General features: G+C 30.5%; 2 protein-coding genes across 2 annotated transcripts; both read right to left on the reverse strand.

Annotated features, from left to right (window-relative positions):
- Positions 1–34,402: 34,402 nt before the first annotated feature.
- On the reverse strand, positions 34,403–36,177 carry LOC114179516 (dof zinc finger protein DOF5.7-like). The gene has a single exon (XM_028065883.2). The coding sequence runs from the start codon at positions 35,806–35,808 to the stop codon at positions 34,702–34,704; it is 1,107 nt and encodes a 368-aa protein (XP_027921684.1). The 5' UTR covers positions 35,809–36,177; the 3' UTR covers positions 34,403–34,701.
- A 23,890-nt stretch (positions 36,178–60,067) lies between these two features.
- Positions 60,068–63,338, reverse strand: LOC114176948 (putative mannitol dehydrogenase). Its single transcript, XM_028062152.2, has 5 exons — positions 63,106–63,338; positions 62,913–63,026; positions 60,845–61,358; positions 60,562–60,712; positions 60,068–60,455 (listed from the first exon to the last, which is right to left on the reverse strand). Exons 1-5 carry the CDS (start codon positions 63,201–63,203, stop codon positions 60,250–60,252), a joined length of 1,083 nt encoding a protein of 360 aa, XP_027917953.1. The 5' UTR covers positions 63,204–63,338; the 3' UTR covers positions 60,068–60,249.
- Positions 63,339–72,089: the final 8,751 nt, after the last annotated feature.

The following is a 72,089-nucleotide window of genomic DNA, read 5'->3' on the forward strand; positions in this document are numbered from 1 at the left end:
ATGGACTACATGAATAGGATCTTCCGGCCTTTCCTAGATAAGTTTGTTGTAGTCTTCATAGACGACATCCTTATCTATTCCAGGACTCAGGAAGAGCATGCAGAACACCTGAGATTGGTGCTTGGTGTTTTGAGAGAGAGGCAACTGTATGCCAAGTTGTCCTAGTGTGAGTTCTGGATGAGTGAGGTTCAGTTTTTGGGGCATGTGATATCCTCCTAGGGGATTGCAGTGGACCCAGCGAAGGTTGAGGCAGTAGTAAAGTGGGAAAGTCCTAAGTCGGCCACGGAGATCAAGAGCTTCGTGGGGCTAACAGGCTACTATAGGAGGTTCATATAGGGATTCTCCAAGATAGTGGCACCTTTGACCTTGCTTACTCGGAAGGACCAACCTTTCACTTGGACAGATAAGTGTGAGGAAAGTTTCCAAGAGCTGAAGAGAAGATTGACTAGCGCTCCGATATTAGTGATCCTGGATGTCGGGAAGCCGTTTGAGGTCTACTGTGACGCCTCCCACCTCGGACTTGGTTGTGTATTGATGCAAGAGAAGAAGGCAGTGGCGTATGCGTCAAGACAACTTAAGGTGCATGAGCGTAATTACCCCACTCATGACCTAGAGTTGGCAGCCATAGTGTTTGCTTTGAAGATTTGGAGGCATTATCTTTATGGTGCCCAGTTCCGTGTGTTCAATGATCATAAGAGTCTCAAGTATTTGTTTGACCAGAAGGAGCTAAACATGAGACAGAGAAGATGGATGGAATTCCTGAAGGATTATGACTTCGAGCTTCTATATCACCCAAGGAAGGCAAATGTGGTGGCTGATTCATTGAGTAGGAAGACCGTACATGTTGCACACCTTATGGTCAGAGAGATGGAGTTACTAGAGAAATTCCGGGATATGAAGCTACAGGTGGAGGTAGGGTCTGAGTTCATTAGATGTAGTACCCTAACTATATCTAGTGACTTCTTGGGCTCAGTGAGAGAGAGACAGTTATTGGATGACAGTCTGAACAGAGTCAGAGAACAGCTTGGGTCAGATGAGGCTAGAGATTTTGCTTTGGGTGATGATCGTATACTGCGGTTCCAGGGTAGGGTATGCGTACCTGATGATGTTGAGGTGAAGAAGTTAATTCTGGAGGAAGGGCACAAGAGTCGTCTTAGTCTGCACCCTGGCATGACTAAGATGTATCAGGATCTTAAGGAAACCTTCTGGTGGCAGGGAATGAAGAGGGATGTTGCTCAGTTCGTATCAGCATGTTTAACTTGCCAGAAGGCGAAGGTGAAGCACCAGAGGCCCGGTGGGAATCTACAGCCCTTGGAAATACCAGTGTGAAAATGGGACAACATCTCCATGGATTTTGTGACCCATCTACCACACACTTTTAGAGGGCATGACACCATCTGGGTGATAGTGGATCGATTGACCAAGAGTGCCCACTTCTTGGCAATGAACTTGAGGATGTCCATGGCCAAGTTGGCCCAGCTGTACGTTAAGGAGATCATGAGGTTGCATGGAGTCCCTTCGAGCATAGTTTTCGACAGAGACCCACGGTTTACCTCCCGATTCTGGCAAACCTTACAAGAGGCTTTGGGGACCAAGTTGACTATGAGCTCAGCCTACCATCCCCAGACTGATGGTCAATCAGAAAGGACCATTCAGTCACTTGAGGACTTACTACGGACGTGTATATTGGATCATCTAGGGGCTTGGGATGAGGTGTTGCCCTTGATCGAGTTTACCTACAACAACAGCTTTCATGTGAGCATTGGCATGGCGCCATACGAGGCTCTTTATGGCAGAAGGTGCAAGACTCCTCTCTGTTGGTATCAGGATGGAGAGGCGGTATTGGTTGGACCAGAGTTGTTAGAGCAGACCACTGAGAAAGTGAGGATGGTGAGGAACAGAATGCAGGCTTCTCAGAGTAGACAGAAGGCCTATGCAGACCGTAGGAGGAGGCCCTTGGAGTTCGTAGTCAGTGATCATGTGTTCTTGAGGGTGACCCGAACCACTGGCGTGGGAAGGGCTCTCCGCTCAAGGAAACTTTCCCCTAAATTCCTCGGCCTATATCAGATCATGAGAAGGATTGGACCGGTGGCTTATGAGATAACTTTACCCCCGTAGTTGGCGAACCTTCATCCGGTGTTTCATATGTCACAGTTGGGGAAGTATGTATTTGACCCGGCCCACGTTTTAGAAGCTGAGGATATACAAATCAGGGAAGACCTCACAGTGGAAGTACCACCCATCGCCCTTGAGGATAGCAGGGTTGAGGAACACCATGGAAAGACCGTCAGTCTTGTTAAAGTCATCTCGGATCGGAGGACGGGTGACTCGACTTCGGAGTTAGAGGAGGACATGAGAAAATCACATCCACATCTGTTTGTCTGGTGAGTCTCTATTTTCGAGATCGAAAATTTTCTTGTTGGGGAGAATGTAAGGCCCATTAAAAATGTTCCAATTCTTCTGGCCTAAAAATGTAAGGGGCTGCCCTTGCGAGTGGGCCTAAGGGCTGGACCAGTAGATAAAACCACTCTTCGTTGCCCTAAGTCTCACTTTTCCCCTCTTTTCAGAAAACCTAAGACCTGCAGCCGTCAACCCCTCTGCTAGGGTTCTGCCTCCGCTATTACGTTGAGCCAGGAAGTTCCGTTACTCCATGTAAGTGTCCTTTGAGTTCATGCTAGTTCCCTTTTTATAACCTTTTCGTAATCTGTTGTAAGAGCTTGGGTTAACCCCATTTGTCTGGTTCTGTTCCACTCTCACCTCAGCCCTGTAGTTCATCCTTGGAGCTGTCGTGCTCGTGGTCGTACAGTCGGGGTCTTCGCTAGATTTTTTCCAGGTACGAGGAAGTTAGAGTCTGAGTCCTGATTATTTTATGGCTGGGTTAGAGTTTTTAGATGTTGTATGCACTATATGATTGTGTTGAATGTGTGAACTGCCATGTACTGTCCTCTTTGGGTGCGAACAGGTGACTGTTACAGGAGAATAATGGCGATACCTGTTAATCTCGCCCAAGCGAGCCAGTCTCGCCTAGGGGAGATGAACAGGGAGCTTGCCCATGACTTTTGCGCGACAAGTCGCCCAGGCGACCAGCTCGACTTTTTGAGCGAGCGAGCATCTCGCCTAAGCGAGATCCTGCGTGTGCTCCTGCTGCCTTTTTCGAGCCCTCACCTAGGCGAAGGGGGCTCACCTAGGCGAGAACGTCTCGCCTGAGCGAGACCCTTCAGCCTGAGCGAGGTGTTGGGCGAGGCAGTACGAGGTGTGATTGTTTTTCTTGGCTTTGTGTGGATAATGCTTGCTTGATTTTAAGTATTGTGCTGAAAGTTTGAGATGAATGAGTGGTGCAAGTCATAAATTGTGAATATTGGGTTGTTATGAGTTTAGCATGCGATTTTAATGACATGGTTGGTATCAAAGAGGCATGATAATAAGATAAGATGGAAATCCTTTATGCATGGATGGTTTGTGATGAGTTGAAATGAGTTGGGCCTGAGACATAAAAAGGCATTAACTTTAAAGGTTGGTACGATTAATGTATATCTATGCATGGTGAATATTCTTTGACTGTGTGAATATGGTTGATCTGTGTCAGTGCATAATTCCTTGGAGTCTCTAGGTGAGACTTTCAGGGTCATGCTTCAGTGGTCGGGATGTAATTCCATGGCCCCTGTTAGTGGGTGTCCATGGTGGTGTCCCATCTGTATAACTATGTAAGGATTCAAGGTAAGGTTCCATCCTGACGCTCTAAGGAGTCAGTTAGTCTCACCTAGAGCGGACTTACTCATGTGGTGAGAGTAGTAGGAGGCCTGAAACTCATTAAGGGCTAACCTTGTGGTGAGGGAAATTGATTCATTGTAACACTTGTGACATATAGCTCGGGGGTGAGCAGCTCGGGGGTGAGCAGAGGTATCCACCACAAGTGCGAGCATCCGCTGAATGCGACCAAGTTATATGTATCCGGATGAGTCAAGTCGAGTCGTAGTGTATCGATTTAAATTCATAACATGCTTGGTTGTTGTATGGTGAAAATATATTTGACTGTATGATGAGAATATTGTTGGCTTTAGCTTACCCTGTTTGTTGTATGATTGTCTTGTATGTGGCTATTCTTTCTTGTGATGATCAACAATTTAATTTATGGGAGCAGATGGGCGAGGTTCCCGCGGTCAGCAAGGAAATGGCGATTCCGTTGCTTAGCCATCTGGGCTGGACTTCATATTTCTTTTCTTCATGGTTTTCGTTAGGGCTATGGCCCATGTATTGTTTTACGCCTTGCTACTCTTTTCTCTTTTGCTAGACTTGTATTTTGGGTTCCGTTGGCATCGTGGTGTGCCCAAGTTGTAGGGGTTGCGTTAAGGACCACAGGACTACGCTACAGTACTATTTTGTGTGACGTTTCCTTTAATTTCGCGTAATAATTAAATGGGACGTTACAAACCTTAGTTTTCGTTTGAGATTTAGTACAAATGATTAAATTTTAATCGTTTGTATTAAATCTTGAATTGTCTAATTGTATAGTTTGAAAAAATATTTTTCATAATTTGTTAATCACGTGCATTGTAAGTTTATACATTAATTTTATAAGATTTCGATTCAGACAATTTTGTGTTGTTCTCCGGATGCATATTTGATTGTGGTCATGAGTTACCACTTTCATTACCTGTGCTTTATAGATCAATGTGAAATGTTGCTGAAATTTTATCAAATTTATGATGATAAACTTCGTCGTATACCTGTTAGCAAATATGAAAAATATTTTTTTCAAATGGGTAGGGCCTGACCTTATGAAAATTAAAACTTGCAAATTATGGAGTTTGGTACCAATGTAGTATAGATTGAAGCTAGATGAATGCACGTTTTGTTAGTGAAGAGTTTGAAAAGGGAGTTTATGAGTTCTTGCAATATGTTCAAGAGCACGCTATCTTTGTGAACGAGAAATAGTATTGTCCTTGTGTTCTTAGTTTGAATCAAATACGCCAAGATTTGGGCAAAATACGTGATCATATGTTCATCTTCAGTATAGTAAGGATTTATACAATTTGGACTTAGTGTAGAGAAGTATTAGACAACGCTACAACGTCACAAGCAATAAAATATGTGGTATTTAGAGGAGCAGTTGTACCCAAGATGCGCTAACTTTATATGATAATTGGCAATTTTGAAATTATTCAATTTAAAAGCAAGAAATGGATGGACTAATAAAAATTTCACATAATTGTTGGAGTTGTTAAAGGAGATGCTTATAGAAAATAGCATCTTATTGTTGATGCTTTAATGCAAATTTTCCCAACAAATATATTGGGTAGTTTGTAGTACAACAAGTGTCATATCCACAAGGATTTGGTAGAGCGCACAAAGTTTAGACGAGTTTGTTTTGAATGAAATAATGCTTGTGGTGAGCGAGAAGTGAAAAATTAGATTCAGTGTATAAAACGTGTTGATTTAATGGAGTAAGGATATGCTAAAACAATTTTGAGGGGCAGATATACTTCAAGATAATAAAGACGTATTGAAGCTAGATTCCCCACTTTTGCCCTCTTTTGTAGGGGTGGCAAAACGGGCCAGCCCCGCCCGTTTTGGCTCGACCAGCCTGTGGCCCGCCAAAAATGGGCTGGGTTGGGCTGTCCCGCCACCAATAAACGGGCTAGATATTGCAACTCGTCCCGTCTTAGGGCAGGCAGGCGGGCCCGCAGACTGGTCCGCGGGCTGGCCTGTCTTTTTTTATTATTATTTTTTTAGGTTTTTTAACTTTTTTTTAACTTTTTATAAATTTTTGTTTATAAATCTAATATATATATATATATATATATTTATATAATATAAAAAAAGTATTATTTTTTAATTATTTTTTATTTTAAACATAAAAAAATTTAAAAAAAAATAAAAAAACGGGTTGACGAGCTAAGGCGGGCTGGCCCGTTTTGGTCGCTAAACTGGCGGGCTAGGCGGGCCGGGTTACAACGGGTTGGCAGGCTAAAAATTTCAACCCAGCTTGCCCTTTTTTTGGCGGGCTGGCGGGCCGGCCCGTCCCGGCCCGGCGGGCCTGGCCCATTTGACATTCCTACTCTCTTGTATTGCTTCCATCATTATTTATAAAGACACAATCATTCATGTCCTTGGAGTTCTTTTTAAATGTAATTATAGGTTCATTCCTAACACCTAGAGCCTAGGATTATCAAACTTCAGTATGATTCCTCAATGATTGCTTGAATTAAGCACTTGCATTAAGATCAAAACTCTACAACCAGCTAGAACCTTAGATCTATACCTAGCATCTAAAAGCATGACGATAATCAGTTGGACCACAACTTAGAACTAGTTCTCACTCAATCCCAAGCTAGTGAAATAAGATAAGTGATTAGTTCATCCAACAACAAGCATAAACTAATTCACAACCATGTAATAAAAGCATACTTTGATAAATATAACAATACTAATACAATAGAGTTCCAAAAGGTTACATCTTTGCTTCAACATTTAAAGAGGTTTAGCTACTCATAATAGATGAAAACAATATAAGGTGTCGAAGATTCGTCCTCCCTTAAGTCCTTTATTAATGTTCACTAAACATAAAGGTAAGTGTTTCCAAAAAAACTCTCAAAGAGTCTCTCAAAACCCTTTCAAAAGTTTGTCTAAACAAGGGTGCAACCCTGTTTTTAAACACTGTCCAGAACAGTGCTCAATAGTGCATTTGTGGCTCCAATTGTAGATGTTTCTTTCTTAGTTGGGCTTCCTTTATGGTCTGGCCTCATGATCCAGTGCTACAACTCATGGCTTAGCCTCTGGTTCAGTGTTTGGGGTTTTCCTTTGCAATGAGTTTACTTTTATGGCTCAAGCCTCAGTTTTGTCGTTGAGCTGAACAAGTGTCAGTTTTGTCGTTGAGCTGAACAAGTGTCAGTTTTGTCGCTCAGTTGAACCAATGGCAGTTTTGTCCAAAATTGCTTGAAATTCAACCATTTTCTTTATTTTTCCACTTTTACTCTCTATTACTATTGGAAATTGCAAAACAAGTTAAACTAGGGTGATTTATATAAAAACTCAATAAAATCAAAATAAGATAAGTGTCAAATTCATCTGATCCTGGGCACTTATCAATTACCTAATTGTAACTATGAGGTAAAGAAAGTTCTATGTCCAATGGGTTTGGAGTACATGAAGATACAAACATGTCCTAATGATTTGTATTGTACAGAAACAAATTTGATGCATTGAATGTGTGTCCAACGTGTGGGCTATCACGATTTAAAAAGAAAGTTGATGGAAATAATGTTGATGAAGAAAAAGATTGTGCCCCCTACACACAAAGGTGTTATGGAACCTTCCCATAATACCTAGGTTCAAACGATTGTTGGCCATTAAAGATGATGCAAAGAACTTGACACGGCATGCAAATGGAAGAAAATGTGACAATCTTCTTCAACACCCAACAAATTCTCCATAATGGAAGAAGTTTGTTGTAACATTTCAAGAATTTGGTGCAGATTCAAAAAACTTAAGACTTAGACTTGCTACAGATGGTACGAATCCTTACTTGAACTTAAGCATTAAACATTGTTCTTATCCAATTTTGTTGATGGTATACGATCTTCCTCTTTCGTTGTACTTGAAAAGAAAATATATGATGTTGTTTATGATGATTTATGGACCTAACAACCGGGAAATGATATTGATGTGCATCTGAAGCCCTTGATTGATGATTTGAAACTATTGTCGAAAGAAGGTGTCAATCTGTTCAATTCATATTCAGAATAAAATATTTGTTTACGTGCAAGACAAATATTTTATGTCACTAATCCCTCTAATCATAAATGGTTAGTTTTCATGGAAGGAAGAAGCATGCATGGAACTCATTATGACTCTTTAATATAGTTGAGACAACATCCTTTTGATAATTGACATTATCATGCTTTTTATTATGTTTATTTTTATCTTTTATTACTATTTTTATTATTATCTTTTTAAATGATTAAAGGTTTATTCAATAATTTTAGAAAAGATAAGTATTTTATCTTTTATTAGATAATTAAGATTTTGTTAGATAATTTTGAAAAAGATAAGTAGTTGGATTTTATTTGTGAAATATTTTCCAGTGGGTCAGTCTGCCCCGCCGTGTTCCTTTGTGAGCCAACGGGCTTAGGATCTTAGCCTGTCCCACACTTTTCATTGTGGGCCTATGGACCGATCCGCTCCGAATTGCGAGCCATATTTGAGAGAATAAAACATAAAACAATTATAGTACAAATGATGAGTGACATATATCATTCATTCCATGAAATGTCTTTAAAATAAAAAAAAAATAGGAAACATTTATTTTCTAAAGTTTAAGGGAAAAAAACATATTTGGACTTTGTCTGTTATAAAATTGTATTAGGGTTTAAGGCTTAGTATTCAAATTAAGTAATTATATAACATTTTAAGGGTGACGTATTTGATTCGTTCAATCATATACTTTTAAACAAAAAGTAAGTCATGTAACATTTACTTTAATTTTACGATAAACATAAATAAATAAGAATAATTTTGGTTTTCATATAATTACGACATATAAATGTTGGATCAAACATATGTCAATAGACTAAAATGTTATAAAGATGCAACTTTTACTACTTAAAAGCGTGTAAGTTCAAGTATCAATTTCATTCTGACTTTACTCATATGACTTACACCACGGGACAATTGACGTCACAATCAACAACCTCCTCCTTAACAATTTCCTGCTAGGAATCAAAGTCATAATTTTGATTTTGATACTATTTGTTGGATTGAGTGGTTACTATTAAACTAAAAGATATAGTTTATTGTCAAATACAACTCTTTGTACTTAAGAGTATAATAACTCAAGTGTCATGACTCGATTGTAACGTAACACACTTGGCCTATGACACAAGATAATCAATTTCACCTACAACAACTAATACATAAAAATGTTACTTTGACAAGATAACACAAAAAATATTCATTGTACATTTTGAAAGTAACATATACAATCATTTCGATACCTCTAAAACAATAATTTATTCAACATCAACTTTCTAAAGTTAAGGAAGGAAAATAGGTAGAAAAAAAATTGATGTAACGCATAAACATCTACTAGACATCTCAAAAGTAACATATATAATTTGCTTCTTAATCCATCTCATGCAAATAATAATTTGTACAACGTCAACTTTCTAAAGTTATGGAAAGAAAACAAATAGAAACAGGAATAAATTTAGTGTTAATATGCTAGACTATAAATAAAAGGATAATGATAGAATGCCTTGGTTTTTTGACCCAAATTTTACCCACCTACGTGGCATGGGTTATTTTAATGTTTTTAAATCTTACAGTAATTGGAGGCAACGTCCCAGGTTTTTTTGTGTGGTGTGCACACACGTTCATTTGGGAAAACATTTTAAAAAAATAAACTGCGTTGGTTCGATTTTCCCTCATTCTTCTTCCGCAATGTTCTTCTTCCACAAGGTTACACAAATACAGAGCTTTTTCTTCCCCAAAAGGCTCTTCTTCCACAAAGATTGTTGTTGTTGATATCTGGTGTGGGTAGCAGTCGAAGCGGAGAGTGGACTTCTCAAGAGTGGTTTGGGTTGTTGGATGCGGTTGGTTCGCCGAAAATTGGTGGGTACCTTTCGGCACATTGCTTGGCCGCAGTCTTGGTGGCGTAGTTCTTGGTTCATTAAAGGTCATTCACACAAGTAATCTTTGCCCGGTAGGTTATTGTCCAAAACCCCTGTTTGAAGGCGGTTAGTTCCGAAATGGCGAGCTGCAATTAATTAGGCAGAAATTCATTTGTGATTGGGTTTTACATGAAGATAATGTCCACCGCGATGACGTTATCCAACACTACGATCTGCTCATGAAGAAATAACTGTTGTAAATGTAGAAGTTTGTGGTTTTTCATACAACATAATTATGTGATTGTATTGTTTTGGAGACTAAGATTATGAATTTGGGCATTCCTTTGATGGAATGCAATAACAGGCTTTTTGAGAAATAAGATGTAGATAATTGTAGATATGTATAGTTAGAATGAAGTAGACGCAGGAAATGAATGTACTTATTGTATATTTAGTTTGGAAACTTAGATGAAATAGAAATTGATACATTGAAAACTGTTATTTGACTTGCAATGTGTTCTGCAGTGTTTGAACTACAACTGTCATTGAAAAAGCCACTTATGTAGGCACAATAATATATATTGTTGAATCATTTGTTGGAGTTAATATGTAGTTTGTACATTGACAGATTTATTGGTGATTTGATGGTAATCTAACAATTTGAATGTGAATGCCATTGATGGCAAACGAAATTTGTTGTGAAAACATACCTCAAAGAGAGTTGCAGTATACCTTGTACTATATGTACACTTCAAAAAGACAATTATACAGGATGAACAATATACTTAATTTTAGGAAGACAAATGTTAATTTTTGATTGTATTAAATTTTAGTTCATTCATTGACAGAGGTTTACTGATGAATGGCTTATTTGGATGGCTTTTGCATTGTGTCCAAACAAGTTTTTATGTAAAAATACACTTAAAAACCAGTTTCAGTACTGCTCGTACCAAAACTAGACTTGAACAAGACATTTATTCACTTAAAAAAGTACACTTCATTCTAGTACCAGAAATGTTGGTTTTTTTTCTATCTTCAATTCCACTTATTTCTTTCAGTTGTTTGCTTATGATTCACGTTGATGAAATTATTTGGATGACTTTTGCATTGTGTCCAAACCAGTTTTTATGTAAAAATACACTTGAAAACCAGTTCCAGTACTGCTCGTACCAAAACTGGACTTGAAAAAGATACTTATTCACTAAGAAAAGTACACTTCATTCTAATATCATAAATGTTGTTTTTTTTTTCTATCTTCAATTCCACTTACTTCTTTAAGTTGTTTGCTCATGATTCACGTTGATAAAATTATTTGGATGGCTTTTGCATTGTGTCCAAACCAGTTTTTATGTAAAAATAAACTTGAAAACCAGTTTTAGTACTGCTCGTACAAAACCTGGACTTGAAAAAAACACTTACTCACTTAGAAAAGTACACTTCATTCTAATACCACAAATGTTGGTTTTTTTTCTATCTTCAATTCCACTTACTTCTTTAAGTTGTTTGCTCATGATTCACGTTGATGAAATTATTTGGATGGTTTTTGCATTGTGTCCAAACCAGTTTTATGTAAAAATACACTTGAAAACCAGTTCCAGTACTGCTCGTACCAAAACTGGACTTGAAAAAGACACTTATTCACTTAAAAAAGTACACTTCATTCTAATATCATAAATGTTGTTTTTTTTTTCTATCTTCAATTCCACTTACTTCTTTAAGTTGTTTGCTCATGATTCACGTTGATAAAATTATTTGGATGGCTTTTGCATTGTGTGCAAACCAGTTTTTATGTAAAAACACTTACTCACTTAGAAAAGTACACTTCATTCTAATACCACAAATGTTGGTTTTTTTTCTATCTTCAATTCCACTTACTTCTTTAAGTTGTTTGCTCATGATTCACGTTGATGAAATTATTTGGATGGTTTTTGCATTGTGTCCAAACCAGTTTTATGTAAAAATACACTTGAAAACCAGTTCTAGTACTGCTCGTACCAAAACTGGACTTGAAAAAGACACTTATTCACTTAAAAAAGTACACTTCATTCTAATATCATAAATGTTGTTTTTTTTTTCTATCTTCAATTCCACTTACTTCTTTAAGTTGTTTGCTCATGATTCACGTTGATAAAATTATTTGGATGGCTTTTGCATTGTGTGCAAACCAGTTTTTATGTAAAACTACACTTGAAAACCAGTTCCAGTACTGCTCGTACCAAAACTGGAATAGAAAAAGACACTTATTCACTTAGAAAAGTACACTTCATTCTAGTACCAGAAATGTTGGTTTTTATTTCTATCTTCAATTCAACTTACTTCTTTAAGTTGTTTGCTCATGATTCACGTTGATGGAATTATTTGGATGACTTTTGCATTGTGTGCAAACCAGTTTTTATTTAAAAATACACTTGAAAACCAGTTCCAGTACTGCTCGTACAAAAACTGGACTTGAAAAAAACACTTACTCACTTAGAAAAGTACACTTCATTCTAATACCACAAATGTTGGTTTTTTTTCTATCTTCAATTCCACTTACTTCTTTAAGTTGTTTGCTCATGATTCACGTTGATGAAATTATTTGGATGGTTTTTGCATTGTGTCCAAACCAGTTTTATGTAAAAATACACTTGAAAACCAGTTCTAGTACTGCTCGTACCAAAACTGGACTTGAAAAAGACACTTATTCACTTAAAAAAGTACACTTCATTCTAATATCATAAATGTTGTTTTTTTTTTCTGTCTTCAATTCCACTTACTTCTTTAAGTTGTTTGCTCATGATTCACGTTGATAAAATTATTTGGATGGCTTTTGCATTTTGTGCAAACCCGTTTTTATGTAAAAATACACTTGAAAACCAGTTCCAGTACTGCTCGTACCAAAACTGGAATAGAAAAAGACACTTATTCACTTAGAAAAGTACACTTCATTCTAGTACCAGAAATGTTGGTTTTTATTTCTATCTTCAATTCAACTTACTTCTTTAAGTTGTTTGCTCATGATTCACGTTGATGGAATTATTTGGATGACTTTTGCATTGTGTGCAAACCAGTTTTTATTTAAAAATACACTTGAAAACCAGTTCCAGTACTGCTCGTACGAAAACTGGACTTGAAAAAAACACTTACTCACTTAGAAAAGTACACTTCATTCTAGTACCAGAAATGTTGGTTTTTTTTCTATCTTCAATTCCACTTATTTCTTTCAGTTGTTTGCTCATGATTCACGTTGATGAAATTATTTAGATGGCTTTTGCATTGTATCCAAACCAGTTTTTATGTAAAAATACACTTGAAAACCAGTTCCAGTACTGCTCGTACCAAAACTGGACTTGAAAAAGTCACTTATTCACTTAAAAAAGTACACTTGATTCTAGTACCAGAAATGTAGGTTTTTTTTTTCTATCTTCAATTCCACTTACTTCTTTCAGTTGTTTGCTCATGATTCACATTGATGAAATTATTTGGATGGCTTTTGCATTGTGTCCAAACCAGTTTTTAAGTTAACATACACTTTAAAACCAGTTCCAGTACTGCTCGTACCAAAACTGGACTTGAAAAAGACACTTATTCACATAGAAAAGTACACTTCATTCTAATACCAGAAATGTTGGTTTTTATTTCTATCTTCAATTCAACTTACTTCTTTAAGTTGTTTGCTCATGATTCACGTTGATGGAATTATTTGGATGGCTTTTGCATTGTGTCCAAACCAGTTTTTATGTTAAAATACACTTCAAAACCAGTTCTAGTAGTGCTCGTACAAAAGCTGGACTTGAAAAAGACACTTATTCACTAAGAAAAGTACACTTCATTCTAATACCACAAATGTTGGTTTTTTTTCTATCTTCAATTCCACTTACTTCTTTAAGTTGTTTGCTCATGATTCACGTTGATGAAATTATTTGGATGGTTTTTGCATTGTGTCCAAACCAGTTTTATGTAAAAATACACTTGAAAACCAGTTCCAGTACTGCTCGTACCAAAACTGGACTTGAAAAAGACACTTATTCACTTAAAAAAGTACACTTCATTCTAATATCATAAATGTTGTTTTTTTTTCTATCTTCAATTCCACTTACTTCTTTAAGTTGTTTGCTCATGATTCACGTTGATAAAATTATTTGGATGGCTTTTGCATTGTGTCCAAACCAGTTTTTATGTAAAAATAAACTTGAAAACCAGTTTTAGTACTGCTCGTACAAAACCTGGACTTGAAAAAAACACTTACTCACTTAGAAAAGTACACTTCATTCTAATACCACAAATGTTGGTTTTTTTTCTATCTTCAATTCCACTTACTTCTTTAAGTTGTTTGCTCATGATTCACGTTGATGAAATTATTTGGATGGTTTTTGCATTGTGTCCAAACCAGTTTTATGTAAAAATACACTTGAAAACCAGTTCCAGTATTGCTCGTACCAAAACTGGACTTGAAAAAGACACTTATTCACTTAAAAAAGTACACTTCATTCTAATATCATAAATGTTGTTTTTTTTTTCTATCTTCAATTCCACTTACTTCTTTAAGTTGTTTGCTCATGATTCACGTTGATAAAATTATTTGGATGGCTTTTGCATTGTGTGCAAACCAGTTTTTATGTAAAAATACACTTGAAAACCAGTTCCAGTACTGCTCGTACAAAAACTGGACTTGAAAAAAACACTTACTCACTTAGAAAAGTACACTTCATTCTAATACCACAAATGTTGGTTTTTTTTCTATCTTCAATTCCACTTACTTCTTTAAGTTGTTTGCTCATGATTCACGTTGATGAAATTATTTGGATGGTTTTTGCATTGTGTCCAAACCAGTTTTATGTAAAAATACACTTGAAAACCAGTTCTAGTACTGCTCGTACCAAAACTGGACTTGAAAAAGACACTTATTCACTTAAAAAAGTACACTTCATTCTGATATCATAAATGTTGTTTTTTTTTTCTGTCTTTAATTCCACTTACTTCTTTAAGTTGTTTGCTCATGATTCACGTTGATAAAATTATTTGGATGGCTTTTGCATTGTGTGCAAACCAGTTTTTATGTAAAACTACACTTGAAAACCAGTTCCAGTACTGCTTGTACCAAAACTGGAATAGAAAAAGACACTTATTCACTTAGAAAAGTACACTTCATTCTAGTACCAGAAATGTTGGTTTTTATTTCTATCTTCAATTCAACTTACTTCTTTAAGTTGTTTGCTCATGATTCACGTTGATGGAATTATTTGGATGACTTTTGCATTGTGTGCAAACCAGTTTTTATTTAAAAATACACTTGAAAACCAGTTCCAGTACTGCTCGTACGAAAACTGGACTTGAAAAAAACACTTACTCACTTAGAAAAGTACACTTCATTCTAGTACCAGAAATGTTGGTTTTTTTTCTATCTTCAATTCCACTTATTTCTTTCAGTTGTTTGCTCATGATTCACGTTGATGAAATTATTTAGATGGCTTTTGCATTGTATCCAAACCAGTTTTTATGTAAAAATACACTTGAAAACCAGTTCCAGTACTGCTCGTACCAAAACTGGACTTGAAAAAGTCACTTATTCACTTAAAAAAGTACACTTGATTCTAGTACCAGAAATGTAGGTTTTTTTTTTCTATCTTCAATTCCACTTACTTCTTTCAGTTGTTTGCTCATGATTCACATTGATGAAATTATTTGGATGGCTTTTGCATTGTGTCCAAACCAGTTTTTAAGTTAACATACACTTTAAAACCAGTTCCAGTACTGCTCGTACCAAAACTGGACTTGAAAAAGACACTTATTCACATAGAAAAGTACACTTCATTCTAATACCAGAAATGTTGGTTTTTATTTCTATCTTCAATTCAACTTACTTCTTTAAGTTGTTTGCTCATGATTCACGTTGATGGAATTATTTGGATGGCTTTTGCATTGTGTCCAAACCAGTTTTTATGTTAAAATACACTTCAAAACCAGTTCTAGTAGTGCTCGTACAAAAGCTGGACTTGAAAAAGACACTTATTCACTAAGAAAAGTACACTTCATTCTAATACCACAAATGTTGGTTTTTTTTCTATCTTCAATTCCACTTACTTCTTTAAGTTGTTTGCTCATGATTCACGTTGATGAAATTATTTGGATGGTTTTTGCATTGTGTCCAAACCAGTTTTATGTAAAAATACACTTGAAAACCAGTTCCAGTACTGCTCGTACCAAAACTGGACTTGAAAAAGACACTTATTCACTTAAAAAAGTACACTTCATTCTAATATCATAAATGTTGTTTTTTTTTCTATCTTCAATTCCACTTACTTCTTTAAGTTGTTTGCTCATGATTCACGTTGATAAAATTATTTGGATGGCTTTTGCATTGTGTCCAAACCAGTTTTTATGTAAAAATAAACTTGAAAACCAGTTTTAGTACTGCTCGTACAAAACCTGGACTTGAAAAAAACACTTACTCACTTAGAAAAGTACACTTCATTCTAATACCACAAATGTTGGTTTTTTTTCTATCTTCAATTCCACTTACTTCTTTAAGTTGTTTGCTCATGATTCACGTTGATGAAATTATTTGGATGGTTTTTGCATTGTGTCCAAACCAGTTTTATGTAAAAATACACTTGAAAACCAGTTCCAGTATTGCTCGTACCAAAACTGGACTTGAAAAAGACACTTATTCACTTAAAAAAGTACACTTCATTCTAATATCATAAATGTTGTTTTTTTTTTCTATCTTCAATTCCACTTACTTCTTTAAGTTGTTTGCTCATGATTCACGTTGATAAAATTATTTGGATGGCTTTTGCATTGTGTGCAAACCAGTTTTTATGTAAAAATACACTTGAAAACCAGTTCCAGTACTGCTCGTACCAAAACTGGAATAGAAAAAGACACTTATTCACTTAGAAAAGTACACTTCATTCTAGTACCAGAAATGTTGGTTTTTCTTCTATCTTCAATTCCACTTATTTCTTTCAGTTGTGTGCTCATGATTCACGTTGATGAAATTATTTAGATGGCTTTTGCATTGTGTCCAAACCAGTTTTTATGTAAAAATACACTTGAAAACCAGTTCCAGTACTGCTCGTACCAAAACTGGACTTGAAAAAGTCACTTATTCACTTAAAAAAGTACACTTGATTCTAGTACCAGAAATGTAGGTTTTTTTTTCTATCTTCAATTTCACTTACTTCTTTCAGTTGTTTGCTCATGATTCACGTTGATGAAATTATTTGGATGGTTTTTGCATTGTGTCCAAACCAGTTTTATGTAAAAATACACTTGAAAACCAGTTCTAGTACTGCTCGTACCAAAACTGGACTTGAAAAAGACACTTATTCACTTAAAAAAGTACACTTCATTCTAATATCATAAATGTTGTTTTTTTTTTCTATCTTCAATTCCACTTACTTCTTTAAGTTGTTTGCTCATGATTCACGTTGATAAAATTATTTGGATGGCTTTTGCATTGTGTGCAAACCAGTTTTTATGTAAAACTACACTTGAAAACCAGTTCCAGTACTGCTCGTACCAAAACTGGAATAGAAAAAGACACTTATTCACTTAGAAAAGTACACTTCATTCTAGTACCAGAAATGTTGGTTTTTATTTCTATCTTCAATTCAACTTACTTCTTTAAGTTGTTTGCTCATGATTCACGTTGATGGAATTATTTGGATGACTTTTGCATTGTGTGCAAACCAGTTTTTATTTAAAAATACACTTGAAAACCAGTTCCAGTACTGCTCGTACAAAAACTGGACTTGAAAAAAACACTTACTCACTTAGAAAAGTACACTTCATTCTAATACCACAAATGTTGGTTTTTTTTCTATCTTCAATTCCACTTACTTCTTTAAGTTGTTTGCTCATGATTCACGTTGATGAAATTATTTGGATGGTTTTTGCATTGTGTCCAAACCAGTTTTATGTAAAAATACACTTGAAAACCAGTTCTAGTACTGCTCGTACCAAAACTGGACTTGAAAAAGACACTTATTCACTTAAAAAAGTACACTTCATTCTAATATCATAAATGTTGTTTTTTTTTTCTGTCTTCAATTCCACTTACTTCTTTAAGTTGTTTGCTCATGATTCACGTTGATAAAATTATTTGGATGGCTTTTGCATTTTGTGCAAACCCGTTTTTATGTAAAAATACACTTGAAAACCAGTTCCAGTACTGCTCGTACCAAAACTGGAATAGAAAAAGACACTTATTCACTTAGAAAAGTACACTTCATTCTAGTACCAGAAATGTTGGTTTTTATTTCTATCTTCAATTCAACTTACTTCTTTAAGTTGTTTGCTCATGATTCACGTTGATGGAATTATTTGGATGGCTTTTGCATTGTGTCCAAACCAGTTTTTATTTAAAAATACACTTTAAAACCAGTTCCAGTGCTGCTCGTACCAAAACTGGACTTGAAAAAGACACTTATTCACATAGAAAAGTATACTTCATTCTAATACCAGAAATGTTGGTTTTTTTTCTATCTTCAATTCCACTTACTTCTTTAAGTTGTTTGCTCATGATTCACGTTGATGAAATTATTTGGATGGTTTTTGCATTGTGTCCAAACCAGTTTTTATGTTAAAATACACTTCAAAACCAGTTCTAGTAGTGCTCGTACAAAAGCTGGACTTGAAAAAGACACTTATTCACTAAGAAAAGTACACTTCATTCTAATACCACAAATGTTGGTTTTTTTTCTATCTTCAATTCCACTTACTTCTTTAAGTTGTTTGCTCATGATTCACGTTGATGAAATTATTTGGATGGTTTTTGCATTGTGTCCAAACCAGTTTTATGTAAAAATACACTTGAAAACCAGTTCCAGTACTGCTCGTACCAAAACTGGACTTGAAAAAGACACTTATTCACTTAAAAAAGTACACTTCATTCTAATATCATAAATGTTGTTTTTTTTTTCTATCTTCAATTCCACTTACTTCTTTAAGTTGTTTGCTCATGATTCACGTTGATAAAATTATTTGGATGGCTTTTGCATTGTGTCCAAACCAGTTTTATGTAAAAATACACTTGAAAACCAGTTCCAGTACTGCTCGTACCAAAACTGGACTTGAAAAAGACACTTATTCACTTAGAAAAGTACACTTCATTCTAGTACCAGAAATGTTGGTTTTTTTTCTATCTTCAATTCCACTTATTTCTTTCAGTTGTGTGCTCATGATTCACGTTGATGAAATTATTTAGATGGCTTTTGCATTGTGTGCAAACCAGTTTTTATGTAAAAATACACTTGAAAACCAGTTCCAGTACTGGTCGTACCAAAACTGGAATAGAAAAAGACACTTATTCACTTAGAAAAGTACACTTCATTCTAGTACCAGAAATGTTGGTTTTTATTTCTATCTTCAATTCAACTTACTTCTTTAAGTTGTTTGCTCATGATTCACGTTGATGGAATTATTTGGATGACTTTTGCATTGTGTGCAAACCAGTTTTTATTTAAAAATACACTTGAAAACCAGTTCCAGTACTGCTCGTACAAAAACTGGACTTGAAAAAAACACTTACTCACTTAGAAAAGTACACTTCATTCTAATACCACAAATGTTGGTTTTTTTTCTATCTTCAATTCCACTTACTTCTTTAAGTTGTTTGCTCATGATTCACGTTGATGAAATTATTTGGATGGTTTTTGCATTGTGTCCAAACCAGTTTTATGTAAAAATACACTTGAAAACCAGTTCTAGTACTGCTCGTACCAAAACTGGACTTGAAAAAGACACTTATTCACTTAAAAAAGTACACTTCATTCTAATATCATAAATGTTGTTTTTTTTTTCTGTCTTCAATTCCACTTACTTCTTTAAGTTGTTTGCTCATGATTCACGTTGATAAAATTATTTGGATGGCTTTTGCATTTTGTGCAAACCAGTTTTTATGTAAAAATACACTTGAAAACCAGTTCCAGTACTGCTCGTACCAAAACTAGAATAGAAAAAGACACTTATTCACTTAGAAAAGTACACTTCATTCTAGTACCAGAAATGTTGGTTTTTTTTCTATCTTCAATTCCACTTATTTCTTTCAGTTGTTTGCTCATGATTCACGTTGATGAAATTATTTAGATGGCTTTTGCATTGTGTCCAAACCAGTTTTTATGTAAAAATACACTTGAAAACCAGTTCCAGTACTGCTCGTACCAAAACTGGACTTGAAAAAGTCACTTATTCACTTAAAAAAGTACACTTGATTCTAGTACCAGAAATGTAGGTTTTTTTTTCTATCTTCAATTCCACTTACTTCTTTCAGTTGTTTGCTCATGATTCACATTGATGAAATTATTTGGATGGCTTTTGCATTGTGTCCAAACCAGTTTTTAAGTTAACATACACTTTAAAACCAGTTCCAGTACTGCTCGTACCAAAACTGGACTTGAAAAAGACACTTATTCACATAGAAAAGTACACTTCATTCTAATACCAGAAATGTTGGTTTTTATTTCTATCTTCAATTCAACTTACTTCTTTAAGTTGTTTGCTCATGATTCACGTTGATGGAATTATTTGGATGGCTTTTGCATTGTGTCCAAACCAGTTTTTATGTTAAAATACACTTCAAAACCAGTTTTAGTAGTGCTCGTACAAAAGCTGGACTTGAAAAAGACACTTATTCACTAAGAAAAGTACACTTCATTCTAATACCACAAATGTTGGTTTTTTTTCTATCTTCAATTCCACTTACTTCTTTAAGTTGTTTGCTCATGATTCACGTTGATGAAATTATTTAGATGGCTTTTGCATTGTGTCCAAACCAGTTTTTATGTAAAAATACACTTGAAAACCAGTTCCAGTACTGCTCGTACCAAAACTGGACTTGAAAAAGACACTTATTCACTTAAAAAAGTACACTTCATTCTAATATCATAAATGTTGTTTTTTTTTCTATCTTCAATTCCACTTACTTCTTTAAGTTGTTTGCTCATGATTCACGTTGATAAAATTATTTGGATGGCTTTTGCATTGTGTGCAAACCAGTTTTTATGTAAAAATACACTTGAAAAGCAGTTCCAGTACTGCTCGTACCAAAACTGGAATAGAAAAAGACACTTATTCACTTAGAAAAGTACACTTCATTCTAGTACCAGAAATGTTGGTTTTTTTTCTATCTTCAATTCCACTTATTTCTTTCAGTTGTGTGCTCATGATTCACGTTGATGAAATTATTTAGATGGCTTTTGCATTGTGTCCAAACCAGTTTTTATGTAAAAATACACTTGAAAACCAGTTCCAGTACTGCTCGTACCAAAACTGGACTTGAAAAAGTCACTTATTCACTTAAAAAAGTACACTTGATTCTAGTACCAGAAATGTAGGTTTTTTTTTCTATCTTCAATTTCACTTACTTCTTTCAGTTGTTTGCTCATGATTCACGTTGATGAAATTATTTGGATGGCTTTTGCATTGTGTCCAAACCAGTTTTTAAGTTAACATACACTTTAAAACCAGTTCCAGTATTGCTCGTACCAAAACTGGACTTGAAAAAGACACTTATTCACATAGAAAAGTACACTTCATTCTAATACCAGAAATGTTGGTTTTTATTTCTATCTTCAATTCAACTTACTTCTTTAAGTTGTTTGCTCATGATTCACGTTGATGGAATTATTTGGATGGCTTTTGCATTGTGTCCAAACCAGTTTTTATGTTAAAATACACTTCAAAACCAATTCTAGTAGTGCTCGTACAAAAGCTGGACTTGAAAAAGACACTTATTCACTAAGAAAAGTACACTTCATTCTAATACCATAAATGTTGTTTTTTTTTTCTATCTTCAATTCCATTTACTTCTTTCAGTTGTTTGCTCATGATTCACGTTGATGAAATTATTTGGATGGCTTTTGCATTGTGTGCAAACCAGTTTTTATGTAAAAATACACTTGAAAACTAGTTCCAGTACTGCTCGTACAAAAACTGGACTTGAAAAAGACACTTACTCACTTAGGAAACTACACTTCATTCTAATACCAGAGATGTTGGTTTTTTTTTCTATCTTCAATTCCATTTACTTCTTTAAGTTATTTGCTCATGATTCACGTTGATGGAATTATTTGGATGACTTTTGCATTGTGTGTAAACCAGTTTTTATGTAAAAATACCCTTGAAAACCAGTTCCAGTACTACTCGTACCAAAACTGGACTTGAAGAAGACACTTATTCACTTAGAAAAGTACACTTCATTCTAATACCAGAAATGTTGGTTTTTTTTCTATCTTCAATTCAACTTACTTCTTTAAGTTGTTTGCTCATGATTCACGTTGATGGAACTATTTGGATGGCTTTTGCATTCTGTCTAAACTAGTTTTTATGTAAAAATACATTGAAAACCAGTTTCAGTACTGCTCGTACGAAAACTGGACTTGAAAAAGACACTTATTCACTTAGAAAAGTACACTTCATTCTAATACCACAAATGTTGGTTTTTTTTCTATCTTCAATTCAACTTACTTCTTTAAGTTGTTTGCTCATGATTCACGTTGATGGAACTATTTGGATGGCTTTTGCATTGTGTCTAAACTAGTTTTTATGTAAAAATACATTGAAAACCAGTTTTAGTACTGCTCGTACGAAAACTGGACTTGAAAAAGACACTTATTCACTTTGAAAAGTACACTTCATTCTAGTACCAGAAATGTTGGTTTTTTTTGTATCTTCAATTCCACTTACTTCTTTAAGTTGTTTGCTCATGATTCACGTTGATGGAATTATTTGGATGGCTTTTGCATTGTGTGCAAAGTAGTTTTTATGTAAAAATACACTTGAAAACCAGTTCTAGTACTGCTCGTACCAAAACTTGACTTCAAAAAGACACTTATTCATTTAGAAAAGTACACTTCATTCTAATACCCCAAGGAATACATATAATTTAAAACATCAATATAGCTGTGTATAATTAAAGTAGGACCTCATTCACCACAAAACACAAATATCATATTTAACAAAAAACTTTAACATACATACCATCACATCTATTTGTTTGAACATCTAGTTATTCGTCACACAAACATTTGTTAACAAAGACTGTAATGAATTCATCGGCATCAGCGTGATCCACTTCAAAGAGCACACGATCTCCTTCTTTCAATTGATGTTCATTGCAAAATTCCTTCCAGCCCTTTCTCTTCACAAACAGGGAGTGATCAAAAGCCCATAGCTACATCCTAAAATAATACAATTCATTTAAAACAAAGTTATTGATTCATAACAAAAACCAAAATGCTACAAAACACAAAATTCAAGAAAAACAAACTTACTTACCTCCAAAAAATATATGCACCCGACAACATGGAAATTATGAAACGCATTAACCAAATTTAATTTAAACAAATTTGGCACAGATCAATCAAATTACACACAACATAGTCAAAAACCAACAAACTAACTTTTTAACATCCAACAACACAAATCCAGTTTCCTTTTTGTACCCACCCAAGCCTAAATGTCGAAACCAACAAACTCACTTTCTAACATCCAACAACACAACTGCAGTTCGCATTTTGTACCCACCCGACCCTAACTGCCGAAATGATTCTCTTCAAAAGCATTCGTACATTCGAAGCATTTTTGCTTACACAAACCCGTTCACATTTCGAATTAACAATCCACAACAACATTTAGGATTGAGAGAGCATCGATTTGGGGAACAACAACACATAAAAATGGCATTTCAATCGAGGGACGAGAACATACGACAATAGGGTTTCCTTTGGGGAAGAACAACACAAAAATACGGGATTGCAATCGGGGAAGTAAAAAACATACCGAATTGGCCTTTGATTTGGAGAAGAAAAACACCAAAATTAGGGCTTGCAATTGTGGAGGAAGCTGCGGCAGCGATTAGCAGCGATTGTGGAGGAAGCTGCAACAGCCATAAAGCCCGCCTCTATTTTCCTTTCCCAAAATCGCACTCTCTGTTTTCCCAAAAACGCAGTCTTCACTTCTTTTTTCTCAGTTTTCCTGTACAAGCGCGTGACGTACAAACCATTCATAACCTCACGCGTCATTTCTCTTTTCATATTTACAAAATATTAAAATAATTCATGCCACGTAGGCGAGTAAAATTTGGGTCAAAAAATTGAGACATTCTATCATTATCCTAAATAAAAAGTATTGTACTACTTCAAGATAATGTGGCAGAATAATTATAGTACATGAGTGACGTATGTCATTCATTCCATGAAATTAAAATTAGACTTGATAACGTTTATTTTCTAAAATTTATTGGAAGAAAACACATTTAGACTTTATATATTATAAAGTTGCACTACTTTGAAGGATCAACACACCCGAATATAAAATCCATATAATCATTAACTCTTTATTAACTCTTTAGTTAATTCGTGTAATTGGTGGTCTGGTTAGGGTTGGAGTACATGCCTCTATCAATCAATTATATAGTCACAACCTTAATCCTTTTCTTTCTCACTTAATTGAACTCAAATTTAGCAAAGTTTTACAAAGTCTTCTTCTGAAAGAAAAAAAAAAGTTTGACAGTGAAAATGAAAGAAAGAAGGTGAAAAGTAAAATTTTTTATTTAAATTAAAAAGAAGAGAAGAAAAAATGAGAGAAAAGTTTGTAATAGATTTAATTGAGATAGAATAATTTTAGTTGTATATTAATATATTTAGAAAATAATTATAAAATAAATTTTAAAAATAATTTAGTTTAAAAAGTAAAAATGTAAATTAAAGTTAAATTTCAATTTAAATACAAAATCTTTATAAAACTTTAATAAATAAAAAATTATATTTCATAATAAAAAACAATAAAATAAATTATCAAAATTTAAATATATAAATTTATCTCATTAATATATATATATATATATATATATATATATATATATATATATATATATATATACATATATTAAAAAATATTAAATTTATCTAATTAATCATTTTAATTTATATTTTAATTATTCATTTTGTTATATTAATAAAATATATTTAAAAATATTTAATTATTATCATTTAAAAATATATGATAAATTAATTTAAAATATAATTAATTGATTTTATTTTTTTTCATATAAAACTGTTTATCAAACATTAAAATCAGTTATTTTATAAGATATTAAATTTAAATTATTTATTATATTATTATTTAAAATAAATATTATTTTATATTTATTTAAATATAATTAATTATATTTAAATATATAACTTAGACATAGTGGCGGATCTTTTTAGAAGCTGGCGGGGCCACGGCCCCCACAATTTTTTTTTAGTTTTTTCAATTTTTTTAAATTATTTGTTTAAATTTGTTTAAATTATGTATATTATTAAATTTTTTAAATTATGTCTATCTTTTTAAATTAGGTAATAATATATTAAAAAATTAATAAAAGTTAAGTTAGATATTTTTTTTAAATATAATATTTAATGTTAATAAATAATAAAATATAAAATCAAATATAAAAAAAAAAATTATTAAGATAATTTTCATTTTCTCTTTTCATTGTTTACTAAGTTTTTTATATGTTGTACTTATGTCTCATTTTTATCTAACTTTTTGTTACCGAAGAAAAAAAAATAAGTTAAACAGAAACTCATTATTTTTATCCTCATTTTTTAATCTTTTCTTCCATTTTTAAAGAAAAAAGAAGATAACTTTATCTTGTCTAACTTGGTAATGAAATACCTGTTTAATATTTAGTACTAATTTTTATCTTATGACATTTTGTATATTATTTATTTTTTATGAATATAGAAAAGTAAGTAATGTATTATGTGATTTTTTATAGACAATTTTTAAGTGAATTTGATTATCATAATTTTTTGTAGTAGTTAATGTTTGATTAGATTATGATAAAGAAAAATTTAATATTAAATTTGTTTTTTAAATAGGTATATTGATGAAAAATAAAAGAATAAATTTATTTTTTTAAATTGATAAAAGAAAAGTGAAGATCAAAACAGGACAATATCGTTACTCATTGCATAACAATGAAATGGAATGCTTGTGATGACTTTTGAATCGATACGTGCATATTAGTAAAAGAGAAAATGAATATTTTGTAGATAATATGGTTATTTATATTGGAAAAAAAATAGCTGAAAAATGTACTTATAATTGAATTATTTGATAAGTTCTAGAATATGAAAAAATGATGGATAATCTTTAGATATGTGAAATTTCTTTTATAGTTATAGTTATACTAAATTATATATTCATTTTATTGAATTAGTAGCAGTAATATTAAATATATAAATTTTAAGTATATTATTTTGGCTCCCCCATAAATATTGATCAAGATCCGTCACTGCTTAGACACAATTGATTATATATTTGGTGAGAATTAATTACACTATAACATGCAAACTTTTTTTTGTCTTTCTTAGCTTTAAAGAAGAAAAAGTTTTCAAAACAGTTATTCTTGTTTTTTGTATAGATTTGTTGTGAAACATGAGTTTTTCGTATTTTGTCATGTTTTTTTTTATTTTTTTGATAGTTCGATACAAATAATATTATATTAATAATGTTACATTTATATGGGTTGATGTTCCGGTGAAGAAAATGAGGTGTGAAAGTTGTTTGAATGAATTGATTTGTAGTGATTTAGGTAGACAGTTGAAAGATTGATCTTGTGTAAATCTGTAAGTGAGTGAAAAGAATAAAAGTGACACTACCTCCACCTTATTATAAAATAAAGCTAGTAACAGAGAGAAGATAAAAAGAAGAATAAAGAATAGGAGAATAGAGAACAACTTTCTTTAGATCAGATTATTGATAGGAAGAGTCTTATTTATAAATACAACATGATAATTCATAATGATACAAATCAAATAGTTAATACAAAATATTTACATAAACAAAATATTTATATAAAGAATAACGAATCATATGAATATATGAGTATCAATATCAATCATATGAGTAACTGTACCATTCATTCATAACACACCTATATTAGATTACAGGAATAGTCCTCTCTTCTGCATGGTGTCTTTTCCGCTTTTAAACATCGTATCTAAATTTAAAATAATTTCATCAATTCAAATTATTATTTAATTTCTCTAAAGTAATCACAACATTTTATTTCAACTTAATTCATGCAAAACCCACTATTTTTAATATAGTTTTTCAATTTTATTTTTCTCATTTTAAATAATAACTAAAATTTCATAATAATAATAATAATAATATCTTTATTTAAACTAATCATTCAACCACAATTTATTTGAAATTAATTTCTACCAACTCTATTTTATTTTGATATAATATTATCATTTTTATTTTTATTTTAAGATAATTTTCACTTACTATATTTTATTTTAACTTACTTTTAGGACCAAAGAAAAATTGGTAATCTTGTAATTTTAACAATTAAAATATTTTTTAATCAATTAAACTCATCACATCATTCATAAACTTTCATAAAATTTATTCTCAAATCCTTTTATGTTAACAAGTAGAAGAAGTAGAACAAGACAACTCATGACTCTTTTATTCATGTCACACATATACATATACACTCAACTAAATAAAGACAAAAAATATCACTCCTAAAAATATTTATCAAATAATATCCATAATTATGTCAATCAAATATTGTCCATAAAATAATAACCAATTAAACATTGTCCACAAATTGTCTAAGAAAATATCTCTTAATTAATGATAAATAACCATAATGATAATATATCAATATCTTGTAAAATTGTATGCTAATTGTACCTTGGTAAGAACATATGAGGAACAAATAATGTCGGTTGTTACTTCATTACGAACAAAATGACAATCTACTTCAATATGTTTTGCTCTTTCATGAAAAATTGGATTCTTAGCAATATGTAATGATGATTTATTATCACAATACAATCGTGTCCCTTTAGAATCATTAACTCCCAACTCATTGAGTAACTATTTAATCCACTTTAACTCACATGTAATCTTTGCCATAAAGTGATATTTCACCTCTACAGAGCAAGAAATGTTCTTAGTTTTCCAAGATATCAGAGAAGAACCAAGAAGCATCACTCAACTAGTCAAAGAATGTCTTGTAAGTGGACAACTCATCTAATCTGAATCACACCATCCTTGTAGTTCCAGTTTACTGTCAAACCAATAAAATACCTTGTCTTGGATGTTTCTTAAAATATCTAATAAACCTTAAGGTTGCCTCCCAATGCTCTTTACGAGGATTCTGCATAAATTAAGATAAAATGTGGACAAAGTAAGTAAGATCATATATAGTCACATACAAATAGATCAATCATCCAATCAGCCTTTAATGTGGTTCTGGATCTTCAAGAGGTATATCAAAAGTCAATGCTAGCTTATGGTGTTGTTCCATTGGAAAATCCATAAGCTTGACACCTAATAAACTTGTGTTTCCAATGATTTCCAATGTACATTTTCTCTAACAAATATAAAACCCTTTAGGGTTACGGGCTACCTCCAACCTTAAAAAATATTTTAATACTCCTAGATCCTACATATGAAAATAAGAACTTTAGTAAGCTTTAAAAATTGTTATGGCTGAAATATTATTTTTTGCAATAATTAAGTCATCCACATATGTTAGCACTTAGAGATGTATTTCTCCCGTGTGCAATATAAACAATAAGTAATCTGAATATGATTGAACAAGGCCTTAGCACTTCAATGTCGTAGACAACTTAGCAAACCAACAATGAGGAGCTTGTTTTAAGTCGTACAACAACTTTTTAAACGTGCAATCTAAATTTGGGTCAGAATTTTGAAAACCTAGAGGAACTTTCATGTATACCTCATGAACCAAATAGCCATGGACAAATGTGTAATGAACATCCATCTAGTGAACGTCCCACTTTTTAATTATCGTCACTACCAAGAAGGTATGTACAATCACCATTTCCATCCGGGCAAAGTTTGCGTTACAAAAAGAAAAAAATGTTAATTTGAGAAAATTACATAAAACAATTATAATGGATTCCAATAGTAGTTTATGTCATTTATCCCATTATAAGTCTCTAAACTAAACAATAAGTCAATGTAATATTTATTTTCTAAAGTTTATGAGATGAAGACATATTTACTGTTTGTAAGTTATCCAATTGCATTACCAAAAGGAACAACACACTTTTATATATATATATATATATATATATATATATATATATATATATATATATATATATATATATATATATATATATATATTTCAAGTGTAATTAAGTGATATGTTTGAATGATATATTCATGAACATTTAATTCCTAAATTTATAGTAGGAACATCAATAAATGAGAATAAAATTGGTGTTTGTATATTAGGTTACCTGAATTTATAATTTGTCACTTCAAGAGAATAATACAAATAATTTATTAGACATTTAAAAGTAACATATAATTTGGTCCATGATACCTTTCAAATCAATAATAATTTGTGTAATGTCAACTTTTTAAAGATATGAAAAAAAAGGAGAAACATAAATTTGGTGTTCATATGTTAGGTTACACAAATGCAAAATTTTGTGTTACTTTGAGACAATAACATAGATCTATTATATTATATTGCAAATCATGAGTGACGTATGTCATTCATTACATAATATGTTTTAAAAAATTAGGAAACATTTATTTTCCAAAATTCACGCAAAAAATACATATTTGAACTTTTTATGTTATAAAATTGTGTTACTTTAAAAAGGAACAACACAATTAATATAAAAACAATGTGTTCCAATTAAACAATTTTAAGATTGACGTATATGATTCACTCAATCATACTTTTTTAAACAAAAAGTAAGTAATGTATGAGTTACTTGAATTTTATGATAAACATAAATAAATAAGAATAAATTTGGTTTTCATAAATTATGACACACAATGTTGGATCAAACATATGTCATTAGGTTAAAATGCTATAGTTTAAAGTAAAAATGCAACTTTTTTTTTGTAAGTTTAAGCATCAATCAAGATGTAACTTTTTATACTTAAAATTGTGTAAGTTCAAGCATCAATTCCATTATGACTTTACTCATGGCTTAGACCATGAGACAATTGATGCCACAATCAACAACCTCCTCCTCAACAATTTCCTACCAGGTATCAAAGTCGTAATTTTGACTCTAATATCATTTGTTGGATTAAGTGTTTAGTACTAAATAAAAAGATATATTTTATTGTTAATATACAACTCTTTGTACTTAAGAGCGTAACAATTCAAGTATTACGATTTAATTATGATGTAGTCCACCTGACCTATGTCACATGATAATCGATTTCACTTGCAACAATTAATACATTTTTTTTATAGGATAACACAAAAACATTAATTGTACATTTTCAAAGTAACATACCTCTCAAGCAAACAATAATTTGTTCAGCATCAACTTTCTAAAGTTAAGAAAGGAAGACAGAAAGAGACAAAAATAAACTCGGTAACGCAAAACATCTACTAGACATTTCAAAAGTAACATATGTAATTTGTTTCATAATATACTTCATACAAACAATAATTTGTATAACGTCACCTATCTAAAGTTATGGAAAGAGTCGGGTAGAGACAATAACAAAGTTGGTGTTTATATGTATGTCATTCATTCCATGAAAAGCTTTCAAAATCAAAAAAATTAGATTTGATATTTATTTTCTCACGTTTATGGAAAGAAGATATATTTAGACTTTATATGTTATAAAGTTGCATTACTTTGAAGGAACAATATAAAATCCATATAATGAAACTAAGCAATTATATAATATATAAAGGATGACGTATGTGATTCAATCATATATTTTAAGAAAAAGAAGTATGTTATGTAAGATGACTTCCTAAAGTTTATGATAGAGACATAGATAAATAAAAATAAATTTGGTTTTCATACATTTGGTCACATAAATGCATAATTGTGTTATTTTGAAAGAAGAAAACAACTATTGTACATTTTAAAAGCAACACAAGTAAATGCTCCCTTTTGAGCAAATAATAATTTGTATAACTTCAACTTTTTGAAGTCAAGGAAGGAAAACCATTAGATACAAAAATAATTTTCATGTAACACAAAGATTGTATTTCAAAAATAACATATGTAATTTGTCCTACAATACCTTTCCGCCAAAAAAAAATTGTACATCAAGTTTTTAAAATTATAAAAGCAAAACAGGTAAACACAAGAATAAATTTACTGTCCATATGTTAAGCTACATAAATGAAAATATGTGTTGGTTTAGGAGAATAATGCAGAACAAATTATGAGTGACGTATCTCATTCATTTGATTATATGTTTTCAAAATAAAAATAAGTTAGATAACATTTATTTTTTAAAGTTTACGAAAAGAAGACATATAATTGATCTTTGTTTATCAGAAATTTTCATTACTTTGAAGTAATAACACACTTACTATATATATAGTTCATATATTCAAACTAAACAACATTAAAATATTTTAAGTGTGATATATGTGATTTGTTTAATGATATATTTTCAAACAAAAAGTAAGTTGTGTAAAATTTATTTCCTAAAGTTTATGGCGAAAACATAGATAAATGAAAATAAGTTTGTTCTTCATATATTAGATATCACTTAATGCATAATTATTTTAGTTAAAGATAATATATATATATATATATATATATATATATATATATATATATATATATATATATATATATATATATATATATATATAGTTTCATGATTTCTTTTAAGTGCACAATAATTTAGAAGCAATAAATTTAGTGTTGATATTAGATTACATAAATGAAAAAATAAAATGTTATCAATTATACTAGATTTCAAGAATGACGTATATCATCCACGAGTTTCAGTACCAGCAATAATTTAATATAAATATTAATGTATAAGTATGGTGTCCTATAATTAAAAAAGACGAGATTATTTTTTTCCATATAAATTATGAAGTATGTATACAAATTATCTTAAAAAACTGTATAAATAAAAATAAGTTATGGACAAATTCTTAATTATTTTAATAAGTATAGACCATTTATAATTGATTACAAAGCTGATTTTAAAAAAATTGGTCTGAATTTCTCTTATTGACCATTTTTTGACTTTAAAAGATTGCTGAAGAAAAGAAAAAGGAAAACACAAAGCAGTTATTTTCTTAAAAAGAGTATTTTATGTACTGTAGCTGTAAATTAAACTCAAGGTTCATGTGAGCGTAAATCAAACCCAAGTTTCGTGGTTGATGGAGTATATAATTAGAAGGGTTATATTATATCACAGGAGAAGGAGAAGAAAGAGAGAGAGAAGTGAATGGAAATGGAAAGAAGCAGGTGGAGAAACGGTCACGAAGTGAAATGATGAAGTTGGCGAGATGGTGGAGATTGTCTTGTCGGGTTTTAATCCTCTTGCTCCAAAATTCAGATCCAGTGGAAGAAGACAAATCTGTGACAGAGACGAAAGCTTTGTTCTCCTTTCTTATGTTGTGGATGGTGAAGGAAAGATACACAGATAAATGGGGTTCTTATCTAAGGAAAGAATAAGAGTGCGTTATTTTAGCTTGTTGTGCCCTGATGCACGATGATGATGTTTTGCATGTCTGGGGCAAGGTTGATACGTGTGTTGATGCTTTTCCTTGATGTTCAACACATATCTATAAACGTAGCTTCTACTATGCTTGTGTAGAATCTTAATGAAAAACAACATGAAATGAAATAGAAGAATATAAAATGATTAAGGAAACAAGAATATACTGGCAGTGTTTATGTTTGTGGTCATACATATGATTGCTTGCAGTTGGGTAGTGGGGGAACTATCAAGTGATGAAAGATGGTGGGGCCAGAAGTTTCGGTGTAGGAATCATGAGAAGTTGAGAACAGAGAGTTTATCTGGGATGTAGATAAATGCGTATGTCATGAGTTTCTTGCAGTTTTCTAAGTTGTAAAATGACAGTTTGAACCACCAGCAGAGTTCAACAAAAAAGAAGAGTTTCTATCTGCAACTGTCACGTTAATCACGCGTCTTCATGTCAATGTTTTATAGTTTATCTTTCTTGCCGTGTCCCATGAGTCACTGAATCTTCATATATGGAAACAAACACTTATAGAAGAAATGTATACTTGTGTGCCCACTCCTTCTAAAAGTTCTCACACATTCATGCACAAATATTTATGATACCTGTTACTTATATACAGCATCTGATATTTATTTTATTATAAAATTAAATATCTGATAAATGATTAATGTGACAGATAAAGGGAAAAATACTGGAACCTTTCATTCTAATATATTATTTGTTACAGCAAATATTTATTAATAGGGAAAAGGGATTTTTAATCAGAGAGGAAGTGTACGGAGAGTTAACAAATTATAAAAAGTAGGAAAAAGAAAAAGTCACCTATGCAGATTCAGAGAGGGAATATATTTGTTCTGATGGAGGCAAAGGGGTTGCAACCAAAGTCACCTTTCCTACTGAATCATGAGGAAAGGGAATGTTGCTATATATTATATATTTGTCTAACCATGACGATTGATTAAGGCTTCTCGTGTTATAGTTGCTTTTTTATTTATTTTAAAATTGGTAAAATGAGGACACAATCTAAAAACTAGGACGTTAACTAGAACATACTCGCCCAAAAGATTAATAAGAAGAAGGAAGTTAATCTCTGACCGAAAGGAAAGACTCATTTTGTTTATATGTGGAGACATAAAGGTATTACACAACTTTGTGAGACAATTTTAACTAAATAAGGTTAAACAACAGTTTGGAAAGTGTTTTAGTTGCATGGTGGCATAATATATACTAGATTATATGATATATGAAGGGATAAAAACAACGTCAATGTAGTGTTTGAAGCATTTGTGGGGTCTGTTTTTTCCGCTCAAATAGTGAAAGTAAGAAATAAAGATGACAGACCGGAAGCAAGGAAAAGCAATTCTTCAATTCCTACTTTGTTTTGCTTTCTCTTTCCCATTCTATGACATGATGCAGAATTGCAATGAGAGTTGATGCTCAGTGGCATTTAGCACGGATTTGAGGGCTCACTCTCCAAAAACCATAAAGCTAGTAAACAAAAAAAAAAAAAAACGAACCTAAGCTTTAGATGTCACATTTTTCTCTCTCTAGCTCATTCAAACGTTGACAGTGTTTCATTAAACATATTTTCAAACTACCCTTTTTCAGACACCAAATCACACCACACTGTAACTAATTATTGCAAAAGAACCGAGTAACATAGAAATATAGAGGAAAATTAATGTATGTGTATATTTAGAGAGAGATTGCAGGCTACAAACAGGGCCTTGATATTGCAGACTAATTTACTATCGCAAAGGGCTATGCCAGTCACTGCCACTATGTTGTGTTTTGTTTTGTGTATTTTGCATTGATCAGTAACTGAAGGAACCTGAGACTCAGCTCTCTGATAATGGCCTCAGAGAGTGAGACGCTAAGACAGTGGTTATGAGTTGGTTCTTTTTTATTAACCAAATACATGAAAAAATAGAAAATAAAATCATAGCATTAAAGTTCCCCGGTATTAATCAACAACAGTCCAAAAACGCTTCACGTATCCCACAAAAAATAGCGAGGGAAACGGTAATCTTACCACCGTCCTATTCAGAAAAATGCTAGGTAAAGACAAAACTACAGTTCATCAAATTGATCAATACCTGACTTCAATTTAATTCCCTTAGAAACAATTAATTATATTGTGAGCACATTCTCGATTATCTAGAAACAAACTATAATGACAACCCAAATTCTAGCTCTTCTGGTGAAGGTGTACAAGAAATGTATTAATCAGCCATTGCTTGATAAATGTAGACGCGTGCATTAATCAGCAAAAATTAACGAGCGAGATATCTAATATTCAATATATTGAGTAAAAACTTACACATTTATATTGAACAACAACTATTTCAATTGATATGAGTATATATGAACACATAGTTATGTTCTTACAGTTCTGAAATTTAACTATGCTTTCTGTTACATATATGATATACGATATGATATGATGATTTGAAGGAAACACAAAGAAGAAAACTACCTAATTAAGCAATTAAAAGATGCAACTAAGGGATTTTAGACAATTATAGATTTGTCCTATCTACTAATTATAGCTTCTTCCTTCTCCTTGCAAGATTGAAAAAACGCAGCTCTACCTCCAACTCTATAAGTCCTCCTTAGTGAAATCTAGGGCAAAGCGGTGTATGGTTGGTGCGGCAAATCACCCCAGGCAAGGGCACCGGTCCAGTTGTTGTTGTTGTTGTTTGCATCGTTGCTAATGTGGTTAACATTGGCACCACCATTGCTGGTTGAAGGAGACACTGAGGGAAAGGAATTCCCAAAGAACCATTCAGTGGGTGCTGCAGTAACTGTCTCCCCACTTGGACCACCATTTATGGAACTGCCAGCTGGCAAGTTCTCTGGCTTCGAAATCGCAAGGTTCTGAAACGAAACCGGTTGTAGCAGCTTCTGATTCCCAAACCCATTCAGCGCAACGCTGCTCTCACCTTTCTGGCTGTCCCCACCGAACATCATTGTCGCCATGCGCTGCTGCTGCAGCTTCAGGTGCAAGTCCTGGTTGATGTTGCTGAGCGACTCAATTGAAGAGGCAAGGCTGCCGTGAACGTTCATGGCTTCCATGGTCTGCAGGGTTTGCATTGCACTGTTCAAAGGATCAGAGAGTGAGGCCCTCTCTGACCTACGTAGAGCCCAGAGGTCAGGGTTGGGCGGAACAAGACCCAAGAGAGGGTTTGAAACAGCAGCAGCAGCAGCAGCAGGGGGGTCAAGCTGGAAGGCAGACAAAGCAGAAAGGGAAGTGGTGGAAGACGATGCCACGTCCCCAAAAGAAGAGAACTGGTTGAAGACCCCAGTGGGGGGTGTTGGGAGGTTTTGAGTGTTGAAAGCAGTGAGCCTGGGGGGAAAGGGTATCCCTCCCAGGTTGAAGTCAACGGAAGGTGGAACTGTGAGACCATGAAAATTGAAGTCTTTGGGGTCACAGGAGAGTCTGGAGGAGGGTGAAGCGGAGGAAGAAGGTTTCACCTTTTTGTTCTTCCTGCAACCCCCTCCTATTGGGACGTTGCGCAAGGCACCCCCGTTGGTCCAGTACCTTCTGCAGGTCTTGCAGAAGTGCCTGGGCTGAGTGAGGCTGTAGTTGTTGTAGTAGCAGAACTTGGTGTTTGGTGAGTCACATCTCGGGCACTTCACACCTTGCTCCGGTGGCGGCCTCGTCGTTTTGCGGCCCTCAGTGACCTCATGCTCGTTCGGTGTTGGTGGCATGCCTTCTGGTGGTACCATTGAAGGAAGAGAGAGAAAAAAAGAACGATAGCTATATATGTATATATATGGAGAAAGAGAAAGAGAGAGAAAGAGAGAACTGTGGGGGTGGAAAAGGTTAGATGAACTCGAGTTTCAATTGAATGGTTTCATGCAGGGTGGAAGAAGAAGAAGAAGAGGGGCTTGTGATTCTCATCAAAGAGAGTGATTGAGAATTGGTATGTGAGTGAATGAGGTGGGTGAAGTGGGCTTTTAAAGGTATCAGGAAACGGAGAGAGGCATACGTTTAGACAAATGTATATGCAATGGAGGAGACAGATCTCACTAGAAAGAGGATAAATCGTGTATATTGAGGAGAGAGAAAGAGAGGAGATTTAGAGAGAGAAGGTAAACGAGAGAAACGTAGGAAGATGATGCAAACTGTTATGGCAGTGTAATGAGATCCGCCACTTCTCCTATAAACAAAAATTAGGCACAAGTTTAGCTACTCTTCATTTTAATGATGAGAGATGTGTATTGGAATTTGTTCAATAATATCAACACAATACTTACTTCCTCCCACAGTTTTTATATTACCACTTTTTTCTTTCTTTTCCATACCACTAATTTTATTTCACTGCTCTCCTTCTGTTCTTTTGTTCCTTTAAAGGGAAATTTTGCTGTAAAACTACCACTTAACAAACACTAATTATTGTGGTCAACTAAACATTCAAGTCACAAGTAAAAGCACAACCCTCACAACCTTGATCAAAACATGTTAGCAGCTGTTTTAAGAGAAAAAACATTAATTAGGATGTATGAAAAGAGGATTTTACTAATTGAGATTAGAATGTAACAATACACTTATATCCTCATTTTCAAAGTAATCCTTTAATCAAATTTAACATTTATGATTTTTTTAATCACCATATTAAACACTTCAATTAACAGAGACACCATATAATAAATACTTGGAAAAAAATATTCCTTTTAATCATTTTTATTTCTCAAGGCAACACATTCTTTATTGCTAAATGATAAATAGTATATAATCACTTATAATCTCAATACGTTTTTATGTTAGTTAAAATACGTTGGTATGAATTGTAATTTTTTATTTTCATAGTGACTAATATATAATTTGCACTTGTCCTGATTTTTCTTTTCAATGTAAAAAAATTTAGATAAAATGTTTAAAAATAAAATAAAATTAAAAACGCGTGTTTGGATGGCAGGTAAAAAACAAGGCTGTCTAAGTAACCCGATGTAATATAACATATATACTTTTTGTCTTCCTAATAATTATAATTAATGTGTAACTAAATCTAATACAATACAACATGTTTTACATCTGTTTTTATAAATTATAACGTAAAAAAACGATCAAAACTTGCGTTTTTAAATAGAAAACAAATACATAATATAAGTCATTCCAAGTTCCAAATTATTAAACATATTTTGTTGTATAATTAGTAACGCAATTTTCTTTCTCAGGACTCAATTAAAGAAAAGAAAAAAAAATAAAAAAACATTTTCATCTCATCTCACTCCAAGACATATGTCTAACAACAAACTTTTTGGTCGTCATAGGTGTCCTTACTTTCTCATTTAAGTTACTTATACCTTGATTTTGACCCTTTTTGTTTCAATATAATTGGCAAATTTTTAGCCACATATTTTTTCTGTGGACCAAAAATATCATTCTTAATCACTTTTAATACTATTCAAAATTAATTTCTCCACCTTAATTATCTATAATTAAAACTTCAAAGTACCTTGAGCAACTCAACCTGTAGCAATACATAGGAATAAATTTGAGGCATAAACTGTCAAATTTAAGGAATCAAATTGAGTCTTTGGTAAATATAGTCTCAAACTCAACATTTGTTCTATTTGAACCAATAGTTGATGTTTTTAATTCTTAGATTTTCTGTTTATTTTTTCTTTTCTATTCATTATATTTATTACTTTTGTATTTGTTTTCTTTACAAAGAGTGCATATGCATTCTTGTAGTGAGATAATTTTCTTTTAATTTTCACCATACACTATTTTGATATTTAATGCATTTATTTATCTAACTCGTATATTTGTTCTTTTCTATATTTGTTATTGTATACATGATTCATCTTATTTATTACTTTCTTTGTTTTTTCTTTTTCTTTAACCACGTCATTGGCATTTTTCATATTTGGTAAACTTATTAGCATGTGAAATTAATTTCTTTTGAAAAAAATAGAATGATGGTCTAGCATTTATGTTTAATAATACATAACCAATTTTTCTATGTTCTCTTTTATAATCAAATTCATAATTATAAAAGAACTACTTATTTAGTTCATTTTCATGTCTATAAAATAATTTACTTTGAAAGGATGCACATGCAAGCATTTTTGAAAAATTAATTTCACTTGCATAGCACATCATAGCTATGTGTAATTTACAAGATTGTTAATACAATAATTTAAATAAATTAAAAAATAGTTTTATAAGCATATGATAAAAAAATAATAATAGATGATTAATTACTAATACAAATTTTAATACAAAATTTAACTTTGAAGTGAATAGCGTTATAGACGAGGAAAGAAGTTTGGAGTAAAAGGAGCATAACAGTGGGTGCTCTGCACACTGCCAGCACCTTGTCTATTTCTTTCCTTGAAACGTCCCTTTAGAAGTAAAGATTACTTTTTAACTTATTTTGAAGAACCCAAAAAAAGCTTACACGTGTTATATTTTCTACGCTACTTCATTTCACGGATCATTAACCCTTTGGTTAATTCTTGCAATTGGTGCTCTGATTTCGGTTGCAGTATATGCTTCCTTATCAATCAATTATAAATGGTCACAACCTCGATCCTATTCTTTCTCACTTAATTGAACACCAATTGAGCAAAGTTTTATAAAGTCTTCTTCTGAAAAAAATACAAAGTTTGACTGTGAAAATGAAACAAAGAAGGTGAAAAGTGAAATTGTTTGGAGTAAAAAGAACAGAATAAAAAAATGAGAGAAAAGTTTGACATAGATTTAACTATGTGATAGAATAATTTTAGTTCTGTATTAATACATTTATAAAATAATTTTATGTAAAAAACAAAATTGTGAAATGTAAATTAAATTTAAATTTGAATTAAAATACAAAATCATTATGTAAATTTAATAAATAAAAATTATATTTCATAATAAAATCAATAAAATAAATTATCAAATAAATGTATCTCACTAATATATATATATATATATATTAAATTCATCTTATTAATTATTTTAAATTTTATTTTAATTGTTCATTTTGGTATATTAATACAATATATTTGAAAATATTTAATTATTATATATTACATATAAATTAAAAAATATATGATAAATTAATTTAAAATTTATTTAATGGATTTTGATTTTTTTTCTTATAAAATTATTTATCAAACATTAAAATAAGTTATTTTATAAGATACTAAATTTAAATTATTTATTATATTATTATTTTAAAATAATTATTTTATTATATTTATTCAGATATAATTAATTATATTCAAATATATAACTTGCACACAATTGATTATATATTTGATTAGAATTAATTATACTCTAACATGCAAACTATGTTGTTTTTTCTTCGCTGTAAAGAAGAAAAAGTTTTTTAAAAAAAAATGATTCTTGTTCTTTTGGTATATATTTGTTTTGAAATATGAGCTTCAAGCGTTTTGTCATGTGTTTTATTGTTTTCATAGTGGGATAAAAACAATATTATATCAATAACGTTATGTTTATATAGAGTGACGTAAAAAAGAAGAAAATAAATGAGGTGTCAAAGGTTTAGATAATCTGATTTGTAGTGATTTAGACAGACACATTTGAATAATTGATTTTTTCTGGATTTTTAATGTTGTGTTTGTCTCAAGACGATGCGAGATTGCAAAGACGATACAAGCGATGAATTGACAGGCGATAAATTGAAGAGATATAAAAACAATAAATAAAAAGGTATTTACAAACGAAAAACAAAGCAAATATTTGAAGGTTAAATTTCTTTTGCAAAATTGCAAAGATTTGCAAGAAAATATGTTTCAATGATATTTTCTCCTTCCATAATTGTTTATACTTGAATAAGTTTAATTTTCATTATAAGAGTGAATATTAAAAAAATTAATAAAATAGTATAATATAATAAAATAATCATTATAATTATTAGGGTTAAATATGTTTTGGTTTTTCAATTTTCAGTAAAAATTGTAATTAGTTCATCTTTGAAACTTTAGCCCAATTTAGTCTTCCAACCTTATAAATATGTGGATTTAGACTTTTTAATCAATTTTTGTTAAGTTTATTTAAAGTCTTAAACGTGTTTCATGATAACATTTAAGATGCTTACATTATTTAACACACATGTTAAATTCAATGTTAACTAATAAGCTATTTTGAAATCCATTTGAAACATCAGATAAATTTAATAACATTTGGCTAAAAGAACTAAATTCACACATATCTAAAGTTGAGGGATTGAATTGGACAAAAATTTTGAAGAAGGACTAATTCTAATATTTACCGAAAATCAATGAACTAAAAACATATTTAACTCTAATTATTGATATAGTCATAATAGAACTATAAAATAGTAATAATAGTATAAATAATAATAATAAATAGTAATAATCAAGGCAAAAGTAATCTCTAACTTTTGTCGATTAAAATATTTTTTTAATCTATCAAACACACCAACTCATGTAAATTTTCATCTCAACTAAACTCATTTCTCACCTTTTCAAATAACTCAATTTTTCTCTCAAATTCATTCTCAATCAAAACACAAGCTTAGTGAGCGAAAAGAATAAATATAAACTATGTCAGCCTATGTTAAATTATAGGAATAATAATCTCTTTCGCACATTGTCATTTTGGTTTTAAACAACCAGGTCTCAATTTAAAATATTTTCATCGTTTCAAATTATTACTTAATTTATTTAAGTAACATTTTATTTCAACTTAATTTATACAAAATCCGTTATGGTTTAATATAGTTTTCAATTTTAATTTTCTTATTTTAAATAATAACTCACATTTATTATTATTATTATTATTATTTAAACTAATCACTCATCCACAATTTATTTGAAATTAATTTATACCAATTCTATTTTATTTCAATATAATTTTATCATTTTATTTTTGTTAGGTTTAATTACTTTTTTAGTCTCGGTTTTTGTCTAAAAGTATCAAATTGGTTCTTTAGTCTTTTTAAGTTTCAATTTGATAATGATTTTTGAAAAATTGATGCAATGTGATCCTTTTCGTTAAATTTCTTGAAACTGATCAAGCAATTTTCATCAAGATTGAAGTTGTTAATAATGATGATTTGCTTTATTGATGTAATTGATATAATCATAGTGTCAATTTTGGTAAAAGAAAAATCATTTATTCGCTTCAAGAAATTTAACAAACAAGATCAGATTGCATCAATTTTTTAGAAATCGGAACCAAATTGAAACTAAAAAAACAAGAGGATCAATTTGAAACTTTAGGACAAAAATATAGACTAAAAGAGTAATTAAACTTTTTTTATTTTAAATATTAATTCTCATTTTATGTTAAACATAATTTGTACTTATTATATTTTATTTTAACTTACATTTATGATTAAAGGTAATGTGGTCCTTCTAATTTTAACAACTAAAATACTTTTTTAATCTATATGAAACTCATCACATCATTCACAAACTTCTATGATCTTTATTCTCAAATCCTTTCATTTTTTTACCATCATTCCCTTAATCGAAACAGGATAATGATATTTTCACAACTTTCTTTTACAACCTAACGTGACATCTTTTAAGTGGTTTTGAAATATAAAAAAATAAAAAAATAAAAAAATGAAAAGTCACTTAGAAGATATCATATCAATTAATAAGAAAAAATTGTTAAGATTTAGTTATTTAAAAATCATTTTTCGTCGAAATAATCTCATCTTTTCCTATCAAATATACCTTTAGAAACAAACACACCGATAAATTTATATTTAACTTAATTTTACAAATTATAATTAACTGAAATAAAATCTGTATTTATATTATAATTTTGTTTTATTGTTGTTTTTTTAACAAACTTTCTCATATAAAAAATTAGACATATTAAGTGTAAGACTAGAAGAAATTTGATACTAAACAATACGAAATCCATTATATTTATAAATAGAAAACTATGAAAAGTTCTAAATGATTATGATATTGTCTTGGCAGTGACAAAAAAAGTATATATATATATATATATATATATATATATATATATATATATATATATATATATATATATATATATATAAAATTTACTTATTTATAAAATAAGATTTACATTAACTTATATAATATAATATAATTTTATCTTTAAATGAGATAAACTGTCATTTAATAATTTTTCTAATAATAATAATAAAATAAATAAATTAGACATAAAACAGAAAATCCATCATCAACGGTGAGTGCTTACTTTTTCTAACGTCTTGCATGTGATATTTATTAATTTTATTCATAAATGTTTTATAAAATAAATTCTCAATTACTTTTTAATCATATTTTATCCATAACTTATAAATTTAAAATCTTAATCATATCTAAACTCCATTCCATCACGTTGATAGTGAATGCTAATCAAGAAAATTAGTAGTTTGGTATATGTAGCAATTGAGTCGGCTAACTTTAGATATGATTATAGTCACTGAAATTTAGAATGATTTTGATTTTTGTCTTTTTAAATTTGAAAAATCAGTTTCTTTTAATTCAGAAAATATTTAAGTTACCGAGTATTTAATTTGAGAAACTAAAGTAATTTTCAAAAATATTTTAATGACTAAAAAAAACATTAACGAAACTGAAATGATTATTTTTTGAAAATTTTAAGAAACTTAGAAGTTTTTATTTTCAGATTTAAAATAATAAAACGATTATCAAATTTAAAAACTAAAAGTATTAAGTACCAAATTCGTACTTCAACTATACATATTATTTTAAATATTATTTGTAAAGAGAAAAAGAAAAAGATTTGAAAGTGGAGAGAGTTTGCGTTGTATATTTGAGTGTGACATAATGGAAGGAAGTACAGATGTGAAGGATAGTGAATCTATAAGAAGTCTTTAACGGTTGTGATGAAGCATTAATCTGTCTGTCTTGTTGTAGCTTAGTTGATAGAACACAGTACCTTTCTGGGAAGCAGGGAGGGACAACCATACCATACATACATCCATGTCATAAGAAAAAATAAAAAATAAAAAAAGATATTTAGTTTGAGATCGCCATGCATGCATCAGTGATTCACCTGCCATGTTACATAGTTTCAGTTGCACAATTCTTGAGGACAGCTCTGTGACCTACCTATGTCCAAAAGGATCTTATCAGTACATAAACATTAAATAAAATGTGTAAGAGATATCAGGGTATGGTGCCTCATTCTCTTTTACAATAACTTTTCAAGAAATAATGTAATAAACTTTTTTTTTTAATTTAAAATTCAATTACGTATTATCTAACTTTTTATATTTTTTGGCATGTATATAAGTTATTTTTAATTTATGAAGAACCCCATTTCATTTTTTTTCTTTTCTAGAATTTCTATAATCAAATTGTCATAATATTTAATTTTTCATAAAGTAGCAAGGTTTTCATAACGATAAAATATTTTCTTGAAATAATATGTGATATATAAAATGTAATGTAAGATGGGAGATAAACTAAGAAAATGCAAAAAAATAAAAATAAAAATGAGTGACCTGATTGAAAAGATGACTGGGGAAAAAGATCCACACCATTGTGTTGTTAAAAGGAATAAAAATTCAAGTAATATTTATAGGATCATAATAGATTATTGTGTATCTTATAAGTAATTTTATATTATATTACACAATAAATAAAATTATTAATTATAATTAACTTTTTAAGAACTTCTTTATTAAAATTACCCCCTTTTTATTTATTTCCTACTCGTTTTTGTTTATTCTTTTCCTCACTTTTCCATTTTATAATGCTAGAATTCGTTTTAAAGATACCATTATTTTTTAAAAATATTTTCTTAAACTTCCTCTTTTAATTTTATGTTTTCTCTTTTCTATTTATTTTTGGTAGTAAAATTGAAGTTTAATTCAACATCATAAAATAGAGTTGTTAAGATGAGTTGGAACTCGTGTGCCAACTCGGCTCACCATGGGTTCATACCGGATTGAGATGAATTTTTTTTACAAATTTCACTACGGGTTGATTTTTGACCCGGTTCATCCGGGTTAAACCCGTGGTGAGCCGGGTTGGCTAACCAACCCGCAGATAAAAGGATCACACAAGTGTTTATTAAGTTGGACTTTACATTTGGATCATGTTAGGTTTTTTTTTTGCCAACACATAAATAATTTGTATTTTTTTATTTTGGTTTATATTTGGATTGTATTAAAGTTTATTTAAATTTTAATTAGAATTATACTTTAGTTTTGATTGAAAAAAAATAAAAACTATATATTTTTTTAATTAAGTGAACCCGTGAGTCAACCCATTTAATCTGCCAACCTGTGGTGGGTCGGGTCGGGTTCGAATTTTTTTTGTTCGCTAAAAAGTGAGTCGGGTTAGGTTGACTCACTAAATCATCAACCTGTGGTGGGTTGAGCCGGGTCGGGCCGAATTACCCATTTTGATAGCTCTATCATAAAATAAGATAAGATTTACGTACATTTATATATCTTTGAAAACTTATATAATTATGTTTATCTCCATGTATTTATTTAAATTCTTTATAGTATATATAGTTTGTTTATGTTTTGTATAATTTTTATCATGGGTTTGATGTGGTCCCCCATACTTTATATTATTTTATTTTTATTTTTTTTTAATAAATTTTTATATGATAACAAATGAGGGATGAATTTTAAAGTATGAGCATAACTATTATGTCAAAGTTAATAATGATATGTAAGATGATTAAATATTTGTAATAGGTCTAATAACATATTCATAATAAATGAGACAATACACTCAACAAATTTTATTAAAATAAAGTATATTATTATATTAAGAAATAAATTTTAAACTCGATTTAATTTCTAAAAATTAATGTGTAAAAAAATTTACATTCACATACATAACATTATTTGATTTTGTTTTTAATCTATATACACTACAACAATTTATAGTTTAGACCACACTAAAATAGACAATGGCTAAATAAATATAGCCTAAACATATAATAAACAACATTTTTATAGATGATGTATAAATATCATGAAAGTCCATGATTATATAATTGTTGCTTTAAACTATGTGGGCAAAACTAGTAAAAATGTGGTATAAAAACACAGGTAAGGTATAAAATCAACATGTAAAATTGTTGTTTATTGTGAGAATTTTAAGCAACGGTTTTAAAAATATTGTCATACTAAAAATCGTTGTCTATTACCTATAGCTACACTCACCTATACCACGCCTAAAAAATTGTGGTCTAATCTTTAGATTACGGTTTTTATAATTTATATCATAATTTTATGTTGTTGTCTAAAGTAATTTTTGTTGTAGAACGTGTGACCATTTAACTTATACCAAACTTAGAATAAATTATGAAACATATTTATTAACATCAATACTCATAAAATTGGACATCTTTTCCCACATATTTCTCAGTTTTTTGTTTTCTCTTTTTTGTGCATTTGTTTCTTCTTCTTTTTTTCGGTTTATTTGAACTATACTCACAGAATTGTTTTTCACGAAAATAGTTATGACCTAAACCAAAACTTTAGTGACAACGTGAAAGACGTGACAAAATATTTTAGTTGCATCATCAATTATAAATAGTTACAATCATTACAGTTAAATATATAGTTTTTGCAATATATTTTTACTGTATAATATATTTTATAGAATTTTAACAGTATAATCATTTTTGTTCTTTTATATTCTGATTAATCTCGACATTTATTAGGAAAATAAAAATTTTAACCTTTTGAAACTTTCGTAATTAAGATTTTTTACTCACATATAAAACTTCGACATATTTTTACAAGTCTCAGTTCTTTGAACCGGTTACGAGACTAATTATCAAAGTTTTATCACACATGGAAATGTTGAATGTATAAATATTTTAAAATGTAAATATATTTTATAATTATACACATTATTACATATGAATATTTTTTTCGCACTCATAAATGCACTTAAATCAACGCATACGTAAGAATTGTCTCTCACGTAACATTTATGCTACATATACGTAAGAATTGTATAAATGAATTGAGTAGTTATTATAAAAGAACAAAAACATTTAATTGTAGGTATAAATTTAATAAAATTTATTCAAATATAGGTTTTATGTGATTTTTGTTCCTTTTCAATTGAAGATGGTTTTGCGTACATTAAAATATGAGAGTTGAGTAGCAGGTACAAACAAAACAAACAATAAAGAGATTAGCGTGTGGACCACAAACAATCAATATTATTATTGTTGTTATTATTCTCTTTAAACTCATTTATATTATTTTTATTTATTTTTTCATTATTCTTTTTACAAATATAAAAAGTTTATTTTATAACTATTTTAAGACTATAATATATATATATATATATTAAATGAATATAATATGTATGAGACATGGAATGGAAACACCGACCAAAGGTTGTGAAGGTTGTGGGTTAGAAGAAACGTGCAGCGCCGTAGAAAACAGCTATATAGGCAGGTCCAGTCGAGAGAGAGGGAGAGAGGAACACGTGAGAGGGGTGGTTGGATTCCCGTGAGACCAAACCAAAAAACCATGCCCATACCATACAGCGATTACATAGGAACAAGGTTAACGTTACATTATTTCACGAGCCACACTTTTCATCATCTACTTCTTCAACATATTCATGACATGTCAACTCAACCGGGTTTTAATCCTCCGTTACCACAATAAAACTCGCATAAACAAAGTACAACAGCAGATATACTTATTGCAAATAAAAGAGTGTTTAATGAATGAATTTTGAAAGGGTCCAGCTATCTTACCACAAATAATAGACACGCGTTTCAATCACAATAGGGGTCAGGATGCAAGAATATTCTTATAAACCCAGGTTTTGGTATGAATAGTCATGCCTTTCATTCACTGACTTGGGTACTGTGTGGTGTGACCATCTCAACATCTCATCCATTCATCAATTTGACACCTATTTTTCTTTATTCATTGATGTTGAGCATTTCAAAACTAGGATAAACCATATCTAGAATGATTGTAAAAGAGCAACTGTATATAATAGCATAATAAACTAAATATAGAATCAAAATTTTACGAGGTTTGATATAAGCTTATTTCATACTATTTATAGAATCAAAAAAAAAGTATACCATTTAATCGAAACATACTATAAGCTTATTTCATCAAAGCGTCTGACAAAGGAAGTTGTTACTTTTACAAAATATTATGAAGTTTTTTTTTTTTTACTTTACAAAGTTTAGTGGTAAGCTTATAATTAAACAATTGGTATCAAGTTGTCTTGTGATCTTGTTGTAAGTGACTAGTTGTTTTGTGGTCGATGTCAATTGTTTCGTAAAGGAGACTATGTGAACCAAGTCACAATTAAATGGTAGCGTTTAAATTGTTATGTTCTTAAATAGAAAGTCATACCTTAAAGGGTAAATATGTTTTTAATCCATAAACTTATATGCATAATTGAAATTTGTCAATGTTCTAAACTTTGATACATTTTGGTTTTCGAACCTTAAATATGAATGAATATAGTTCTTTAAACCCAATGACGCTAATTTTTTTAGGTTTATTAAACAGTGTTTCAAGCTGACATTTGAGTCAAAAGGTGTCAAAACAATGTAAGCAACTCAAACTCCACCTTTAAACACATATGACGCGTCAAAAAAATAAATTAACACAATTAGATTAGGATGACTAAATCCATTCGTTTTTAAAGTTTTGGGACCAAAATGTATCAAAGTTTGAAACATAGACAAATTTCAATTTCACTTCCAAGTTTAAAGACTAAAACATATATAACACTATCTTAAAATATCAGTTATAACTTTTGACCTAATGGTAAGAGCTTGATCCAACATTTTTGTTATGTGATATATTACTTTTGTGTTAAAAGGTATTTATCTATGAGCTCTAACAATGACCAATAAGGTATATTTTGCAAAAAAAAAAAAAAAACTCTAATGTCCAACTTAGATGAGATATTAGTAAAGTAATAAATGATTAATGCATACTTTAGAATCTTTACATATTTATAATATTCTAATAAATTTTTACCTCCTTGAGTCCTTCTCAAAGTGTTCAACACATCCTTAACTTGTGATTAAGGTATAATTATCTAATTAGTCCTTTATCAACATTATTGTTTTCTAAGGTCAAAATGTGTATAAAAAGTGTTATGAAGTAATGATATGCTCAAGGTCTAATAATGATAAAGAGGCATTTGACAATGGAAATTATCTTTCCCTGGGTCAAGGTTAGTTTAGTTATATCCATACACTAGCTCTTAGGTTTAAAGCATAATCATAATAATAATAATAGTGAAGAGTCTTCTAGAAAATAACTTTTCCTTTTGGTTGAGGTCGTCTCGACTATATCTGTACACCGAGCCCTTAGGCGCAACAATGAATGAAGAGTGTTTTGGAAAGAAAATTTTACTTCTTCAATCAAGGTAACCTTAACTATAATAGTACACTAGCCTCAAGCTTAGGAGTAACATTAACAAAAAACCTCATGTGTTATAAGCCTCACAAACTTCAAGGATTTAAAGATGATCAATATGTTATTCTCCATTTTCAAACAATTATTTATTGATTGTCTTATCTTAGGTCAAGAACTCATAACTTCAACAAATTTATGATTGATCAAACCATAATACAAAAATAAGCATAAAGATTAAACATAAATTGAGAAGAGTGATATAACATTGTAATAAAAGTATACAAAAGCATTTGGTGATTACATTTAACCCAACAAAAGAGGATTTAACTTAGGGATGACAAAGCGGGTCAACTCAACCCGTTTTGGCCCGCCCTACATTTTAGCCCACAAAGTGCGAGTCGGACTGGTCCACCCCGCAGTTCAAAAATGGGTTTACTTTCCTAACCTACCCATATATCACGTTACCTAATAAACTATGTGTACATTAATAATTTAAACGGGGACGAAGATGAGTATTGAGACGAGTACTGGGATGGGGACGAAGAAATATGCACATACTCATCCCATCTCCATACCCAATTGAAAAAAAAAATAGTTATTATCCATACTTAAACATAGTCAATGCGGGGATTATCTACCAAAATGAGAAAAGTTTCGAATAATACCCACAAGAATGAGTTTATTTGCAATCCATAACCATTGTTTATTCATATATGAGATTTGGATCTAAAGGGTGAGCATTCCGTAAGTGACTCACTAAGCATGATTTCAACTTTGTTATGCAAGATCTATAAGCAATATTTTCATGCACTATACCTATCACTAGTCTTATTTATCACTGGTCAAGACTTGATATTCAAGATATATTTTTCTCTGGTCAATTATAATATATATATATATATATATATATATATATATATATATATATATATATATAGTGCGAAAGGTTTCTTGAGTGATACTTTTTGAAAAAAAAAAAACTATAAATACTTTAAAAGGTTATTTTCTTTATTCAATTATAATGGAGAAATGATGATAAGATTCAAAGAGATATGAAAACTTAGAACAACACAAAAATATACAATAATGAAAGAACTACGAGAAAATTTTTAAATAATAATTAATTTATTGACCAAATATATGTTTAAGGATTAATTTAGAATCAATTTTTTAATTAAAAATTAATTTAGAAACTAATTTCTTTAATAACCAGCATATTGTTATCTAATGTTAATGAGAATTTAGATATCAATTTATAATAGAAAATATTTTAGTCATCAATTTATAAACCAATTATAATTTTTTATTTATAATAAAAATTATTTTAAATACCAATCATTTTGTTTATAAGTTTCTGTCTCAGTTGATCACTACAATAACTAATTTTTAGTCACTAAAATGTATCATTATTAATAAAAAAAATTGTAATGAAATTAATTTACAAGGAAAATATCACTTTTTACTATAATTTATAAATTGAATCTATGAAAGATTTAATTCAATAATTGCATCAATAGAAAAAAAAAGGTTAAAATACTCCGATGGTCCTCATTTTGGTTCAAAAATCTCAAATTGGTCCTCGAATTTTAATTGATCTCAATTTCGTCCTCATTTTTGTAAATGTGTTTTAAATTAACCCAATCGTTAACAGTGTCAAAATTTTTAACGTTAACTTCATTTTAGTTATCTGACGTGGCTTGATTCATTAATTTGAGGACTGAAAAATTTGTACGTGGCGTTATTCATTAAAATAAGCATTTGTATGGAAACCCTAAATTACTAAATTAGGATTGAAACTGAGTGTTGAAGAATGGCGACTGGGAGGGCGACTCGCGTCAATGCCGTGAACATCGACGAAGGTGAGATTCAGCATCGTCGAAGGTGAGGTCGAACATTTCAGTGTTCGATTTTCGAGCTTTAGTGTCGTTGATCGTAGTCGTTCTTGAGCGCCACACCGTGAAGGTGAGTATCAGTTCATCCTTGGCTGTTTAGGGTTTTGTTGGTTGGGAATGATGTTGTATGGCTTTTATTTTGTGATTAAATGTTGCTTGTCCCCCCATTTTCGACAATGAAATCGTTTGATTGGTGGTCCCCTATGCGACTTTGTTTTTTAATCGGTGACCGTATGGATTATAGTATGTGGTCCCGTATTCGAATGTGTTCCCCCATTTTTAATTGCTTAAGTTGTGGTCCCCCATTTCAATGCATTGTTTTGTGTTGTCGTTGTTGGTATGAATTGTAATATTTGAATTCCTTTGGGGGCAATGTATACAGGGTGCATATATAGCCATGTCTGTTGATCGTTTTCAAGTGGTGGTCCACCATAGTGACCACTTTTTTAGTAATGGGAAATTGGAATATGATGGGGAAACAACCACGTGGTTCTGTGACCCTGATACGTGGGGATATTTTGAGGTTATTGCTGGATTAAAAGAGTTAGGACACGTATCTGTGAAGGAGTTGTGGTATAGTTTAGGAGGTGGGACTGTCTTAGAAGATAGGTTGGAGCTTCTTTGTGATGATAGAGGGGCCAGTCATATGGCGAACTTAGCAACATTAAATGGTGCAGTTCATTTGTATGTGGTTCATGAAATGACAGAACCTGAGATAATCAACATGATAGAGGGTGTTGGTATGGGGGAGGTTGGTCCTTCTGAGGCTGATGATGTAGTTAACTGTGTGAATGAGGCTGATGAGCATGGGGCAGCTGAAGTAGTAGAAAAGGAGGGGGGTGAGGGTGAGGAAGATGTTGAAGCTGAAGTACTTGAAAAGGAGGGGGGTGAGGGTGAACAAGATGTTGAATCTGCAGTACTTGAAAAGGAGGGGGGTGAGGGTGAACAAGATGTTACAGCTGAAGTAGTGGAAGAGGAGAGGGGTGAGGGTGAGCAAGGTGTTGCACCAGAAGTAGTTGAAAAAGAGGGGGCTGATGAAGGTGATGGAGTACAAGAAAATGAAGGTGAGCCTGAATCATTCAATGAGGAAGGTTTGGTTGATGTAAATATTAACAGTGATGGACATAGTGATTCAGATTGGGATGGTAATGTGCCATGTGCTGTTGAAAGTGCATCTGATGGAGAAGGTTGGTACACAGCACAAGAGTTGACTGATTCAGATTCTGATGAAGTAAGGACTGAGGGTGGAGGGTCAGATTTCGAGTGGTAATCAGATGAATTGGTTAGTGGTTCAAACATTGATGAGGTGAAAGATGATTTTGAAATTCGAGGACGAAATTGAGATCAATTAAAATTCGAGGACCAATTTGAGATTTTTGAACCAAAATGAGGACCATCAGAGTATTTTAACCAAAAAAAACATATATGAATTAGGAATAAGACAAAAAAGAACTACAAATTAAACTAATATCAACAAAATAACACAAGTGCAAAAAAAAGATGGGAAGGAGATAAGGAAGTAAGTACAAGAACATAAGAGCAATTACAAAAGAAAAATAATAAATGAAAAAGACTTAAGATAGAAGAATGTATTACTTGAATTTAAGAATTCATTTTAATATAAGTGACATGGAGATATTGTCACTCGAATTTTAAGATATCAAGATATATGTTGTAAGAAAGAAAATAACTCTAAAAATATTAATACATTAAAATAACTTTTGAATTTTCATATATCTTTACAAAGAGAGATATAGACTATTTATAAACTTACTTGCCAAGCATTTCAAGTCTAACCAGAAGGAAATTTCAAATATTAAAAGTTAAAATTCAGATGTCCAAAATCTATATCAATCCTAACATTTAGCCACGTAGGTCAATACTTGGTTACGGTTGTCATCCTTTTTTTCCTGTTCGGAATTTTTTCCAACATCGCCATGTTTTTTCTTACACTTTCATACTTCTTAAAATTTTAATTATTCTTTGTTGAAATTATAGTTTTAGATTTTACAAATATATTTTGATTACACAATCTAAAATTAAAAAATATTAATATTAATTTTATACACTTTTTAGATTATATCGTCTAAAATATAGATTTGTATTTCAGATTATACCATCTGTAATGTATATTTAGAAAATAATCCATAATAGAAATTTTATTTTGGATAATACAAATTTATATTCTAAATTGTGAAATTAATAATACAAAATTTAGAAGACTATTTATAATACATATTACATTTCGATTATAGATTGTATAATCTAGAATGGGATGTAGGAAGAACGAAGGGTCTGCAATGAAGAAAAGGAAGATAGGGTGGAGATAGAAGAAGAAGATGAGATGGAGGTAGAGAAAGAAGATGGAGTAGAGAAGGAAGTGGAAGAAGAAGATTGATAGAGGTGAAGGTGGAGATGGAGGTGGAAGAAGAAGATGGGTTGAAGGTGGAAGTGGAAGTGGAGGTGGAGGTGGAGGAAGAAGATAGAGTGGAGATGGAAGAAAGTATGTAGTTGCGGTGGTCGAGGAAGAGGGAAGAAGATGAGAGAAAATTTTTCATTTTGCTTTTGGAGGTGCAGGAAAAAATTTCCTTTCTTGCTTAGCTAGCAGCCAGAAGACTTTGTTTGGGCTTGAGTAAGTAAGTCAAATTAATATCTTTAACAAATACAAATAAAATTCAAAATTACAAAAGAATAAAAGAAAAATTAAATTTTACAAAGTATGAGTTTAAGAAAAAAAAAGAAACGTCTTATAATAAGAATATCTTTCATGATTTTTATCACTCTTCTTAAAATTATCGTTATGTATTTTTGTTTATTTTCTTTTCCATTTATGTATTCAGTATGACGTGAAAGATAGCACTACGGGATCCAAAAATTGTCTTGAACTTTTTATTGGATTACAACATAGGCCCATTGTTGGAAGTTTTAAGCCAAATGCTTTTTGTACCACCATAAGTTATTCCTATACCTACATAAATTTTAAAATCCACTCTGCCCTTCTTTTATTAAATGGCGATAAAGGTTTTTCCAAGCGTCGATCGCCACCTTTGGGTTCTTTCTTCTTCACGAATGCTACCTGCATGTTCTTTGTTCTTCACAAAATTGTTGAGAGCAATTTTTTGGCATACCAATAAGCTGAAATGCATACCATTATAGTATGAAGCTTGAAGGTGGGTGGTTGGTTTCATTTTCGTTTTTGGTTTCAAACATTATAGGCTTTTTGGTTTGGATTTCTTTCTAAATTGTGCAAGCTAAAAGTCTTTCAGATTATGTAATTTGTAGGAAAAAGGTATTTTCTTCTAATCATGTAATTAAAAGTAGTATTTTGATTTACACAATTCAAAACAATAACGTGCCATTTATAATTGTATTTTGAATTTAATAATTTATAATATATATAGTTTTGACGTTCTGAGTTATGTAATTTGGAAGTAGAAATTGTTATCGGTGGTAATACTTAATTTTTTTTACATAAATGAAATTCATATTTGGAAGTAAAATATCATATGAAATTGATATGTTGTCTCATGTTGATGAAATTTCGTGAACTTTAAAGCAACACAAAATGAATTAGTTGGACTGGGTTGCTTTCAAGCTTATACAAGTAAAATATGTTACTATTTTTGTAAAAAAAGTGACAAAAAGACATATATGTTTGTTGTAATGTATTTTTTAGGTTTTTGAGACAGGAGATCACTTACTTACTAGGATTTGTTAAGTACCATTTAAACTTGGATTTGTAAGTGTAATACTATAGTCTTTTATATATATATATATATATATATATATATATATATATATATATATATATATATATATATATATATATATATATATATATATATATATATATATATATATATATATATATATATATATATATATATATATAATTCCAAATAAATTATAAAACAAATAATATATATAGATGAAACAAATCATAAAATTTATTTTAATAGGTGATTCACTTTCCAGATTGTACAATTTAAAATACACTTTCATGTCTAAAAATAAATTCCGAAATATACTATCTAAAATACACGTAATTTTCATAAATTAAATACATTTTAATTATGCAATCTAAAACATGTTCTGCATATTGAATTTTAGAACCGAAATGTATTAAATTTATGAAGAATACATTCTAAGTTGTGCAATACAAGATACACTTTCATATATGTAAATATATTTTGGATTGTATAATAATGTGTGTAAGGTTTAATAGAAGTTGTACTATTGTCTGCAGCAAACTCTGAATGCCCCTCCATGCACAACTTCTTGTACACATCTTTCAACCACCTCAGTCTTACATATTGTCCATGACATTGTCTCAATTTCTGAAGTTGCATTTTCATCGTGCTACCCCTAACAAGTCAACAAAAAATGAGACAACGACAACAAACTCCAACAACACAAATGGACAAAATTGCCCTACAATAGGGAGATGAAGTAGTGTAGACACATAATTTAGGGTTATGCTCATCTCACCGATCGATAAATGAATTGTATTTGTCTCCCTATGCCACCTCTCCACATAGGCATATAACAATGTCCTATATGTTGTCTCCTAACTTATGTTGCACAAAGGTAACAATCCAAAATTCAAAACATATTCCTAAATATTCGTATGAGGAACCCTTGCTTTATTTAACTTCTGACCATGAAATACTAGTTTGAACTCTTCTTGATCCTAGACACAACATATATGTTATCAAATTACATAAATTGCAAATTCATCATCAAATTAATAACAACCTTAATTTTGTTTACTTACCTTATCATCCCAGAGTTTCAAAGCTACGTGATCAACATAGTATACAAGCAAAGAGGTATCTGATGGGCCTCTAGGAAATCCTTCTTCATGCTCTTGACTATCACTAATCATCTCAACTGCAGCAACAAGGTTCACATCTAGAGCTTTGTCACGGTTCTTCCTTGAAACATATGTTGTGGGTCTTTGTCTTGTAGCATCTATGATGCTTCCAACATGGGTAGAACCAGCGCTTGTTGTCCTAGCCATTTCTTTATATGGAAATCGTCATCTCAAAATCATCACATAAAAAATCATCATAACAACATACAACTAAGTTTGACCAACTCCTTAAACAAACAATAACATCGAACCCAACCAACAAAAGCAGTAAATGTATGGTAAATGTGTGAGAACCTGATTATAAATTCTAAAAAGAGTATAATTATATTATTATACTAATACATTATTTTTCTTACTAATAGCATATTATTTGTTCTATAAAAAAAAAGTTTAAAGATTTTAAAAGGGTCTTTTCAAAAAGGCAAAGGTTGTTTATAGAAGCCTTACAGAAACCCAGTCTATTTTCAATTCTCAATCTTCTTCCTTCTTAGTAAATTGACCTCGTTCATTTTTTTCCTCTTGAAGATCCAAATCCATAGAAGTAGTTAGTGTCAAGGATTCTACCATTCAAGTTAATCAATTCCATATTGGGTAAGTTCAAAATCTTCTAGTGCATGCAGCTTTCTCTGGCTGCATGTGTTTTTTTTTTTTCTATTTTCTAAATGCATCTTTATCTAGCTTTGATCCTTAAACCATTATTAAATTGTTGATTTTAATCTTTGGGTTGTGATGAATATAGGATCTTGTAACCGAAGACACAGTATAAAGAGAAGAATGATGGTAAAAGTGTTCCTTAAGGCAAAGGAAGCTGGTCATTTAAAATTATTGATAACTGCAGAACCCATAAATGATTTGGTAAAGTTTGACTCAGTGAAGTTGTGAGAGTTTTGGTGCTTTGTGTTGTGTTTGAAGATGGATATATATTTAATTTTTAATGAATTATAGAGTGATGACATAATTGTTTTGTGTGATTCTTATGCATTAATGATGATTAGGAATTTTCTTGATTTGGATTTGTGTTACTGCATAGTGGTGATGGTGTTGGTGTGATTGCAATTATGACAAAAATATCTAATGCTAAATATCTTAAGAAAATTATTAAGGGGTGAAAGGGATAAATGTATGAATTTCTTGTTATAAAATGAGAGACATGGAGCTGAAAAGAGCTCATATGTTAAGTTTATGGGTTTTGTGTTTATTTATGACCCATTGTGATATAAATGTGATGTTGAAATTGTTGAAAGGATTAAATGTGAGAGTATGATATTCTGGTAGAAATTAATTTTTGTTTATTTAAATTGTTTGTGTTTTGTTTAAGACTATGATGCCCGAATACGGATAGGGATACGGACACGACACAGACACGAATACGAAGATACGACAAAATTGAAAAAGTAGAAGACACACGATAATATACATATTAAAATCTAATAATTTTATTTCATAATAAAAAAAAACTTTTAAAATAATTTATAGAATAATCTGTTCTTATTGATTTTATTTTTGTTCATCATCTTGATTTTATTTTATTTTAATAGAAGGTATGGAAGATTATTTTTTATCATTTTATTTCTATTTTTATTTAAATATTTTTGGATTTATTTTAATAGAAGGTAAGAAAGATTATTTTTTATTCTTTTATTTCCATTTTTATTTAAATTTTTTTGGATTTATTTTAACAGAATGTATGGAAGATTATTTTTTTATCTTTTTATTTCCATTTTTATTTAATTTTTTTTGGGTTTATTTTAATAGAATGTATGAAAGATTATTTTTTATTTTTTTTATTTCCCTTTTTATTTTAAATTTGTTAGATTTTCCTTTATTCTCTAAAAAAATAACAAACAAAAATATCATGCCAATCAAATAAAATATCAAAATGACGTTAGGTGGGGTGAACAGAGCAAATTGTGAACACATCGTGAAACAACAAAACGTGAACAGCCATTTTTCGCTCGGATACGCGAAAAAAATTCTCTGAATCTCGTATCAGTCGTGCATCCAAACAACCAGAGGTGTCCGCCGGTCACGTGTCTGAGAATTGGCTGCGTCTGATCCATGGAGAAGCTTCCGATACCGCGCCTCCGTGTCCGTGTCCGCTTCGGGAGTGGGAAGCGCTGTCCAACCACCGTGTCAGAGCATCACAGGTTTAAGATGCCAAAGTGTATTGAAAGGGAATTCTGAGAGTGAGACTATCCTGACTCACTAGTGTCTCACTCACATAGGTTGTGGACGTTCAGATGTGAGTTGAATGAGGTTCCACATGACAGATGATATGATATGAAAAAGATCATACTTAGTGAGCTAGTGGAGTTAACCTTATCATGACTTGGTCTGGGAACATTGATCCTGAGTGATATAACATTAATTGAAGAATTTGGTAGCAAGCATGAAAGGTGCATAATTTCACAAGTCCATTGAATACACTTGTCTTCCGAATACACTTCGTACAAATTTTAACTGTACAAAAATTTAAGCGTACAAATTTTAACTGTACAAAATTTTAATTTATTTCTCAAACCTTGTGTAATATGAAGTATTTCTTTTCACTCTTCTTTTAAATGCATTAGCTGGCACGTTATTTCCTTATGTTGCTTTTTTTTTTTCTCTACTTGCGATGATCGTATAATACATGAGCAGGAGGAGAAACCAATGGGGTTAGTAGCTCAGGAGTGGAAACCAATCATTGATGGCTTATGATCACTGGCGGATCTTGACTAAGAGATTTGGAGAGGCCAGAATAATATAATTTTTTGATTATCTGATTGGATCATTAGTGTAACGCTTTAAAGAATGACTCTTCTATCAAACAATTGGATGTTAGATGTCATATTGAATCATTAGTATAATGTTTTAAATGCTTTAATGATGTGAAGAAGGATAAGAAGTATAATTTCATCTTCATGTATAGTTATAACTTTTACCAAATGAATATTGTTCATCAATATACTTTTTTTAATATATTACAATAATTAATCATAATCTAATAAAAGATTGAGGGACATAATTATTCGAAGAAAAATATATTATAATTAAGTCATAATTAAAAAATCAGTTATAAAAAACACATAATACATTATTATTTGTTTCTATAATCATAAAAAATGAGTATTCAAATGGCTCGTCAGATGAATTTTTTTATTAACTATTAAACTAATATTTCATCATCAAATGAGACAAGAGAGAGTTACATTGTTTTTCTTCAAAGAATGAAGGAAACAAATGAGAAATGAGAACAAAAATAATTAGTATGTGTTTAACTTAATTTCTTCTTCCAAAAAATATGAGAGTAAGACATTAGTACCTTTTTGTGAAAAATTAAAAAGGTAATGACAAAAGAAAATAAAAAATATCTTAATAAATATTTGATTTAATTACTCTTTTGGTTACTGTTATTAAAAATGTCAAGTTGACCCCCAATTTTTTAGTCTCAATTTAGTTCCAATCTTTTAGTCGCAATTTGATATTTTTAGGCAAGAACATAGATCAAAAGAATAATTAAACCTAAATATTTTTATTTTTTATTATATTTGATTTTATGTTTTATTATTTATTAACATTACATGTTATATTTTATAAAAAAAATATAATTTAAATTTCATCAATTTTTAAAATATACTATCTATAATTTTAAAAATTTCAAAATTTTAAAAATGTTTAAGAATATATATAATTTTAAAAGAAATCAAAAATCATTTGGGGGTCACAGCCCCTCCGCTACTATGAAGCTCCGCTAACTTAAGAGATAAAGTCTTTATTTTTATTCTGAAAGAGTGTACTGAATTTATTTCTCATATTTTGAAAAGAAGATAAGATGTCATTTTGAAATACAATGTTAAGGGATTGTAATAACTTTTAAACTTATTTTGTATAGATATGTGTGGCCTTTTGAGTACTTGTATCAGTAAGTAATGATTTAAAGTTTCTAAGTTGAAACACTTACGGTGTTACAAAATGCAAAGAAAAAAATCTAATACATACGGACTATCCAATTCAGAAATCATTACCAACCCATTTCGAATTGGCCAATATGATAAAACTGTCCCATATTGAAGAGTTCCTGAATCTTCCGGACTGGAAGATCCAGTATGCATTAGAATCTTTCTTTCCCTTTTCCACTCCTCCGTTGACACCCATTTTCTCCTCAAACCTAGCTATAACATAATGAAAAATTAGTTGGATATATTCTTTTGTACCAAACAAAACATGCGGAGCGAGATCGATGGAGGTTCACAATTTAGTGGGCAAGACGAGTGGATATGGGAGGGAGGGAATGAGTGCAGCAGCGACATCAACAGGAGAGAAAATCAAATTAGAATTTTTAATATAATGATAAAAATGGAATTTAAAGTTAAGGAGGTGCAGGAAACATAATTGAAGGTGCGGGAAGAAATATCTGTTTTGAAACCATGAAAGATAGAGAACAAAAATCCTTGGGTCTGGGTCACGAGAGTCATGAGTTTCGTAACCCAACCCCAAGTACATAAAAATATATAATAATTCTATTTGTTTAGTAATTTAATAGAAGTATTATTTGTCTTATACTTTTAATATATAATAAAAGAATTATAATTATTATATTTATATGTTAGGAATTATTGTTTATACTTATATTATCTTTATTGTTCTTATCTTATAAATATAGAAAGAAAATATTGATTAAATGAGTGTCTTAACAGTTGGATAGAAACCTCTTCAAGACAAGTTACTATATACACCTTCTTTTACAATTTTAGCTCAATTGAGTTGAGAAAGAAACAAAAATTATTTACGAACTGCTGATATCAAATAAAAGATTAGAGAGGAATGAATAAAAAAAAAAAAAACATAATAAGAATCAGTAGTCATGATTAAGATATTAGGAAGAAATTTACTTTCAATTCCTTTAAGAAAATGACTGAATAAAAGATGATAACTATTAATCACATAATATTGGTACAGAAGAGACAGACGTTTATTAATCACCAACAAATGCCAACTTCATCAAATTAAGAACAGAAACAACAAAAACATTGTGCTTACTTCAAGCAATAACACCACCCACATGCATTATTTCTCTGCGCACGAATGACGAAAAATATCAAGAACTTGGTTTTAGTGTGTTGCCAATGTCAATAACAAATCGATATTTCACATCTGCTTTGACGAGACGCTCCATTGCCTTGTTCACATAATCAATAGGAATAATCTCAATATCAGGCGTTATATCGTGTTTGACAGCAAAATCCATCATTTCTTGTGTCTCCTTTATTCCTCCAATGCTACTGCCAGTTACACCCTTTCTCGCTGCATATAAAACAAGTGTGTAAAATTTACGCAATGGTAAGTTCCTCAATTGAATAGTACAAAGGTTCTATATACATATGAAGAAATTTTGCATGTGCGTGCATACCTAGTAAAGGAAAGACGGGTAGCTCCAAAGGCTTATCAGGTACACCAACTATGACAAGTTTCCCATGACTCTTCAACAAATCCAACAGAGGGAGCAGAGGATGGACTGCAGAAACTGTGTCTATTATACCATCTAAGGTACCTTTTACAGCCTAAATCCAAAAATGGTCATTAGAAGTTGAGCAACACACCATTCATAACCAAACTAACTAAATGATACAAAGCAGATTTTGGTTTGAAAACAGACTCTGTAAAGTATAGAAAGGTTCGAAAAGAGTAAGTACCTGCATCTGATCTTCCTCACGACTGACCACAAATGAGTCAGCTCCAAGATGCTCAATGGCTTCTTTCCTTTTGCTTGGAGATGTGCTAATTACAGTAACCTTAGCCCCAAAAGCTTTGGCGAACTTGACCGCCATGTGACCAACCCCACCGAGACCAACCACACCCACATGTGTGCCTGGTTTGTCAAGTCCAAAATATATGAGAGGGCTATACACTGTGATTCCAGCACATAAGAGAGGTGCAGCAGCTTCAAGAGGTAGACCATCAGGAATGGTGATTACAAAGTGTTCATCTACAACCACCAGATCAGAGTAGCCTCCTTGTGTGATGCTTCCATCAACATACTTGGCTCCATATGTGAGAATCATTTTTGGACAGTAGTTCTCAAGATTCTCATCACAGCTTTTACATGACCTGCAGGATAGAACCATGCACCCCACACCCACCCTGTCACCCACCTTCAACTTTTCCACCTTGCTTCCTACCTCTATCACTTCACCTGCTATCTCGTGCCTGCGTTTTAGTGCTCAAATTAGAATACAATCTAATTAACACTTATTAACTTGTATCACTTGTCATTGGTTATAAACAGGAAAGCATATAACATATTTTCGATGAAAAGGTAGCTAATAATTTATCAAAAGGGAAGAATTATACTTTCACTTCCATTTTTTACTCTCTCACGTGGCTAGAGATATCAAAATAATCTGTACCCTTGACTTCCATTTTTTACTCTCTCACGTGGTTAGAGAGGTCAAAATAATCCGTACCCGCAGGTATATGTGGATAAAATCCGTAATGGGTAGGAAATGAATATTCTAAATATATATCTTCAGATAACGAGTACAAGTATTTATACCCGCATGTTAACGGGGGCTGGTAGAGGTACCATAGTATCCGTACCCCGCATATACCCGTACCCACTATACTTTAATTTAAATTAAAAAGATAAAAAAAATTAAAACATTAATACATTGATTTTTAATGGGTTATTTTCTATCATTTAGTTTTAAAAAATTTCCATTTTTTTGTATTCAAATGAATTGTTTGCACTTTGGTTAAAATTTATTAGTGTTATGCATTGTATTTTTATTTGAATTTATAGTTAAAATATTTTATTAAATATTAATTTTTTTTTGTAAATATCTGTGTGTACACGTGGATAGGGATGTCAAAATGGGTCAAGTCCATTGGGCCGGCCCATCAGCCTGCCAAGAAAAGGGCGGGCCGAGTTGAAATTTTCAGTCCGCCAACCCGCTGTAACCCGACCCGCCTAACCCGCCAGTTTAGCGGGCTAAAACAGGCCAACCTGGCCCTGGTCCGTCAACCCACTTTATTTTTTTTAATATTTTTTATTTTTTATGTTTAAAATTAAAAATAATTAAAAAATAATATTTTTTTATATTATATAAATAAATTTATATATAAAAAATAGATTTATAAACAAAAAATTAAAAAAATTTAAAAAGAATTTAAAAAAAAGAGGCAGACCAGCCTGCCAGCCCGCCCTAAGACGAGATGGGTTACAATATCCAACCCGTTTATTGGTAGCGGGCCAGCTCGACCTGTTTTTGGCGGGCCGAGCCAAAACGGGCCGGACTGACCCGTTTTGCTACCCCTATCCGTAGATATCTGTGGATAGTACAAAAATATTTGAGTACTCACATAATATATATTTACACATATACGAGTACGAATACGAGGCAAATATAAATTTACATATAAATTTTACCGGTAAATCTATTACAGAAATTTTTATCTCTAAAATCCATTTAATAAAATTAATCAATAAATTCTATTTTAGTGTCAAATTCTTTTTCATAAAAATTTAATACTTTCATTATATATATATGATGAGAAAGAAAGTTGTTTCTTCTAGGACGGACCATCCAATGAGTTTCCAAGTTTGAGTCGTATCGAAGCCATTTTCTTTCGTTTGAAATGGTTCAATTAATTATTTATTTGAATAAATATACGGAAGTGTTTCTTGTATCATAAATAAAATGAAGGCAATATTTTATGTATGAAGGTGATTGAAATATAGTTGAAATAGTGGAGGAAGTATACCCGGGTACGAGTGGATAGAATGATGGACCCCATTCACTCTTAGCATTATGGAGGTCGGTGTGGCATATGCCGCTGTATAACACTTTGATTGCTACATCTTTCTCTCCTGTTTCCCTGTACCATTAGAAAAAAAGAACATCTTCAGATGAAACATTATTGAAGTTGAGGAATTGAAGAGGTTTGAGATGAGTACCTTCTGGTGAAATTAAAGGGGGAAAGAACCCCAGATGTGTCTCTCGCTGCCCATCCAATAGCCTTCCTTGTATGCTCCAGTCCTGGTGTAACAGCCATTTCAAGATGTTCTACCCAATTTTGAAGGAACCAAACATCATCGCTGTAACATTTAAAGGCATCGAAAGATCAGAGATATGTGACTCACACTGCTTCCCCTATTCAATCATTAACTCCCAACAACGTGCCCACTGTGCTTTCCTTTTCAAGTTTTTTTTTTTTTTTCAAAAAATGTTTCATGGAAACCCTTAAGAAAAGGTATTCACGGAATAGGTATCGTTTTCGTTTTCTTTTAATATATTTATACAGGTACCAAAAATAAATAAATAAATAAATAAATAAATATATATATATATATATATATATATATATATATATATATATAATATACTAGCGAACATATGGGTCTTGTCGCGTCTGTGTATTCGTATTTTTTAATTTTCAAAAAATGTTCTAAAATTAAAAAAAATATATATATATAAAAAATTTTAAATAATGATTTAAGAGAAAAGAGATGTATAGAAAAATAATTAAAAATAAATTATTTATAAAATAATTAATTTTTAAAATAACTAAGGATAAAACGGGTATAACTAAGAGTAAAATGAGTATTATAAAATGTGGACACAAAAAGACAGTAGTGCGATGGAAATTGGAGAAATGAACTTACGAAAGAAAGAAGAGTGCTGGAGGACAGAGAATTGCAGAGCGAGAGGAGAGGAGTGCGACAGACAGAATGCAAGAACGACACAAATGCAAGAAATGAATCGACCTTGTTTTATATAGGATGTTGTGCTCTCTTAACAGAATTTTGTTAGGAGTGTTTTAATAAAAACTGTTATGAGACCTGTGCCTACGAACGAGTCTTTTTTTGTTGTTGTTTTTTTAAAATAACTAAGGGTAAAACAGGTATTCAAATTGAAATATATATACACACACGGTTGTGGATGAAAATTCAAATATATAAAGAAAGAGATGCTTCCAGAAAGTAGAATATCATGTTTTAACAATGATAGTATTTTAAACTAATAAGATATTATTATTATTATTATTATAATTATAATTATAAAAAATTCAAATATAAATAAAAATTTCATAAAAGAATTTTGTTAATTAGAAAATATTTTATCTTTCTATAAATACTCTTTTAAAACTTATTTTCTTTTTCTCTAAAATTTCTTATCGTGCGTTCATCTTTATAAAGATTAGAGGTCACTACATTGATTTTTATGGCGAGCTTTCCACATCTATTCAATTAATTTCATCAATTGATAAGTTGGTTTTTTCTCCTTTCCTTGATCAATTTTACTTGTTCTTGCATGTGAGCAAATATAGTTCGCATGTGGCATTTAAGTGTTTCTTGTAAGTTCTGTTGATCAGTGGTTCTGATGATGTACCCTGCATGTCTGTGTTCTTCATAGGTTGAGTTGTGCATTTTGTAATTGGAAAGGGGGAATTTGATACTCTTTAAGTTGTTTAAGTCATCTTTAGATAATGAAAGCTAATTAGACTATATTTGTTTTGTGAGATTGTTGAATTGGTATGAATTATTGAGATTTGCTTATGAAGATTTAGCCATTGTATGTAATGTAAATGAGTGAAAATGGGTGTTGATTTTGATGTTGATTTTTAGAAAGCAATTATGTAATTTATATTGTTTTAGACTCTTTTCTACTCATGCTTGTTGTGAACTTGAAATTTTATATGAATTGAGCATTTGAAATCACTATAGAGCTACTTAGACTAGGTTGAAAGTGTAACATCCAATATATATATATATATATATATATATATATATATATATATATATATATATATATATATATATATATATATATATATATATATATATATATATATATATATATATATATATATATATATATATATATATATAAATAAATAAATAAAATTTATACCACAATATTTTTTTTAGTATGTTAACACCTAAAAGTTAATGATAGATTACTTTTCATATATTGTAGTTATACTATTTATTTTCATTATTTCTAACATTATAAAATAAAATCCCAATAATCATATTATATACACTATTAACAAATTATTATTATTTTTTGTGATGAAGTCAATATATTTTAAACAAACCATATTTAAGATCTTCATTGACAACATTTTATGCAAAACGTTGATAGTACTTATAATATCTGTTAGCTATAAATTTAGAAAATAAATGGTACTGATAGGTAATAATTCTTTACCAACAAATTATATGATAGTTGAATATTTATATATTATTGAAACTAATAATACAATAAATTATGAATATACGTTTAATAATAATCCATATATGAATTTATATACAAAAGTTTGAATAAATGCAAAATGAATAAATGAAAAGCGGGTCACAATCAAATGCAAAATCTTGGAAAACAAAGTGTCAGTGAATTGAATAACAAATGAACAACGTTATTATCGTATCTAATAAGAATTAAAAGAAAAGAATATATATATATATATATATATATATATATATATATATAAATGGAAGGGATTAGAAGCATTTAATGTTAGCATATTCGTTTCTATCTTTTATCCTTTCACTGTAAAAAAATCTAGGACTGGATGTTGAGAACTAATGAAATCAGAATAGTATAGGAACTAAGTTAATTAAGAATCAAACTAGAAGTAATGATTACCTAATATAGTATAAATAGGGGTGTGGTAAGAGAAATAGAGAGCGAAAGAGAAGCTGGAAGAGAGAAAAAATAGAGAGAAACTTTTGTATGGATCCACTGAAAGAGAGAGAGAGATTACAACAACGAAGAAATTTTTTTATCACAGTCTCCATACAACCTTGGTGTGTTTTCCATAGTAACTAAGGTAAGGGAATGAGACATTTATCATTTTATCTTTTTACGATGATTATTTTTATTTTTATCTCTATATTTACCTTAAGTGAGGTGTCCCTAACCTCATTCTAATTTATATTTAGTTCTCGTTCCTATTTATTTATTTATATTCATCTCTAGTTATGCACTGATCCTATTTATTCAATTTATATTTATTTCCATTTACTTATTTACATTTATCTCCAGTTCCATACTGGTCCTTTGTATTTATTTATATTTATTTTAACTATTCATTGATCCTATCTATTTATTTATATAATTATATGGTTTAATATTGAAATAAAATTTATGATAAATAAAGATTTGATTATTGTAGTCGGAGGTATGACCTTGGAGATTTAAACGAGTTAGTATTACTCAAGATAAGATGTTCTTGAGTTACTTTGTTGGCCATGAGCTCATTTATCCTGACTAGTCACTACAAAATTAATCAATATCTTTATAAAAGCATAATAAAAATCCAGTTTTATGGATTGAGAGAATTTTCATTTCATTTTATTTTATTATGATATGTTGTATTTTTTATGTGATATTTGTCTCACTTCCCTATTTTATGATTGTGTGTGAAAAACAAAATTTTATAACATTATCATAGATGACTGCTCCAAACATGCCTGATCCCTTCTTCGCCGACATTGTAGCTGTTTTTCCGGGGAATGCATGGCAAACCAATGCAGTAAACACTTCTGTAACATTTCAGGGAGCGGGAAACTCTACCATTATTTTTCTCTCTGCTCCGAATGCGCCGATTGTCATCGAAGGACAAATCAGAGTTACCTTTTATTTACCCTCAACAGTCCAAGTGAACCCTATCCATAACATTTTTCCCTCCACCTGTTTGAAAGCCAGTATATGAGGGAAAAACTGTAAATAAATAATACTTTTTCCCCTTGTAGTATAGGAAATATAAGACGTACTAAACGATGTAAATATAAGATGCATACAATATTGTAAATATACATATATAAATGTGAGTATTTTAAATATAATTATATATCAGTATATTATTTTGCCTCTAAGTTTTTATAAGTATATTGTAGAAAATAATAATAATTAAATAAATAAGTAAAAAAAAATTGTCATCACATAAAGTAACTTAGTAGGCAAAATCTCATTCTGCAAAATTATGCAGACTCGCTGGTTGAGAGTATGCTCACTCAATGAATCCTAAAGGGAGAATTTATCTTTGAAAGGTTCCAATGATCCATTCACTGGACGAGTCATCCAGTTGCTGGTTGAGTGGACTTTTGTGTAGAAAATTTATCTTTGAAAGGTTTCAGTGATCCATTCACTGGACGAGTCATCCAGTTGCTGGTTGAGTGGACTTTTGTGTACTTTTCTCCTAGCAAAGAGATGTCTCGTTGAGCGAAGGGATCAGATCTAACGGCCTCTTTTAAGTGAAAATTCTTCCTACTTTGGCAAGTTTGGATTTATTATTTAGAATATGATTGGTACCTGATATGAATATATATATATATATATATATATATATATATATATATATATATATATATATATATATATATATATATATATATATATATGCCGAGGTATATTCACCTCGTGCGTGGGACAAGAAATTAGTGGGTGGTCCGTTAGCAGCCCGATATCGGTTGAAACAGAATGTCCAAAAAAGTTCGCTAGGATAGACTTTAACTTGGCTCTGATATCAGGTTAGAAGTGGGTTTTAAGTCTAACTCAACTCCACAAAACCGACTTGTAAGGTGAGGATTGCTCTAACTTATATATTGTGAATTAGTCTTATCTCTAGTCGATGTGGGACTTCCAACACATAATTTTAATTATCAAATTATTTAAAAAAAGAGTCAATATAAATATAAATATATATATATATATATATATATATATGTGTGTGTGTGTTCATATAAAATTAAGAAAACATAACAAGTTTTGAAAAAAAATAAATATTTATTTCATTAATCTAATTATTAAAACATATAGAAAAAAATGAATAAAAATAAAATATATTTTAATCACAATATTAAGAATAAATTTAAAATAAAAATATGTTTGCTTAAATATTTTAAAATAACGAAAAGAAATTAAAATATATAAAGAGAAAGTCCTAATTTAAGTCACATCCTTTAAAAAACATATATAAATATTAAAGAGGCATGAGAAAAGAAGTTGTACATGTTTAACACAACTTATATAGAAATAAAATAATAATAAAAATTATACTTGTATATTTAAAGTATGATGTTAATAAATGTAAAAAAAAAAATTAAAATTTGTAATTTGTGTAAAATCCTAGTAAATGATGTTTTAGAAGTGATCGTGGTTTAAATATGAGACTTTTTCTATTTTCATGTGATGTTTTCATCTTCTATATGAGACTATGTTGTTCAGTGATCATAATGGTATGTCTTGATTATTCTAGTGATGTTTCTATGTGTAGATAGAACATCTTGTACAGTTAGGAGTGTTTGATGTTCTTAGAGTTGTTTGGGTCTATGGAGCCACTTTGTCATGTAAGAGAAGTTAATTTTCTGTTGAATTAATCATCTTGATAGTTAATTGTGATGTGATTTTTTTGAATTGATGAGTTGTATGTTGAATTGTTTGATATTTGATTTGTGTCTGATTTTGATTTGGGAAAATGTTTGGGTCTGTGTTTTGAATGATTGGGTATCAATTTTAACTCTCTAAAACCATTTGGAATAAAAAACACTAAAAGGTAAGGTGCCCAATAGTCAAGCACACGGGATCAACTTTCCCCAAAATTGTTGTATCTAATACACCGTCGGGCGTTAGGTCACTGACTAGGTGTCATCGAGCGCCACTTTTGAACCATCGAGCACTAGAGGACAATGGGTTCCAGGGGCTGGGCACCAGACACGACTTTTCCAACGCCAAGCGCCGCCCTATTTTTCTACCTTGTGTCCTATTGGTAAAATGAGCATTCCCATTTCGTGAACCACTGGATCTAGCTGATCCTAGACATGTGAATCTTCACTTTGACTGGTGGGATCTTTGTTTTGAAGTTTGTGGTTAGATAAATGATTTTCACCATTTTGATGTACTTTGTGTATGTATATGTTTGAGATTATAATTGATTGAGATGGAATTATTAATATGTGAATATAAAGGAGATTAAGAATATATATGATAAGGTATGTTTATATTTGATTGTGGGTATGAGGATCTTGTGAAGATTTTTTTGACGATAATTGTATTTGGTGATAGTGTGAGGGTATTCCCAAGGAGGGAATCTCATTGAATGCTTAAATCTTTAGGGTTTGAGGATATATCTTGGGAAGGTAATCGTGAAACTCTACTAGTCATTAATACTCATGTAGAAGAAGATAATTAGGTAGTGAGAGTGGCAGAAGGTACTGTCATGAGAACGACCACAAGGTTCTATGACAATAAAAAGGATTTACCTTGCGTATGGTAGCTTGGGCATGTGAGTTGTTCCACCACCACAAGTGCAAGGCGTCCCTAGTTCTACTCAAGTTGTACTTATCCAGATAAATCAATCAAGTTCTAAAGAGTCTGATAAAGTACATGTGTGTGATCTTAATCTCTTATGATAATTGTAATAAAATTGGTTGTTTGTGAAGTATGATTGTTCTTAAAGAGCTAGTTTACCCTTGCATTTTGTGGTCTTGTGCTGTTTTCTTTTTTTGCAATGATCACCATGTTGGTGAGAGCAAGTGAAGTTGCTGGTTCAGAGACACCTCTAGAGGATGAGGAGCTATCAGTTAAAATAGATAAAGATTTTGATTTTCGAAGAGCTTTAGTAACGATTAATTTATGTATAAAACTTATTGGTTTAGTTGGTTTGTATAAATGATATACTTTTACAGTCTTATCTTTTATAAGACTATCTTAATATACTTTATATATAAAATTACCTGTTTTAAATATTATAACAAAACGACATATTTTATTAGTTTTAAACTACATATAATTTGAAATTATGATTTTATTTTATTAGTTAAAAATTGTTTTCTTTATAACATTATATTAAAATCAAAATCGTATTTGAAAAAGATTTTTTTTTTCACTTTAAAAACAAATTTCTCCTCCACAACTTACATTTATATACTTTTTTATAATATATTTATTTTTGTAAATTCGAATAAACATTACATCATCAGTTTGTTTGAAAATAGAAAATAAATGATGTCTGAATTGAATGATGAATTTAAGTATGTCAAAAAGAAAGGAAATATAAAAAAAGTGAAAATAATTTTATATACAAATATTTTAAGAGTTAATGATATATAATAATAGTTTCATAAAAATATTGTTTATGTAACCAATCTTTTAAATTATATTAATATGTGTTTATAAGATCGTAGCAAAATACCGTAAATATCAATATGGTTACATGCTGCTCGGTTAAGCATACTTTACACGTTTTTTAGTCCAATATATTTAAAGTGAAAAGTAGGTAAAAGGAACAGGACAAAAAAGAGTAAAACTGGCTATTGTTTGTATTAGGAAAAAAATTATATAAATATAATAAAAGCGTATAAAATGTTATATCTAAGAAGATTTATATGATAAAAAATATATATATAATAAAATAATTTTATATTAAAAGTTGAATATAAAATATAAACATATATTTAAATATCTAAAAAAATATATTTTACTATCAATTTGGTATTTATTCAAAATTTGGCATGAAAAGGTGATTTGACACTTGTTAATACTTTGTTAAATATTCTTTTTAAATTTAAATAAATTATTAAAATTTTTAAAACAAATTATAATAAAAGTTAATCTCAAAGTACATTTAAGCAAGGGTGAAAAAGAGGAAAAAGACGGTGTAAAGTTGGTTTACTTTTTACTTACTATCTTAAATCATGAATTCAATGCAGTAGCTTTAACTATTGATCTTTACCAGTCCACAATAAAAATAACTAAGTACAAATAAATAAAATAATAATATTTTAATAAATTTACTTTATATATAACTTCGCAGCAATTTTACTCTAATAATATAATATTGAAAATTTATTTTATAATTTTTAAAAATTCATAATATTATATTATTATAATTAGTTCTCTAGCAATCATATTAAAAAATAATTTTATTGAAACATACAGAATACTACAGTTCATCCTTGAAATTTTCAAGTTTTTATCTAAATTGTAATGTTACATGTTGTCAGCGAGGTGGACCACAGTAGAATAGAAAGCGATTGCTCAGGAAATTAATTATTATTTTGTGTGGTGCATGTGTTTTTGGTTTTTCGATGTTCAACTTTCCAAATCAGTTTATTTAATTGAAGATGATCCAACCCGGTCCAGTGATAGTAATGACCAATAACATTGTAATTAGTCCACACATATTAATAATCTGTATAATATTAAAATAAAAAACTCAGTTAAGGCTGAGAATAATTTTCACTTATTTACAAATTAATACTTCATAAAGTTATTCATATTAAAAAAATGATATGTTTGGTTTTTAATTTAATCAAAATACATTGATCATATATCTTTACACCTTTATTATTTGATTTTTGTTAAGGTGATTTCTAAGGTTTAGATAATCACATCAACGATTGAAAATTTCCTCAAATAATAACTTAAAAATAAATTTTCTCTTACGGACTTGGTGGCAAAATAAATGGAATTTTTTTAATGTGCTTGTTGAAAATTCGGTCCTTGACAGGTAAAATTTCTGCCAATAATTTGCAGTATCGACGAGAAAAACTCCTTAGAATTCGGTCATCAAGGACATGAATTAGGATGAAATGAAAAAATAAAAAGAGATAAAATTTGTTTTAGAAAAAACGTAAATTAAAATAATCAGTGAAAGTTACGGAGTAAATTTTAATTAATTTAATAAAAGATAAAATAAGAAATTATTTAAGAATAATAAGTTATGTAATACCCTATTCTTAGAGTTACAAATGTACTAATATAAGTTCATTGTAGACACAAAATTCTGTAAGTATAAATATGTTTGGAATATGAAATCACATCCATAAACTAGGTAAGCTAACTCGATATATTTTTAGTCTTTTGATTTTTAGTGAAAATTGGAATGGGTTTCTCTTCAAAATTTTGAATAAATTTAGTCTTCTATCTTTAG

This window comes from Vigna unguiculata, chromosome 3, assembly GCF_037176805.1.
Source record: "Vigna unguiculata cultivar grain cowpea cultivar isolate G323 ecotype 2 chromosome 3, ASM3717680v1, whole genome shotgun sequence".
NCBI lineage: Eukaryota > Viridiplantae > Streptophyta > Magnoliopsida > Fabales > Fabaceae > Vigna > Vigna unguiculata.

What these genes read in the sequence shown, in the direction of transcription:
- LOC114179516 (XM_028065883.2), bottom strand. Translation starts at nt 35,808, where the DNA reads ATGGTACCACCAGAAGGCATGCCACCAACACCGAACGAGCATGAGGTC.
- LOC114176948 (XM_028062152.2), bottom strand. Translation starts at nt 63,203, where the DNA reads ATGGCTGTTACACCAGGACTGGAGCATACAAGGAAGGCTATTGGATGG. An exon ending in CCCTTTAATTTCACCAGAAG is followed by an intron (nt 63,027 to 63,105) that starts GTACTCATCTCA and finishes CTAATGGTACAG; the next exon opens with GGAAACAGGAGAGAAAGATG. An exon ending in GTGAGGAAGATCAGATGCAG is followed by an intron (nt 60,713 to 60,844) that starts GTACTTACTCTT and finishes TTTTGGATTTAG; the next exon opens with GCTGTAAAAGGTACCTTAGA.